This window comes from Telopea speciosissima, chromosome 11, assembly GCF_018873765.1.
Source record: "Telopea speciosissima isolate NSW1024214 ecotype Mountain lineage chromosome 11, Tspe_v1, whole genome shotgun sequence".
NCBI lineage: Eukaryota > Viridiplantae > Streptophyta > Magnoliopsida > Proteales > Proteaceae > Telopea > Telopea speciosissima.
The window spans coordinates 38,120,711-38,192,799 of record NC_057926.1 but is presented as its reverse complement, the minus strand read 5'-3'; the positions used below and the strand labels follow the sequence as shown (position 1 = coordinate 38,192,799).

Below are 72,089 nucleotides of genomic sequence, written 5' to 3'. Positions count from 1 at the left end.
AGTCAGGCCCCTTTAGAAAATTTCATAATCCATTTAGGGGCCAACCCCAAAGTCAGGTCTGTCTTTTGTTCAATTGAGGCCCAGTTAGGTCCATCAGAATTTGTTTTAAATTTTTTTCTCTTCTCTTTTTTTGTATTTCGTTTTCCATAAAACCCAAAAATATCTTTGCTTTCAAAAATTGTCTTTTCTTCATAGCCATCGGTGAATGGTTGAGATGGTTCTTGATCTTCGACTCAAACTACTTGGCTTACATCAATATTGGCCCTAGATTTTCCTTTTCACAAGTCATGTTTCGAGTCCGCTCATAGGCCTAGGGATCCAGAATCCCTGAATTATATACGTGGCTTAAATCAGGTCCACTATTTCATTGGAATCCATATCTGATTTTAGAATTTCATACAAGTCAAATAACATGTGATTGTGTTCAAGTGCGAATCCAGTCGATTTTCCCCCTCCAAAATATCATTCTTACTAAAACAAATTTTTTTTTTGGTAGAACTACTGAAACAATTCATTTCATTTAGAATTGGCTTGTGCGTGAGCGAATTAGTCTAGATTGGAGTCACGATTTGTATTTGTGTCGTCCTATATTGGCCACTCTAATATATGGACTCCCCTAGGGCCGCCGAACATTTCCTAATTTGCCAAATGCAATTAGGGTTCTTTATTATTTTCATTTTTTATCTTTAAAATGTCCATTTTTTGCTTTGAACTAAGCGAGTGTGGGACCACGTTGGGATGAGAATATATGAGTCTGGGCATTCAAGGCCCTTCGGCTAGCCACCCTAAGATGGCTAAATGAACCTTCGACCGGCCCTTATCATGATTCTTGTCTCTATTTTGTGGCATGCATGCTTGATGTATTTCCCTTTTAGTCTATTCATGTAATTTTGTTTATGGTTTGTCACCATCATTGCTTTATTGCTCTCAAATGATAGAATAAGAAAATATAGCAACTTGGCTTAAGACAACACTTTACCCTAGTTTATACTTAGCCTAGAAAAAGTGTCATATTTTAGAGAATTGTTGAGGGTCTAGCAACAACAGGGAGACCGACCTTCTGGTTGGGCACATTGGGTGCCTAATATCTTTCCAACTTGTAACTTGACACCCACTCAGAATTCTGGGTATAGTCCAAGTATTTTATCCATTTTTGAGTCACTAGTCTTGTCTCCTTTAAAAGAAAAGAGATACTTTTTGGGTCCTATGCCCTTCACCTAGGTGGCAGTTTCCCCTTCTTTGGCTCAATGAGCCCTATTGTGGTATCTGGTTGGCTCATTTCATAGGCAAACACCTTTTACACCGTGTATGACCACACGGTATGAAAGTCTATATTTCCTCAGACTCAAGGGATGCAACCTCATTGGATTTTGGGGATCGTTGTCTCTACAATATCGTGGTTGTGTACTCTGATACACTCATAACATGTTTTAAAGCCATGCGACGGACGTTAGCAAACAGACAATATCACGACATGTGGGGCCTACCATGGACTGTGGCACTTCAATCAAAGTTTTGATTTCATGCATCTCTGCATTTTATATTTTACAAATTGAATGGATCGTATATTGTAAGGTTCTTTCTCTTTCTTTTGGGTACTTGTAAGTTGTTAGCATCATTTTTTTATAAAATTTTTGGTAAACACAGAGACTAAGGAGTTAGGAATGAGTACGAAGAGATGTAGAGTTCCATACTGTTGATAGTCTCTTGGAGTCTAGGGATGTAAACGGATCAAATTCGGTCGGATAATGGCATTATCATATTCGTATCCGTTTATATTTGGACGGATTCGGATAATATCCTATTGGTATTCGGACGGATTCGGATAATTTCCGGATAATGATTTTTTGAATACAGGTTTCCTAAATGGATATGAATACAGATCGAATACGATTTTTCGACTATCCGTTGATATATTTACCGTTTTTATGATGAAGGTTAGGGTTGAAACTTGAGAGTTCAGTTATTACCCTTTATTCTACTCTTCTTAGTCTTTTATTCTCTTACATTTTTTACTTTTGATTTTTTAATAGATATGTAATTCCATGTAGCACATTATATAAAATAATATATATAAATCAATAACAAATCTAGAAAAAGAATCACATTATCTTAACTTATAAATTTATAAAAATAAGATAACAAAATCCAATAAGGTAACTTAAAAGGATAGACAAACACAGAGTTATATTTCAGATATTTTATTACCGTTGGACTGCTAAACGAATCGGATAATAATCGATCGGATAGGGGGATTATCATATTTGTATCTGATTAGTTTCGGATGGATTCGGATTCTCCTAAATGGATACTGTTGCGTCAAGAAATCGTCGAGCGGTCCTGCGAGTGCCGTCACCTGCAAGTGGACCAAACGGGTCAACAGAGAGAACCGGTGTGGTCCCGACCTAGGGCTCTCCGATGCCAAAGTTAGATCTCCTGGCGCAAACAGATGAATAGTGATTATTCAAGATGAGTTTAGATGTCCCCTATGGGGTTGTGTACCTTTGCCTTTTATAGTAGCATATGGCGGTGTGGAGAGTCCCCGCTTTGATTGACGATTGTGCCGTTGAGTGGATAGAGGCCCTGGGTAACGGGGCTCTATCCTAATGGCCATCTCCCGCGGGAGGGAGTGTCCTGGTGGCATCGGGATCCTTGGTGGATAGATATCCGCGTGTGGTGATAACGCCTTGGTGCTTGAATCCGTCGGATGACGTGACCTCTAAGGGTCTAGAGTCCTGGTAGTGACATGAGTCTTAGCGATACGATCGGGGTCGTAGATGGGTGGCCCCCACCTCGGTGCCCATGATCTGCGCTTGGGTGAGGCCATGCCCTCGGTGAGGAGGCCGCGCTGGTGAGGCCGCCTGGTGAGGCGTGAGGAGGCCGCCGGGTGAGGCCACGCTCGGTGAGGAGGCCGCGCTGGGTGAGGCCGCGCCTAGGTGAGGCCGTGAGGAGGCCGCTGGGGTGAGGCCGCGCTGGTGAGGCCGCGCCTCGTGAGGCCGTGAGGAGGCCGCGCCCGGTGAGGAGGTCGCGCTGGGTGAGGCGGCGCCGGATGTGTGGCCGCGCCGAGTAGTGGCCGCCCGAATGGTGCTTGGGACTCCGGTTCGTTCCTTTGGCTATGGGGCGGGTCGCCTATGACACGTGGCGTCGTTGATTGGCCCGTGAATATTGGATGTATCATTTGCCCCCACTCTCTTGGGATAGGATGTCCAAGAGAGTAGGTGTCTTTGCATAGTGAGGGGTCCGCGCGAATAAACTTTCCCGTGGGGTTTGCCCGTAAATCCACTAATGAGGTAGGAGAGGTTGGGGGTTCAAACCTTACCTCCTACACTTTTTGTTTTTGTTTTTGTGGGTATATGTTCCTTCCTCTCCCTTCTTCTTTCACTTCTCATTTCTCTTTCTTACTTTTTGTCTCCCCTTATGTTCTCCTTTAATTCCCCCTTTTTGTCTTTTGTCCTCTTTTTGGTGCCCACCATGTGCTTGTTTTTGGGTCACCTCCACTAGTATCCACTTTGCTTGATTTTGGGTCCTTGTGTTTGGGTTGTGTTCTCTTGGTGCCCTTGGTGCCTTGGTTTGCTTGGAAAGCTTGAGTGGTGCTTGGCTTGAGTGCCTTGGCTCTTGTGACCTCTATCCCTTGATTGTGCCTCGTGGTGTGGCTACGTCATCGCCGTGTGCTTGTCCTTCCGTGCGGTCACTTTTTTCTCGAGGTAAATCGATCCCCACCCCCTTTTTTTTTTTTTTTTTTTTTTTTTGTAGGGTGTCTCCTCGAGGCCGCGCCTGCGGGTGTGGCCGCAGTGAGGCCGCGCCTGCTGGTGTGGCCGAGGTGACCACGCCTGCGGGGGTAGCCGCGGTGAGGCTGCAGCCCTGCGGATGTTAATGCCAGCAGCAGTGAGGCCGCGCCTCTGGGTGTGGCCGTGGTGAGGCCGCACTGCGGGAGTGCCGCGCCTCAGTGAGGCCACGCTGCGGGTATGGGCTGCGCTGTGGTGTGGTGCGCCTTGCGGGAGGTGGCCGCTGGCTGGCCGCGCTGGTGGCCATGCACAGGTGTGGCCAGCGCCTTGCCGGTGATGCCGCGCCTATGGTGGCCGCGAGCGTGGGTGTGATGGACCCTCGCTCTTCTTCCTGTTCTTCCTCTTGTATGTGATGGATCTCTTGCTTATATTTTGCAGTGACATTCCTTTCATTTTTCTTGCCACTTGGGAGATTGCTTTCCGAGTAAGTAGTTCGTGCCCCTCTTGTCCTTCATGTCGTTCCCGCTGACCTTGGCCCCGGCTTCGCGGGTTGATTCTTCGTAGGAGCGTTCCCCCGGATCGCCTTCTTCTGGGTACTCCGCCCTCTATCCCTCCCCTAGTGATACTCGATGGATGAGTGGGACCTTCTAGTGTCTCCGGTCCCGTAGGGATCGTCACCCTCCAGGGCGGCATCCTCACCGCCGGTCTGGCTGATAGGTTAGGCCCTGTTGCTAGCATCTTGTCACCCTCTCGACTTGGTTTCCTCCGTGAGGAGTTTCATATTCCCGCCGAGGTCATGTTGCGTGCCCCTGGGCCTAGCGAGTATGCCTTCTCTCATCGTGCGGGGAGATCTCGCCTCTACCGTTCATTTTTCCTCCAGGGCCTTCGCCTTCCTATCCCTCGCTTTGTCGAGTTGGTGTTAGAGCATTGGCACCTCACCCCGGGCAGTGTTGCCCAACTCTTGGAGGGTGATCTTGGTTTCTATGTCTTCTTCGCGCCTGGCGTGCCACCATGTTCCCTGTTCTCCCACTTTTATCTCGTTGAAGAAGGGGAACCATGGATGCTATCACTTTGCTCGCTGCGTGCTCAAGGGGTCCTATGCCTCTGGAGCTTCTCACGGGGATCACTAGTCACATGAAGTATTGAAGGGATCGCTTCTTTTTGCCACGGTCCCCCGATGCCCATTACTGATCGTTAGGGAAGTTATTGACCTCAAGAGGGTCAATCAGGGGCTTGAGCCGAGTGATTTTGAGGGTGACTCCCTCAAGCGTGCCTCGGGTCGCGATCCGTTCCACGTCCGGAGTTGGACTCGGAGGCCTTCTGTCTCTCTAAAGCCGAGTCCTGGTAAGAGTATTGTCTTTTGTACTTGATTGGCATGTTGGTATTTGAATGTATGTGTCATCCGATTGGTTGGTCGATCTATGCGGTGGATACGCGTCGGACTTCGTTTGCTCGCGGCAATCTGCGGAGGAAGGCCGCTTCTCGGGGTGGTCCATCTCACGAGTGACCGATGTTAGGGGTGCTTGCGCTGTGGTTGTTGGAGCGGCGGAAGGGTGGACCAGGACACGCCCCGTGACAAGCTCGGCGTGCGGGTCCCCCTTCCCCGTACTTCTCCTGGGCGGTGGCGTTCCTGGCTGCGTGGCTCCGCCTCCCTCTGTTGTTCCTTCGATTCTTCGTATTGCCCCTTTCCAAGGGGAAGGGTGTGAGTTCCTCGGGCGGTCCGCCACCGATCTTCCCACGCCGGGTGAGTCCCCGGTGATCACCTTGGACGTGCCGGAGGGCTCGACCTTGGGCGAGGCCGCGTATCGCGGGAGTGGGTGGATAGGGCGGGCTCCCTACCGCGAGGATGGCCTTGCAGAGGCTTAGCAATGCTTGTGCAGCCCCTGACCCTCTACCATGACATGGCTTCGGTGAGTTATTCCTTTCTTCGTCTCCTCATGTCCATTGCTCCATTTATTTTTACATTATTTTATCGCTTGCCTGTTGATTGTAGGTCCATCACCGTATTGCTGGCGGTGCTATTGGAGGGTCACGCTTCTCGTGAGGTGCGAGATCAGCGCACCTGCGTGGCGTGGAGAGGGAGCTCCGGGTCGGTCGATGCCCGTGAGAGGCCGAGGCTGACGCGAGAGGGTGTCGGGGAGCTCGTTGTGGCGTCCGAAAAGCTCCTAGAGGTGTCTCGAGGAGCTGCGTGTGACTTTCGGGTGCGGCCGAGAGCTCGGCTAGGTTCTTGCTTTGGAGGAGGAGCTTCATTCATTGAGGGGAAGGCATGAGGTGGAGTGGCATCTGCAGTGAGCGAGCCGTGGCTGAGTTCCAGGCATCCTCTGCGTTCTCGACCTGTATCAGCGCACTTCAGCCCGCCTATGAGGGAGGGGTCCGGGACTTAGCCGCTTGTGTCTGGAGGTGACCCCGACTATGACTTCTCTGTCTCGGGGTTCTCGAGTTTCTTGCGGCGCTTAGGGTGCACGGGGTGGAGCGCTCCGGTGTCGAGGGTGGAGGCTACCCGCCCGAGGGAGGTGCTGCTGCACGTCCTCCCGAGGCGACATGATGTCTCCACGGTGGAGGTGACCCACCACTCGTGATCCATTGACTTTACGGTCGTCCCGATCCTGTAGACGTCTCCACCTTTTTCCTTTTTTGAACTTGAATTGTAACTACTATGACTTTTCTATGTGATCGCTTTTGCTTTTCTTTGATTGCCTTGTCTCTTGGTGATTATTTGCGCGTTGATGCTCTCTGACCCTTTATAGTTAACGCCTTAGGCGTAGAGCCTCAATGTTGGCATGTTGCCTTAGGCTTGAGGCCTCGGTGTTGGCATGTCGCCTTAGGCACGAAGCCTCGATGTTGGCATATCGCCTTAGGCACGAAGCCTCGATGTTGGCATACCGCCTTAGGCACGAAGCCTCGGTGTTGCCATGTTGCCTTAGGCACGAAGCCTCGTGTTGGCATATCGCCTTAGGCACGAAGCCTCGGTGTTGGCATATCGCCTTAGGCACGAAGCCTCGGTGTTGGCATATCGCCTTAGGCACGAAGCCTCGATGTTGGCATATCGCCTTAGGCACGAAGCCTCGGTGTTGGCATATCGCCTTAGGCACAAAGCCTCGGTGTTGGCATATCGCCTTAGGCACGAAGCCTCGATGTTGGCATATCGCCTTAGGCACGAAGCCTCAGTGTTGGCATATCGCCTTAGGCACGAAGCCTCGATGTTGGCATATCGCCTTAGGCTTGAAGCCTCAGTGTTGGCATATCGCCTTAGGCACGAAGCCTCGATGTTGGCATGTTGCCTTAATGTAGTGGCCGTGATTCGATTGAGTGGTAGGAGAAGACAAGTATTCTTGCAACATTTCTTTATTTTGACTGAAATTCACATTGTCTTTGATGTCGTCTCGCTACTCCTACTGCTTTCGTACATTACCACTACCACTACTCGCTTATGCTTCTACTGGTAGTACTTCTTCGGATGTTCGAGTTCCGTGACGGTCTACCTTCTTGCCCCTGGAGTCTTCAAGCGGTAAGTCCTTGGGCGTATATGCTTGGAGACTATGTAGGGTCCTTCCGATTGGGTGACACTCCCGCATTGCAGCGTGGCTGCGATAGACTTGCCCTCCGTAGTACTAAATCTCCCTGGTGGAATAGCCTTTCCTTGACCCTGGTGTTATAGTACCGGCGACGTTCTTTGGTAGGGCGTTCCTTAGTAGTGCTCTTTCGCGGACCTCATCTATAAAGTCTAGGTTCGCCCGATCCGTCGACATAAGTGCGTTCATTGAAGTGCGTAACCCTATGGGACATAGCGCAGACCTCTGGCGCCAATGCTTGATGCCATATGCTAGGCGGAATGGGCTCTCTCCCGTGGGCGTCCGTACTCGAGTTCGGTATGCCCACAGGACGCTTGGTAGCTCTTCTACTCACTTGCCTTTGGCTCCTTCTAGCCTTTTCTTGACTCCTTCCGATAGCGTTCTGGTGACCTCCACACTGACCATTGGCCTGTGGGTATGCTACCACACAGCCGATAGTCGATGTTGTAGTTGTGACAGAATGCTTGGAATTTAGGGTTGTTGAATTGTTTTCCATTGTCCGAGACGAGGATCCGTGGTACCCGAACTCAGATGACGCCGTCGCGCGACGAACTTCTCCATCTCTGTCTTTGTTATCTTGGCCAAGGGTTTAGCTTCAACCCACTTGGTGAAGTAGTCGATCGCGACGACCAGGTACTTTCGTTCCCGTGTGCATGGTGAAGTTGCCCAAGATGTCTAGTCCCCACATGGCAAAAGGTATGGGGTTGAGGATTGATGTCGGCTTGGTGGCGGGTAGATGGGTACTTGGGCGAACAACCGACATTGCTCGCACTTCTTGGCGTATTGGATGGCCTCCTCTTGCATTCGTGGCGATATAGTCCCCGGCAGAGGATTTTGTAGGCTAGGGCTCGTCCCCATGTGGCTTCCACATATCCCCTCATGGACTTCGGCTGGCGTACTCGCCCCTTGGGTCCTAGGCACCGGAGTAGTGGTGCTGTTGCCCCCGCTTGTGCAGAACCTCGTCTAGGGCGGTGTACTTTGCAACTCTCATTCCGATCTTCCTTGCTTCGGCCTTGTCTTACGGTAAGACATCGTTCGGAGGTAGTCGAGTAGAGGGTCCATCCAGCTAGGTCCCTCCGTGATCTCGTTAACTGCTTTCCTTATACGTTGGCTCATGCGGGATCTCCACATAGATGCGCTAGCCAAATTTGAGTTCCTCATTGGCAAGCCTGGATAGGGCATCGGCGCGGCGTTCTCCTCCCGGGAACTCGAACCATCTCAAACTTCTCGAAACCCTCGATCAATGCTTGAGCGCGTGCTAGGTATGATGCCATCCTCTCATCTTTTGCCTCATACTCTCCATTCACCCGATTCACCACGAGTGGGAGTCGCTCCGGGTGGATAGGTGTGTGACTTGGATGGCTTTGGCTACCCGGAGTCCAACTAGTAATGCCTCGTACTCGCTTCATTATTGGATGCTTGGAAGGTGAACCGAAGAGCATATTGGATCGAAATCCCTCGGGGCTGGTTAATATGAGCCAGCGCCGCTTCTGCTCGCATTGCTCGACCCGTCCCACGAACATGTCCCACGATCGTGATCCTTCTCTTGGGCTCCCCTGTTGTGACTCGATCTCAGATGGGTACACTCTGCAATGAAACGCAAGAGCCTGGGCTTCATGGCTGTCCTTGGTTGGAACTTGATGTCATGCTCACTTAACTCCACCGCCCATGCTATCAATCGTCCGGAGACGTCCCGCCTGTGCAATATCTTCTTCAAGGGTAGGTCTGTGAGGACTGTGATGGTATGGGCTTGGAAGTATGGTCGTAGCTTCCTGGCTGCCATTACCAATGCATAGGCTACCTTCTCGATCCTAGTTTACTCGGTCTGCATCGATCGTGACATGGCGACGTAGTAGATGGGCCTCTGGACTTTGTCTTCTTCCTTCAGAGATCTTCATGGCCGCGACAGGGGGTGGCGGCAGTAGAGCGCAACTCTTCGTTAGGTTCCGGTCGCCCAAGCGGTGGGCTCTCTAGGTACTCCTTCAATTCTCCGAACGCCTTTTGGCACTCTTCCGTCCATGTGAAGTCCTTAGGGCTTCGGAGGTTCTTCAATGTTTTCAAGAATGGTAAGCACTTATCACCGATCGTGACACGAACCTGGAAAGGGCGCGACCCTTCCATTCAACCTCTGCACTTCCACGACCGTTCGAGGAGGTGCCATCTCTTGGATGGCCTTGATCTTGGATGGGTTAGCTTCTATTCCACTGGGAGACCATGAACCCCAGGAATTTTCCCGACGTTACACCAAGGCGCACTTTGCGAGGGTTTAGCTTCATCCCGGTTCCTCCTCAGATCTTGTGAATGCTTCCTCTAGGTCGGTCGGTGTTGGTTGGTGTGGACTCTTTTCACGAGCATGTCATCCACATATACCTCCATGTTGCGCCCGATCGCTCCTCGAACATCTTGTTGACCATCCTCCGGTAGGTGGCCCTGCATTCTTTAACCCGAACGGCATGAGCGTTGTAGCGTAGTTCTCTTTGTCCGTCCAAAATGCGGTAAGACTCGTCATCCTCATACATGAGGATCTGGTTGTATCCGGAGTAGGCATCCATGAAACTCGCATCTCATGGCCGACGGTGGTGTCGATCAAGAGGTCGATCCGGGCGTGGGTACTCATCTTTTGGGCATGCCTTGTTCGGTCCGGTGTAGTCGACACACATCCTCCACTTCCCACTTGGCTTTGGTACCATGACCACGTTGGCGAGCCAGGTTGGGAACTTCTCCTTCGATGAACCCCGATCGGCTTAACTTCTCGACCTCCTCCTTGATTGTTGCTTGTCGGTCAAGGGCGAAGTTACGCCGCTTCGTTGAATGGGCTTCCGGTTGGGTCGACATGTAGTTGGTGTTCCACTATGGAACGTGGTATTCCTGGCATGTCGAGGTCGACCATGCGAAGACATCCATGTTCGCTTGGAGGAGGTGTCCAAGCCCTTCTTTCTGTTCCTTGCTTAGCGGGAGCTGACTGAACGACCTTGGAGGGGTCATCCTCGGGCCGAGGGGCCATGGGATGAGGTCTTCCACCTGGCCTTCCCCTTCTCTCTCGCCATCTCTCGTCACCGATCATGCTCTCTAGGCGAGTGCCATTCCACGGGTGTTGCTATTATTCTTTTTCATAAAGGTGGCGTAGCACTCCCTTGCTTTCTTCGATCTCCTCGGACTTCGCCTACCCCATTCTCGGTGGGAACTTCATCTTCGTGAAGTGGTGATATGACTCCTCTAAGGGCTGTACAGGTGATGGTCGCCCTAAGAGGCCGTTGAAGGACACCACGGACTTGACTACCATGAAATTCACCATGATGGTTACTTGTTGAGGGTGTACCCCAAGGTGACGAGTAGCTCTATGGTACCTCGATGGAGGCGGTGGCACCGAGAATCCATGGAGATAAGTGGGCTCTGGTTTGAGCGTCGTCCCCAAACCCGAATCGTCGATAGGCGTCAAGGAGAGTACGTCAACGGACGCCCGTGTCTATCAATACCTGCACGTGCAGGTCGATTGGCTACCTCCACCGTACTACCAGGGCATCTTCATGCGGGAAGTTTAGTCCTTCCAAGTCTTCATCCGAGAAGGAGATCACCGCCTCGCTTGGCTATCTTGGGCTTCTCTGCCACTCCCACGAACCTGGCATGAGCTTTAGCTTTTCGTGGACTCTTGCCCTGGTCCCCCAAGTATGGTGAGGATAGGAGGTCCCTTGGTGCCACTAGGTTCTGTGGCATCTCTCCGCTCTTCCGGGCGGTCTCTCTCGATCTGTTCTTCTTTCTTCTCGTCTCGGCTCCACTCTGTCTCCGTCGCGACCTCTATCTCCTTGGCCCGAGCGGTTGTCACGTCTCCCTTCACATACTTGTTTAAGCTTCCGCTTTTACCAGTTGTTCTATCTCTCTCTTCAATTGATAGCACTCCTCCGTGTCGTGCCCATTCTCTTTGTGGAAGAGACAATATTTGTTAGGGTTTCGCTTCTCCGGCGCCGCTAGCATGGGTCGTGGCCAATGGAGTAGGTCACGGTCCCGGATCCGCATGAGTATCCGGGACCTAGTGGTGTTCGAGTGGTGTGAACTCAGGGTGCTTGCCCTCTCGCTTCTCTCTGGGCGGCGGTCTGTCCTCCTAGATGGGCTGCGCTCTTCTCTTGTCGGCGCTGTCCTCGACCTCTTACTCTCGTTGCGGTCATCGTGCGACCTCTTGTTATCCTCGTGGCTTGGCCTCGATTATTTTTGTTCTAGCTTGTAGTACCTCGGCCATATTTGCAAACTCGTTGCACCGCTCCAGGAGTTCTTTCATAGTCCTGGTCTCGTGACGTGCGGTCCTTGATCAAGTCCAGGTCCCTAATACCTCCGCTAGGGCTGCATGTCGTGTCCGGTCATCCAAGTCTCGAACCTCCAGGGACTCCTTGGTGAACTCTGGTAACGTATTCCCCGAGAGATTCCCAGGGTTACGTACCACGTTTAGTAGATTGACGGTGGTCTTCTTCCGCTTGACGCTTTGGAAACGGGTGACGAATCGTTCGCATAGCTCGCGAACGAGCATATAGATCTCGGTGCGTAGCCTGGAGAACCATGATGTGGCTGCTCCCTTGAGGGACGCAGGAATGCCCGACAGGATACCACGTCCGACCCCCATACAGCGTCATCATGCCATTAAAGTAGTTGATGTGGTCATTAGGGCGTGGTACCACCTAGAGTTCAAAGGTGGGTAGTCGAAACCTGGAAGGTAGTGTGGTCGACATGATCTCTGCCGAGAAGGGGTGTTGTCCAGGTATGGAATGTGTCTCGCCTTTGGTTTGCTTCTTCAACCCTTCCAGCTTCTCATCCAGGTCGCGAGTCTTTGATCGAGCTCCTCGTCCCTTATCCGCCCCCATGCCTAGCCGAACGTTCGCTGCGACCCCGTTCACGCTCTCTCCTGGATGTCCCCTCCCGCCTTGAGTGTTGGCGGGATGGTGAATGGTCATGCCGTGATGAACCCTGTCGTGAAGGTGAGGGGCTTTCTTCTCTGTAGGTCCGGCTTCTTCGTGGTATGTGACTTTCTTCCGGTCGTCCGTCAAACACGGACCTCGGACCGATCTCTGCGGGCTAGACACCCTCGCCTTGGGTGTTGGCGTCCTCCCACGTCTCCGACCGTGGCGAGAGGTTTCTTGTTCTCCTGGGATGCTTGGGAAGGCTCCCCGGCCGCGGAGTGGGGTTGCTGTCACGCGCAAGTCTCTCTCGATCTCGCGCCCACGGGAGATGATCTCCTAGGGTTTGGCTCTTGTTGAGGTATGGACTCCACCCTTGCCGGTGAAGTCCTCCAACGGTGAGATGTCGCACGCCGTCGGTATTCTCGAAAGAGTCGTTGTTCATCGAGGATCTGCCGTTGCAGTCGTTGATCTCACCCACAGGGCCGGAGCATTGGGGTGGTGTCACCTCCACCACCACATCGTTGGCCTCGTCATTGTTGGGCTCGCGATCACGAATCGGTCATTAAGGGGGATCTCCTCCTCCGGAGGGACATGGTCCCGGTCGTTGGCTCTGCGGCGAGAGCCCTCCGGGGGTGGTGATCCATTCCTTGCTCCGTTGTTGGTGGTGGTAGTCTTCCTTCGTGCCATTGAATGAGTATGGAAGCGAGCTAGTAGTCAGTAATGGCTAGCGTCGTTCCCACAAACGGCGCCAATCATGCGCCAAGAAATCGTCGAGCGGTCCCGCGAGTGCCGTCACCGCAAGTGGACCAAAGGGGTCAACAGAGAGAACCGGTGTGGTCCCGGCCTAGGGGTCTCCGATGCCAAAGTTAGATCTCCTGGTGCAAACAGATGAATAGTGATTATTCAAGATGAGTTTAGATGTCCCCTATGGGGTTGTGTACCTTGCCTTTTATAGTAGCATATGGCGGTGTGGAGAGTCCCCGTTTGATTGATGATTGTGCCGTTGAGTGGATAGAGGCCCTGGTAATCTGGGCTCTATCCGATTGGCCATCTCCCCGGGGAGGGAGTGTCCTGGTGGCATCAGGATCCTTGGTGGATAGATATCCGCGTGTGGTGATAACGCCCTTGGTGCTTGAATCCGTCTGGATGACGTGACCTCTAAGGGTCTAGAGTCCTGGTAGTGACATGAGTCTTAGCGATACGATCGGGTCGAGATGGGTGGCCCCCACCTCAGTGCCCATGATGTGCGCTTGGGTGAGGCCGTGCCTCGGTGAGGAGGCCGCGCGCTGGGTGAGGCCGCGCTGGTGAGGCTGTGAGGAGGCCGCGCTCGGGTGAGGCCACGCCCGGTGAGGAGGCCGCGCTGGGTGAGGCCGCGCCTAGGTGAGGCCGTGAGGAGGCAGCGCTGTGTGAGGCCGCGCTCGGGTGAGGCCGCGCTCGGGTGAGGCGTGAGGAGGCGCGCCCGGTGAGGTTGTGAGGAGGCCGCGCTCGGTGAGGCCGCGCCTAGGTGAGGCCGTGAGGAGGCCGCGCCCGGTGAGGAGGTCGCGTGGGTGAGGCCGCGCCCGGATGTGTGGCCGCGCCCGAGTAGTGGCCGCCCCGAATGGTGCTGGGACTCGGTTCGTTCCCCTTGGCTATGGGGCGGGTCGCTATGACACGTGGCGCTCGTTGATTGGCCCCGTGAATATTGGATGTATCGATACAAACGCAGATCGAATACGAATTTACAAATATCCATTTACATCCCTAGTTGGAGTTGCATGCATCACTCTATTCTTTCATAAATCTTCTATAACTAGGCCTTAAGAGGTTGGTTCTCTAGAGTGGTTACGCTGCACATACCCTCAATGGGAGACACATATCCGCTTTTTTGCTTCTAAACAATGAATGGGACACGTGTCTCCTACTGAGTGCAACATAATCGGAGATTTCTCTTTCGTCTTCCAGTAAATAATTTTTTGTTTTTTTTCATCGTTTGTTGAAAAACCAATATCAATCTGTATTTCATAGCTACAATTTTTTTTTCCTATTGAAAAAACAGTAGAGTGATATCACTGTCATCTTTTCTCGAAGAAAAAGCTTTTTCTTAATTGAAAAACAATTGACCTTCCATACTGTTTTTTTTTCCCTCTTGCCCAACAATGATTAACCATCCTGACATTATTTTATGGGTAAGAGATTGTTGTTTGGTCGTGTAACACATACACTAGCATAGGACCAATAAGAGCGTGTGCATGAGTATTTGATTGGATGAGATTTTTAAGTTCATTGGGGGCTGAACAGTAACTTCATGCTGTCTTGTATTTGGGTGTAGGAATCACGCGATTGGTTAGCATCGTTTTCCCCTTATTCTATTGAAAAAAGCAAGTTGATTTTTATTAAAAAACATGATTGTAGACCATTAACCCGTTTTTATTAAAAAACTGATTATTTTCTATTAATCCAACGATGATTTATCAATCTCGATCGCACATGTGCAGGCCGGATCAATTTCCAATTAAGATCAACCGCACCCAATGACTAGCACTCCTCTAAATTAGGACTGCAACAGGGTTGGGTTGGGCCGAGATGAGCTCAGCCATGACCCAGGCCCAAAATTCCCAGTCCTGACCCGCCCTCAGGGTCGATGTATCTCAGCCTAGGTCCTCTTTAGACTCATGGCGGGGCGGGCTCGGGGCCTCGCCAACAGAGCCAAACTCGGACTTCTACCTTCTACTCCAAATGGCTAAAACGAGGCTGCGAATAGTGTGTTTGTTACACTTACACCAGCAAACATGTACGTTTTTTGGAATTTTCATCCGCTTCTATGTACTGCATCGCTGTTGTGCCATCGTGCGGCGCAACAGCGGCCATGTGTGTACAGCAGCGGTGCAGTGCACCCGCTGTGCACAGCAGCGGATAAAGGTCCACGTTTTTGCCACTCGTTGAGTGACGAGTTTGAGGACGTTTATGAAAGTATAGTAAATTGTCGAATTATTTGGCTAATTGAATCAAACGTCGAGAGGGGCAGAGTGGTTTTATTTGTTGTTCAAGCAGTGATTATTTCTTGGTGCACTGCTCTTCGTCTTCCCTAGTTTCAACCCACGGCACAAAATGAGGAACGTCCTCCTCAAGCGCTTTGTCCATGGTGCATTCCAATCATCATCAAGATTGAGATCGATATCCGCCATTGCAGCTGCAACTAATTCACCGATCGCCCTTTCGTCAAGACATGTGAGTTCTCCCTTCTGCCCTCTCTACTGTTCCTGCAAAGAATATATTCTTCAGATTTTCTTTTGGGCTTCTATGTTTTCTTGTTTTGGTTCAATTAGTCTTCTGTTAGCAAACGATCAGCTTATATTGTATAAGCAGATTTTGAAAATTTGGATTTGTTTTCTATTTCTTGGCCTCATCGATTTGAGTTCTGCAGTTATTTTTGTCTGTCGTAATGTCGTTAAAGATGTATTCTTTTTAATGGTCTCTCGCACTTAGGGCCTTGTAAGATTTCTGCGAAATTAACGTTATTCATGTTGAGGTTTTGAAATAATGTGTCCAATTTATTAATACACCGTTGGCATAATAAACACGGATGTGACAATAAGAATTGGTTAAGTTGGAAATGGTTCATTGTAGTTCCACTGTTGACTGACTGTATACTGAAAGCGGGTTTGTGCTTCAAGGGCTTACAGTTTGGTAAAAGTGAATTTCATCTTTTCACAACCAACGTTCTCTAAAGCTAAATCTATATGTTGTCATGAAGGCAAACTGTTGAAGGAAAGCATTTAGTGTGCTTTATCGTTATAAGATACCCCTTGGCAGAATTTCAGAGAAGTTTTGGCAAGTCATGGAAGAATTCCTTTTCAGTTCGCGGGGTTTGACTGGTGGAACATTGATGATCTTGCTTTGAGTAATTCCATGCACTGGCGTTTGTGGAATTATTGTGAATTGATGAGACCATTACTGTGCAATAATATTTGGGTTTATTTTAGAAGTCCAATAAAATGGGTGGAGTTGGTATCAAGACTGAGAAAGAAAGGGAAGAGGAGTTTGTTCTTGTTGTAGAGTGGAGATATTTGATGGGGTTTCCATTATTCTTCTCTTATGATGGGAAGTGGATTTTCTAAAGGTTGTCTTTTGGGGCTGGAGATCATGTTCATGCCCTGGGCACTTGCAAACACTGTATGGTAGTAGTGGAACTTGGAGGGAGATTTAGTTGTTTTGCAGTATATCCTTGTGAAGATTTATTAACCTAAGATTCATTACCCTTGTTTCCTAGCAGAATGTGTTCATGTGAATTCCAATCATCTGCTCTGGGACTTGGTGGGGATTTAGGTGGTTGGCAGCTGGGATTAGATTGCTTGAGCATTTCTATTATGACTTATGAGCCTGATTTCTTTTTTCTATAATTCAACTAAATACTTCCACTTTCACAAGTGCCTACCTCCTCCACCCCCCCCCCCCCAAAAAAAAAAAAAGTGTGTTGATATGCCAAATTGAAAGGGAAAAGGTCGTAGATCATTTGTTGTGGTATTGAAGTTTCAATCATAGTGGTTTTGAGCAAGGATTTAAGGATCATATGATACATACCAGTACATATCACATGCTTAAGGTGCCAATACAATATGTATCCAATATGGTATTATAATTAAAAAACATGTATCGTACATTATCAGCCGATACTTACCGATACGGCTTGATACTAATTAAAATAGTCGTTACTTACCTTAAAGTCTCGAAAATCATATTTTTGGAAATAAACAAATTATGGAATAAATAAAAAAAATGGATACATTGATTCAAATGGTCCAATGTTTGAAAAGTACATGTAATGTATGAAATACATTATGGATTTCCCCCCCTTGATTTTTCTGTATTTGTAATCTTTCTATATTCTAGAAAATAAAAAATTATAAAAAAATGGAAAACTATGGATACATTGAAGCAAATGGGTCCAATGTTGTCTTAAATTTGAAAATTGCATGCAATGTATGAAATACATTACGGATACATTTCTTTATGTTTCTGTATTTTTTACATTTTTTTATTTTCCCAAAAAAAAGAAGAAGCAAAAATGCAAAAATTTATGCATAATTTAAATCTTGGTTGCATTGTTGCCATCAGTATTTTGTGTGGGGACAGTATGTTCGGTTTGTGCTCAATGTCCTTTTTGTTGCACCTTTACCTAAAACCACTTACAACTTTGAGTTTAACCAATTCGTAGCTCTCTATTGTATTAGTGCATATAAGAAACCTCTTCTTTATGCATATTGCATAATCAATTGAATGCAATTATCTCCTCTTATTTTGTTCTCTTTTCTATTTATAGTGTTTGATGCTTCAAAACTGTATTTGCATGCATCCTTAGCATTTCCATGTGTATCTTTAGTGTATCTTGCGCCTCTTTGATATGATGCAATACGACTCTTAATCTCACCATTCCAATATGATACCCCTCATAGTTGTCATGGTGTCTAGGGGAGCCAAGGAGTTGGAGGGGGGCCTGGACGCAGGACGGCACCAACAAGGCGACCAAGGTGGTCAAAGCGCCTGCCTAGGCGACCAAGGTAACACTGGATGCCAAGGCGGTCACCTAGGCGACACCTTGACAACTATGATACCCCCGATTTCAATACTTAAAACCTTGGTTTTGAGCAAGTCTATCAGCTTGTGAGACTTCTTGATGATACAAAGTCACTTGTTGGCGTTTTTGAACCCTGCCTTTGAGATAAGATATGCATGCTTTTTATCACAAGTTATTTCATTCAATTAAGAGTTCCTGTGATCGAATACCTATAATCTCTATTATTCAATTTAAATGTTCTTACATCCCAGGCGTTTTATGTATTCTATAGGGTTCATTGGGTTTTGTAGAATTTTTAAACCTCGAGGTAGGAAATGGGGATAAAGCAAGACTTTGAGGAGGATGAATGATGTTGTGGTTTGCATAAACTATTTGGTCTTACTCTGCCTCTTGCAGTCTTGCCTGGTCAAAAGTCTTCGGATGAATCATGAAACTTATGAGAGAAAAGAGGTGAATTAAATATTGCCCATTGTTGGATCATTGGCAATCCAAGAGGGTTGAATTGAGTATGGCAGAATATGATGAGCAATTAAAAACTTAGACTATACCCAATTAATGAAACTCAAGTTGGTTGCAAGATAAATGTGTGAAGTACGGTGTGAGGAGGGAATGGGACAATAGGTGACACAATGCAATTTAGAATGGTTCACATAGTTGTCACAACGTCTGGAGACCCAAGGCATTGGAGGGGGCCTAGAAGGCAAGGCGTCCAAGACACCAGCCTATATGATGCCTTGACAACTATGGTGGTTCAGAATTGCCTACATCCACTACCAAGAGATCCCACTACTATCTGCTCAATTTCTCAATGACATTGATGAAGCTTTCCAGTTTCCACAATAGTTTTACAGGGTTCACAATCAACCCAAGTGTTCAGTAATGCAGGAGCATGATCACGACCATTGGATGTGATTTGATATTTTATTTAGGGCCTGTTTGGATAGTATTCATAGTATATGGCTCTGGGCTTTTGTGTTAAGTGTTTTTATTTGTAATGAGCTAAAATTATAAGGCCCAAATTTGAGGTATAAAGGGGGTACACAAAATTAGATTTTAATTGGGTAGTTAGTATTAGTAGTGGGACATATTAGCTATTAGTTAGGAAGTTATCTTGTTATATAAAGTTTATCCTATTTGTGGGACTTAGTTTGGAGGAGATAAGGTTAGTTTTGAGTTAGCTTAGGATTCTTTCTAAAGAGTCTACATATGGAAGGTGTTCTTTATATATTTAAGTTGTTATTTCTTATATTATTTAATTGTTTGAGTTGTGTAGAAAGCTTAGATTATTTACACTTCTATTTTATGTCTTTTTTTCTTCTCCTGTTTTTAAATACATGTAAGAGGCTAAACCTCACCCACGATTTGGTATTATGGATTAGAATTAATTTGTTTTTGAAAATAAGTTTTGTGCTCTCTCTCCTTTCTCCCCCATGATTTCTCTTTCCTCTCATCTCTTTTTTCTTTCCTACCACGAGCAGATCCTCCGTCATCCGATCTGCATCATTTAGGCTTACACTCAAACCTAGTGGTTTCCAAGGCTCACCACTAGCAACCCTTACAGCCAATCTTCCAATGGAGATTTACAACACAATGGCTCACACAAAATTTATTGTGGTTTTGTACTGCCTCACTACCGTCGTAAGGCCACCCCCAAAACCCTCGCCAGCTTGGAATTCTCAATCTCCTTGCAGGGTAGGAGAAACACCCAACAACGACCTGGGCCTCAAACTCTAGATCAACAATTCTGGGTCTCAATACTCTAGATCAATAATCTCCATTTAAAGGAGGGAGCGACACCTTTACAATCTCCTTTTAAAGGGTGGAGCGACACTTATCACTCTCCTTACAGAGTAGGAGAAACACTCACCATAGGTTCTGCCGTTTAGGGCCTCAATATCCTTTACCAAATCAATCACTAAAAAGTGATTCACAATGGCCAAAAGGACAAAAACCAAGTTACCTCTTAGATAGGTAGATTTGCAACTGATGACACTTATATCTGCTCCCCTTTGCTCTGTGGGTCATAGCTCAATGGCTGAATGATTTGCAAGTTTAAGCACAATCGTGGTTGGATTTTCACGGTTTTAGCTTGGCGGCGTTTCCATGTATTTGGCCCAAAGTCTCTTGTTGAAATACTAGCTAAATCTCAATTTATAGAGCACTTTCCAACATAAAAAAAACTAGCCGTTATGTTGTCTAATGGATTTATTTTTTGAACTCCAGTCGACTGCTAAACAGAGGCGGTCGGCCGACATGATGTAGACTAAGAAGAACATCTCTCGGGCATCCTCTGGACGATGACCCGGTCGACTGAACTTGCATCTGTCTGCATCGGTCGATCTAACCAGCTGACCATGTTCTAATCGTCCGCTCTGCTTAGAGCCGGTCAGCCGCCAGGTGCAGAAATGACCTTTTGATGCAGATTCATCACCAAAATAGGCTTGTTTCATTAGGAATAAGTCTAGGGTTGGATTTTGTACATGTTGGGCCTTTGGTCCCATGGGTTTTCTATGTAATAGGCCACTTTTACTGGCCTAAAGTAGGGATACATAGGTTGCATACGGGATTAGCTTTATACTCAGTTTATTTTCGTGTTTTAGTGTTTAAATTGAACCGGTAATTCAGTTTAAGTGACTAAAGTCACTTTTTTTATTGGGAAAATTACATGATTAGCTACTTTTGGGTTTTCATTTACAAAACTGTCCACCCTATGTTTGAGTTAACAAAAATAGACAAAAACAAGTTTAGTTTTACAAAACTAGACAAAACAGTGACTCTCCTTCTTTCCTCGGCAGTTCCCCTCTGAAAAAATCTCTTTTTTTTTCCTCTGTTACTTGGGGTAGCAGAGAATGGCGATGGCTAGGACAAGGGTAGGGTTGCAGGGAATGGAGGATGCTTGGGCGAGAAGGCAATGACAGGGGTAAAAATGTCCAAAAAAGTAAGTGTGGGAGGGAGAGACATTATTTTGTCCAGTTTTGTAAACCTTAACTTGTTTTTGTCTATTTTTGTTAACTCAAACAAAGAGTGGACAGTTTTGTAAATGAAAACCCAAAAGTAGCTAATCATGTAATTTTCCCTTTTTTATTTAATGTAATTTTGTTTTTCTTTGGGTCCACACCTCCCACGAATTAGTCAAGGGAGGTGATATTAGAGTTAATCGGCTAGGAGTATCTACACTCCTAGGCTGCATCGGAATTGGGCCTTTGGCCATTATAAATAAATGATTTGGTGGGGGAGTTATTCTCACCTCTGGATTTTTGAACATTGCTATTGCTGCTCAGAAACTTTGTTTCTTCTTTGTAGAATTGCTTTGTGTTTGATCAAAGCTGGTGGGTTTGGTGTTTGATCCAATTGACACCTTCAAGTTTCTTGAAGATTTCTTTGAAGTGCTAGTTAAAGATCCAATTTTTATTGAAGTTTCATCCTCAAACAAGCTGCTGCCAAGAATAATCAGCAACTACAGTAAGTTTGAGACATCCCCATCCCCATCCTTCTTCTTCTAGTCCTCTACTACCCCAACCCTAGCTATCCCCCTTTTTAATTTTCACTTTTACTAGACCAACCATCGAACTAGACCTGTCTACTCATCCATAAAACCCCAAATTCAGACCACATACTCCTCCATCATCAAGCTCCACTTGATCTTAAGCCCAGCCACCATCTTCCATTAAAACCCTAATTCCCCCCCCCCCCATCTCAAATCAAAACCCAAAACCCTAATTTCTGCCCAGCCCAAACCAACCATCAGAATAGTCTACAAATCTGACCGATTATCCCTCATACTCTCCTAAGAAAATCATTCCAAGTTTGGTTAACTTCTGTACTGCCAAACCCTAGAAATCCATCTTTTCCTCTTTCCCAAAACCTGAAACCCTAACCCTAACTTGCTGCCCATTCAAGTTTACACACTTCCATCCATCAAAACATCTCAGGACCTTCACTGATAGACTCCCCTACCTTGACTTGAAATAACCCTAACACCAAACCCTAACCCTAATTTCATCAAAAACCCTATTTTGACCTAGCCGATTCACCATTCATAACAAATCTTGGTTGTCTGGCTCAGTGGCTCCTAGTTGGTCTCCTACGAATCTAGGACTATGTAGAGAACCTAGGACCTGTAACCAGTAACCTCACAGAGAGAAGAGAAGAGAGAAAAGAGAGAATGAGAGAATAATTGCTTGTATTAATTGATAGGTAAGCCCCTCTATTTATAATAGAGGGGAAAGTTACAAGAGACTAAAATAGGTGATGTGGGACTAAAACCCACATAGCCGACTTACACTTAATAACATAAAAACTACCCCAAAAAGACCAGAATACCCCCACGGTATTCTGGAGTACATATTCCAACACTCCCCCTCAAGCTGGATTATACAAATAATTAAAGAAAGAAGATCCAGCTTGGACTAAAGAAAAAAGAACTCCATAACAATGCTAACACTCCCCCTCAAGTTGGTGCATACATGGTACTAATGCCCAACTTGAATAAAATGGGAAAAAAATAAGTTGTAGCAGAATCCAGCTTCAAGATGAATGCAGCTCCCAAATAAACCTTCAAGAACTTGAAAAAATAGATTTTCAAAACTTGGACAGACATGATCAGCAAACCGGGACTGGAATGGCTTCCAAAAAAGGCAGCTTTCAACGATCTTCAATAGCTATCCAATAATGAATCTTAGATTGTCATAGTGACATAGAATCTTGAAGTGAAATAACTAGAGCAGCAAGCAGCGAAAACAAACTGAATCAGGCAGCGGAAAAAAAACTGTATCAACCCAACTGAAAGTCCTCAAATAGGCAACAACCAAATATCTTCAATACTCTTCAATACTTCAATCTCCCCCTTATGGCAAACTCAACCCAATAACGAAGGATACCCAATGGCAATGGTGGAGAAAACTGATCTTCTATGTTTTGCACCAATGTTCCTACAAGTTCTGCGTTCTGCAATGTCTGCAGGTGTATTGTACATAATCCCCCCCGCACGTGTAGTACACGTGGACAAATAATGGAGATGATGTAGGTTTAATGGCACAAACATAACTTTCCAGAATTTTCCAAAGGTGCTATGGGTAAGTAAAAAGGAAGGAATGGCAAAATTGCAATTTACCAAGAGTTTCCAAAGGTGTTATGGGTAAATACCAAAGGTATGGGATATGAAGGGAATTAGAATTATTGAAAAGGAACGGTGTTGGAAAAAAAGGATGGCATGGCTGCAAGTTGGTAGAAACCCACTTTGAAATACAATCCAAGCCAAAGGGCAAACTGGTAATAAACCAGAATTTTCAAGGGTCAATTGGGTAGTCAAATAGGGTAATGGCAGTTCCGTAAATAATCAGAATTTTGCATGGGCTTTTTGGTAAACAAAAAGCAATGGGATGCAATGAGTAAAATAATGGCTATGGAGAGTGGCAATTTGGTAAATAACCAGAATTTTCAAGGGGTTATTGGAAAATAATGAACCAAGGGGACAGATTTGGAAAATAATTTAATTCCCTAGTAGAAAGGGTAAACTAGGAAAGGAATGTAAAAAATGGATAAAAGATAATAAGAGATAGATAGAAGGGTATTATGGGAAATCATAAAATAAGGTTTTAAGAAACCAACGTAAGAAGGTTGTCTTCAACCTTACGATAGAGAAACCAGGGAAAAAAAAGGAGGCGGAAGTGGGTGGTGACCAGAGAAAAATCAGAGAAAAAAAAAATTGGGTTAAAGGTGTTGTCTTCAACATTCGACCAACAACATCTCAAGCAACCCTGTTTTCAAGCACTGGACGAAACCAGCAAAGGCGGAAAAAAGGATCTGCCCAAATCAATAACCTCGAGACCCCATCGTCACCTTCACGAAACTAGGGGCGGTGGTCGTGGATGCAGCGGCAACCCAGCAAAAGCTCGCAAGGAAGAGAAGTCGTCCAAAGGGAAGAGGAAAACATAATAATAAAGACACCACGTCTGTGGTTGTCTTTAACCTTCAGAACCTGAAACGGTAAAGTGAATAGAGAAGCAGCACCTTGGGGGGAGAAAAGGGGCATATTCCTACGCTGAACCAAGCAGCCAGCGGGAAAACCATGACTCAACAGAAATCTCGTCTTCAACCTCTGGACTCCATGAAACACCAGACCACAACAAATCAGCAGAGTCGTGGACTATCTTCTACCTCTTGAGAGTCATGATTCTGAAATTCTTCTCCAAGTTTCAAGACCAAAAATTAAATTTGCTGAAGATGCCATCAGCAAGAACCCATCAGCAAATCAACACGGTAGCAGAACTCAAGAAAAACACCTTCGACTCCACCAATCGAAACAATCGAACCACACAGAAGCAGCAGAAATCAGGGTTACATATCTTAACACCAACAGCAAGAGAAATTGATGGAGCCATCGCTTAGGGCAGCAGCAGAAATCGAGAACAATACAGTACTGTCAGACAATCCAGCGGAGTAGAAAAGCAACATATCAATCTCCTTCAACCCTCGTCTTCGATCGAACAAAACCGAAGGATCCGCAACAATAACAAATTGAATCGTAGCAGTATAATTTCGACAGGGAGCAACGAGGTAGAGCAACAAAATCGAAGAGAGACACCAGCAGTAGCAAGTCTTTGGCAAACGATTAAAAAAAAACAGCAGTAGCAATCGATAAGATATGATTCACATCACTGCTAGCAAACTTTCGAACTAAACATGTATGATTTTCCACACTAAATCTTCATGGAAACCCTAGTTCATTTTCTTCTTGAACTAGGGTTTCATTCTTCAAACTAGAAACCCAAAACGACTCTCAAAACGGCTTTGACGGAGAGAACCAGGTGCTGGTTAGTGCTCTGATGCCATGTAGAAACCGCTTCCTCTAAAAGGCCGACCTTGTAGGAAAGGGAGGAAACAATATGTATATCATACAGGAGTTTTTGAAACCGCTTCCTCTAAAAGCCCGACCTTGTAGGAAAGTGAGGAAACAATATGTATATCATACAGGAGCTTTTAACACGGCGGACTATCCAAAGGGGGACACGGGTGGATAAATAATTTTTTAACACCTGCCCACTCCCAGGGGGACTTGATACCGTGACCCCTGCTTGCTCTGATACCATGTAGAGAACCGAGGACCTGTAACCAGTAACCTTAGAGAGAGAAGAGAAGAGAGAAAAGAGAGAATAATTGCTTGTATTAATTGATAGGTAAGCCCCTCTATTTATAATAGAGGGGAAAGTTACAAGAGACTAAAATAGGCGATGTGGGACTAAAACCCACATAGCCGACTTACACTTAATAACATAAAAACTACCCCAAAAAGACCAGAATACCCCCACGGTATTCTGGAGTACATATTCCAACAGACTACATTACCTTTTTTACAATTTCAAGCACATCACTTGGACATAGTTTCCAATAGGTTATTATGCCATGCCAAGTGAATCAAAATAAGGTCCATTAGGGTTACCAAAGGTTTAAGTCAATAATCATGATAGATTTAAACCATTTAGGTCCAGTTGACTTAGTCAGTCTACACTAAGAGCCACCTATCTTAGGTTTTTCCAATTTAGGTCCGTAGGTGATTGATCTAAGCTTGTTGATAAGGTTGGTGCTGCCTATTGAAGACTATAAGTGATTCTTGCTAAGAAAAGAGGGTTTTTGCAAGGAAGAGAGAGAGGTAATGGTGGATGCCTGGGAATATTGGAATGCATTGCTACATCAATTTGAAACCTCTAAGACCATGAAAAATGATTAAATGCTGAATGCGTGTGTGTGAGATGTGTTTGTGAAGGATTGATGAAGGAAGAGGAAGAAGAAAAGGAAAGAGGGGAATTACATTGTTTAGTGGAGACGACCATCATTGGCAATTTCGAAGGTTATTGTATTACTCCGGTGAGGTAATACACACTTTGCTTATCCCTATTCCATTGTATTCCACATGTAAGCTAGGTGTTCGTAAAAATTCCCATGAGAAGGATTTTAGTGTTTTGGGAGGATTTGCCTTTGCTATTCTGCTACGTTGTAGGGCATTGATATTAGCATACCCTTATTATATTGAGGGTGTTCAGTTGCAGCTGGACACATAGGCGTTGCATCACCTTCACTGTTGAAGCAGTGTAAACATTGGGATAGAAGCCCTTGCTCTTGTACACCAAGGTGTAGAAGCACTTGTGCTGTTGCAGTGGTCAAAACTATGTAGTGTATTGGGTATAATACGAAACCTTGGTTAGGGTACTACTCTGTGGATGTATGCACACTGCCGAGCCACATATACTTGGTTCCTGTGCATTTGATTATTTTATTGTTGTGGATATTGAAGTGTGTATGCTGCAGGATGGCTGTGCAAATCGGGTAGACCTTGCCACAGGGGTAGTTGATGTTTAGGCTTGTGGTTGAGAGGCAAGGTGTGCCACACAATTGTGTGTCGAGTGTGATTGTTTGTGCAGGTGACTGGTAAACTTGGGATTGCTCCAGCCAGTCAAGTATTGTGCTTGAGATATTGTAGTATTGCCTGAAATTGTACAGTTGGTGCCGAAATGAGATTATGCATGTGCAAGTGTCGGAGGAAAGAACAATGATCTTATGTGTGTGTGACAGTTGTCAGTGTAGGGAGTACAATGCAAGCTGTGTGGTGTGGAGTAGTGTCCCTTGATAGTGCTGGGAGTGTTTATGAGTACAGTGCCATCAGTTGTTATTGGAGTGAACAGTTGGCTTACAGCCTAGGAAGAAATTTTTTTAAGACACTGATTCACCCCCTGCTCACTTCTCAGTGTCAGCCTGGGAATAACAGAATGTAAATAATGCATATATGATGTCGGCTTGCTTCCTTAGAGGATATGCGTGAGTATGGCATTTGAATATCTTGAGGTGGTTCTCCCCTGCCCCCCTCCTAGAGTTGGGATCATCATTTTATAAATAGGGAAGAACTTTATGTTTATACCGATTTTTGTTTTAGGTATCTCTCATCTCTATTTCTACATCTATAACTTTTATATGTGCACTCTAACACACTTGTAGATTTGAAATGGGTATACATCACATTCTTGGGGGAAGCTGCATCAGTGAAGTGGCTAGTAGTGTGTACTGCATAACCACGGTGTCTTGTAGTTGTAGTTACAATGTAGAAACATAAATTGAACTATTTTCAGTAATAATCCAATACTTTAGCATTGTACCATAATGAACCCTTCCAGGTCAATTTCACACAAGTAGTTGTGCATAACTTGGCTCTTAATATATTTATCAAAGAAAAAAAAGTGCATGGCATTTCATGAAATTGTTTGAAAGTCCATGTGATCTAACAGTCTCTCCATGTTATGCACTTTTGCAGTATGCAGCTTCTGCATCATTGGCTGAAGAGGAGGCAGAAACAATTGTGTTTCCTAGGTAATACTTGCCTGATAACAAGAACTTGATGCTTAAATGTAAATTTGTATTTAAAAAAAAAAAAAATTTCTTTTCAGTTTGCATTTATGTTTCGTTTTTTTTTGGGTTGAATCTTGCATTTCTATTGCAGTTGTCTTCATTTTGTGTCATTTGTCTGGAACCAGACTGCTGTATTTCGTTAACATGTGATACATTTTTGGCTGATTTTTGTTCTGTAAATGAGCTTTTGTTGCATGTTTATTGTCAATTTCTTCATCTGATATCTAGAAGTTGGCTCATAACTTTCATGTTACCTAGCAATCTTCTGCGCACTTTCTTCTTCATCTTCTTCCAAAGTTTGCACTTGTCTTATGTTCTCATTGTTTGTGTTGACTGCCACCTGTAAACTCCCATTTTCACCTTTCTGCTTTCTGTCTACTAAAATAAACTACAGTATTTTTGCAATGTGTGGTACATTTGGCTTTACCTTACCAAAGCGTTTAGCTGCAAATTTACAAATATTAAATTTAATCAATCTGTAAATTGGATTTTATACTCCTGCGGTTATTTATGAGAGAGATATAAAGGTACATGTGCTAGAACTTGTTCTTGGTATATAATATCGGAGTTGTTAAACTTTTACCGGTGGCTTTCAAGGATTTTGTCAAGAGTAAAGAGAACTGCATGAAGATAATATACACCAAAGAGCTACTTCCTTTGGGACCCATCTTTACCGGGCATCTTTTTACTTTAATTGTTTTTGTTAGGTATCTTCTCCTTTCATGCTTGGGTGTCAAAAAGTGCTCAATGCATGTGACATAAATAGTATAGTATTGGACATCCATCATTAATTCATGGGATTTGGTTGGTTCATTCTCTGATTTTGTTGGCCATACTTTTAATTATGCAGGGAAGGTCCAGGTGTCTCTTATGGTCTTAACTGGGCTCTTGCTCTGAGAGGTGTAATTGTAAAGGATAAAGCTTTTCACAACTTGAAGTCTTCCGAGCTACTACAGAAAGGTGCAACCACTTCAGGTAGAAACTTTGATTTTTTTTTTTAATTCTTTCTTTGCTTCCTCTATTTATTATTTATCTTTGTCTTCAAAATTCATGTTCTTCTATAACCAATGATAATGTCTTGAACATTTTCTTTTTTCTTAATTGGGAAATTGTAGAGACTTTGTCTGGTCTCCCGGTTCTTGTAAGAGGTAATGCTGTTGGAGGGGCTTCAGAAGTTTCCAAGGCACAATTCAGTAAACTCATGAAACAGGCAAGTCCTAGTTCAAGGAATGGATATCATCTTTCTTGTTGGCTTTCCTTACCCTCTGACTCAGCCTTCTTTTTTTTGTTATTTATAATGTAAATTGAAATATCATTACTGAAGATAGATTTTGGTCCAGTTGATATGTTAAAAGACTTTTTGATCTGTTTGCCAAGGATGCATGTTGCCTTTGCAATTTTCATCTCTAGCGTACATGATTGTCTAGCCTGGGTTTGTGCTTTATATAGCCTCTCTCTTGAGTCTTTGTCTAGTGTATTGAGCCTTTCTTTTCAATAAAATATCTTTGTTTATCAAGAATAACGAGAAAGTTGCAACATACAAGACTTCCTTACATCATGGCTCGTCAGGAGAAATCACTTAAGAACCCAGACTATAGTTGATTGAACCAAGTTCAAATATTTGGAATTATGGAGAGTGTGAATTTTAGACTAGAATATGAAGCATGTTTATTTGGCACTTAAAATGATCTCTGCGTCTCAGTTTATCACCACAGTTTCTAATCCACCCCACCTATCTATCTCTCTTCATATTTCATATTCAGATATCAGATTGTGATCTTCTCAAGCCTTTTTGTCTGAATAGCACTTCATCTTCGATGCTTTTTTGTGTGTGTGTGTGTGGGGGGGGGGGGGGGAGGGGGGGGGGAAGTGGATCCAGCCGTACAACCTGAGATTCTTGGGGTTGCAAGGATTCAAATGTTAGTTTTGTTTTATTTTTTGTTCTGAAATGGAAATAATATGTGGACTTGTGCGAAAACCAGTAGGATTGTAGAAGGTATGGATAATTTAGATGAAACTTCTGTAAATGATCGACCATCAAACACCAAAAAATCATTACATTAATATCAAGGTACTAAAACTCGGGTCTCGGTGCCAACTCGACTCTTGGAAAAACCGAGACGAGTCGAGATCTCGCCGAGTTGGTGCATTTATTTTTTTTCAACTCGAAGCCTCAACTTGGGGTCAACCCGAGATCTGGACCCGAGATCCGAGATCTCGCCGAGATCTGTCGAGTTTTGTCCAATTAGGTAAGTTATTTAAGTGGTAGGTGGGTTAAAATAATGGGTCGAAACCGAGATCCAACCCGAGATCTCGCCGAGATATTGCACTTTTGAGACTCGCAGGCAATCTCGTCTCGAGATTTCGAAAATCCGAAAAACTCGGCGAGATCTCGAACCTTGATTAATATACATTAAAGAAAAAGTAACAATTTTTTGGATGCCCCAAATTCTGGCATCCAAAAGTAACCACTGTGGCTATCCAGCAATGGGTCGAAGGATATCAAATGTAGAGGTCCAAATTGGACATGATATGTGACATATCATATATGTGCTCCATTTTTTTGCTCTTGTAATTCATATTCGGTGCTGGGAATTCCTTGTTGTAATGACTAGTCCATTTCCATTTTCAATTGTTGATTTGTTTGGTCCAAACCTGGTTTATCCTTTAATCTGCAATGTTAAATATGCCCATTGCTTGGTTGTCTCATACTTTGCTGCATCCTGATGCATGTAAAACTTCTTTTTTAGGTCACATCTCACATTTCGTCCACACCAAATGTTTTTGTTCAAGATGGAGCTGTTGGGTCTTCTTCAAAATGTGATGCTAAAGTCCGTGTTATAAGTGACAGTCCATCTGCTATATCATCACTTTCCAATGTTCTATTCAGGACTCCTACTCGTGCTGTTTCTCATGATTCTTGCCCTCTGACTGTTTATGTTGCTTCATCTATAAGGTAAGCATTGGTTCTCCTAGGTGTGCTGAGTTTGGAAAATTGCTGCTGCCATTTGAATCGCATGCTGTTTTGTTCCCTTTCATGTTTTAGAGAACACTGTTTGTGGTTATAAATCTCAGTAATGCATGAAATTCTTTCAAAAAATATTTTCCTATAACATCTTTCAAGGAAGTGTGGTTTGTGCAGTTTAGTTATATTTGCTAGTTAGCTATTTTCTTCTTTCTTCCCTCTAAACATTCCTTTTATCAACTTATGTGGAATTTCGGTTACCAGCTTTTGTAATCTTTCTTGATAGCAACACTCTAATGGTGACATATCACAAGATAATATTTTTTAGTGCTACTGGCAATGCAGTCCCAGCACTGGCGAGATTGTTGGTCTTGGGTCACAAACAAATGGTGGATTTATAGCTGCTGATATTGAGCGCTCATCACTCATTCTTTGTGGTAAAGCTTTTTCTGATATCAAGGGTATCAAAGATGCACTAGCTGCCTTGGCTGGACCTGTTATATCTGCGAGAGGAGGTCTTCCTTTAGCTGCTAGGTAAAAATTTACATATTTGGTTTCATTCTTGATGTGAATTGTAATGGTGTAACTGGTGTTGCATCTTTTAGGCTATTGGTGTCTGGCGAGACTGTGATTCTTCTTTTTGCACCAGAGGATACTCTTCAGAGCTGCTCGGATTTTCTGGTTTCTGCGGATGCAGGTGTAATACTATCCTCTCAGGGTGTTGCACCACTCTTTCAGACTGGAGATTCTGGGGCTCCCAATCTATTCAAATTGCCAGCTGCTGTGATACTTGCATCTGCTGATAGGTAAACATGAAACCATGTAAACTTTACACTTATTTGTTCAATAAAACATAATATACAGGGACGTGGTGCTGCACTTGGCACGACCAACTTTTGGTGGTCTGTTAATTCATTCTCTTAAATCTGTCTATGCTTGTAAATACAACCAATCTTCATCCACCTCTTGGATGAGTCAGCTTATAGTTGCTTGCTGAGCACAATACTAAAAATGTCTGATCAAGAGGGGTTAATGGATTAAGATTGGTGTTGAACAGTTCAGTGTTCAATTTATTTTTGTTCACTTTTCGAAAGATGGTTGTTGATGGATATGATTGGGGATGGTGTATGTTGGCTTTGACTATGTCTCATTGGTTGGTTGCTCTTGTTTGATTTACCCTGTTGATTCTGTACGTAATCGGGAGGCAGTGATTTGTTAAGCATAAGTCTCATATCACGTGGAACAGATTTTAGGAAAGGATTCTAGACCTCTAGTTCAGGCTTTGTTAAATTCAAATGTAAAATTTTCTAACATGTAACACATTAGTTCTTTTCAGGTGTAGGGCCAGCCTTTGAATTGACCAAAAACATAAAATGAATATGATGGTTAAGATCCTGCTGAAATGAAGTGTCTCAGATGGTTGAAATTGTCTAGACGTTGTCAAGTTTGCTTCCTTGATAGGAGGAGGCCTAATGTACTGACTCCAGAGTATGGGTCTTGGTCAATCAATGTGAATTTTGCTGTTAAAATTATTACTAAGATTAATTATGGTGTATCCAGAGGATGATCAAGCATACCATGTGATATGACATCTTGTCTACATTGTTCCGGGAATGGCTTGGGTTCAGGTTAGGCTTCCTTCAGATGTAGTACTGACTACTGACTACTGACTACTGGCTACTAAGGAGCCAAAAATGTTCTGCTCAGCCGGCTGTGGCTGCGGTTGCAGTAAAACGGTCTGCAAACCTAAGCCCTAGCAAGAAGTTTAGCCTTTGCATAGAGTTGGCTATCCTGGTTGGGTGGCTGACCAGGGAAAATTATAGAGACCAAGAAAGGATAGAAAAGATGAATAGAAAACAATTGAGCTTCTTGGTCTCTGAACATAGCTCAATCTGAAGCATCCTGAGTTAGGCTGGTCTGCTCTCTGCCATCCTTATCTTTATGTAAGCAGGGAATGAAGTCTGAATTATCAATAGGATACTAGTTGCATATTATTCTATGGAGAAATGTTTCCTGTGGGGGAGTGTCCTGCCCACTCCCAGACACAGGGAGAAAAAATGACCTCCCCGGCCCCATGAAAGGCGGAAATGACAGTCCGCCTGATGCTTCAGCGTGCGCTCCCATTGGTCCGCATGCGCAGGGGCCACGCTCCCTGCTCTCGCACAGGAAACAATTCCCCTTATTCTATGTAGAAATGACATTCTTTATTACAGAAGTAGTATACTTAAATTATGGGTGTCGTGGAAAATAACACCCAGTTTTGTCATTTTAACCTCTGATTTCTTTAATGTGATTCTTTCAGCCCTTTTTGTGGGTGGATAACAAGGAAAACAAAAAATGGAATTTTTGGGACATGATTCCATTCTGACACTGAACTTTGTTGTCAAATAGTGGATTTTCATCATGTGGAACAGACATCAACTTGAGGAGCCAAATGCTGTGGCTGTCTGTTAATTAGCCACAAGACAAAACTGACATTGTCAAAGCATCTCTTTCTGTCTGATAAATGCAACTTTTATCATCAAGTAGATATAGTATTATTAAATAGAGTTGAAGGATGGAACAAAACTCCATGTAGCCAACCTCATTTAGTTGGGAGAAGGCTCGATTGAGTTGAGTCTTATATACAGTACTGTTATCTATATGAAAAGGTCATCATTCTGAGACATCCAAGTTGAAGTTGTCTGCTGTTCATCCAAAGGTTTGCTCAAAATTTGAGACACTAGATTGTTTTCTTGTGTATGAGATACTAGAGAATGCTAGATTGTTTTCTTGTGTATGAGATACTAGAGAATGCTGTATAATTATAGAATGAAGATCTGTATGTAAAGAAAAATTGCTTCTTTTGGCTACATTCATTCTTTCTGGAATTAAAACCTGTTTCTTTCTACCTTGGTCTCATTCACTTAGGATACAATCCTCGTTTTCTTCCTCCTAGCGTCTTAAATTCCATTTCTTACCGCATCCTAGAAAACCAAGTTATGTGAACTCGAAGTTTCCACACTGAACATTATAAATTCTTTGCTTGAAGCAGTTCTGGCACTATTCCTTCTTTATCGAAGCTCTCACCTGGTCAAGCAGCTTATCACTTCCTTGCGGGCTATCAGAATGGGAAATTTGTACCAGCATATAACAAGGATTTCTCAGCCACTGATCCTCTGGAACTTGCAAAGGCCCTCTTATCAAAGGTCTGTATAAAAGCAAACACCCCCCCCCCCCCCCCCCAAAAAAAATGGAGATTTTTGGCACGTATTAATACATTTCCAATACCTTTTTTAAAAAAAAAAAAAAAAAAAAAAGAATTTAATCTTGGCTAGGGTTAAAATGTCTTTTGTGTTTTCTGCTTGATTGTTGCAGCTGAATGAGAACCAGCTTCCATCTTTCTTAATTAACCTCAGTCAAAGAGAAAAGAATGTGACAGGTAAGTCGGAAGAAAAATACAACATATTGAGTTGCTTTGTGCACTTCCCCTTTCACCTTTTGATGGCAATGCTTGTAGATTGGGTTAACCATGAAACTGGGGCACTTTGTTGAGTCATTACAAAAAAAATTTATTTCTACTCAAGAGTCTTAATGATCCTTGTTATCAACATTGTTTTTGGACTATTATATATGTAGCAGTATCAGATCAGCAAACAACCAATAGGAGAAGAATAGGAGGAGAGAAGAAAGGAGAAGAAAGAAGAGGAAGAAGAAGTCGATGAAGAGGTGAGGAGAACAAGACTAATGGTGGGTTAGAGTAATCTCCAACCATCAGCAGTATGCATTATATAATAAGAGGAAATAAGTACAAGGACAATACTAACCCTCTTTAGTATAAAACATGACCACAGTACCCTTATTTAGAACATAGAAAATATAAGTCCCAAATTATCCTTATCGATAGGATAGGAGTAAACATACCAATCTGGACACTCCCTCCACAAGCTGGAGCATATACATCACTGATGAGGTTTGAAGACTTGTGTTCGAAAGAAGAAGAAGAAGAAGTCAAAGCTGTCCAAGTAGTGTTAGTGTTAATAGTTAGTTACTTAGTGTTTATTTTGATTTAATAAGTTGAACCGGACCAAACCTGGTTGAACCAGTGGTTCAATTTAATTAGTGTTTTATTTAAGTGTTTTAGTAGTCATGTGACCAACTTAAGTCTCATGACCTTTTAGTGGCTATGTAATAGAGCTCGGCTAGGGGGGGGGGGTGGAGAGATATTTCCTTCTCCAAGGCTGGTTAGGAAAAGGCCTTTGGCCATTATAAATAATAGACAGATTTGGTTGGGGGGGGGTGGTTTCTCATCTCTGAATTTTGAAAAATACTTCTCAAGCTGCTGCTCTGCTACTTATTCTTCACTGCTGAAGGTTGCCTTGTATGTGATCAAGGCTGGTGGGATTGGTGTTTGATCCAATCGACACCTTGTGGTGTGAAGCCCGGGTGGTTCTTTTGAAGCTCTACATTCAAGTTTTAGTTCAAGTTCTGGTTTTTCTTGAAGGATCTTCATTCAAGCAAGCTGCTGTCCAAGAAAATCTTCAACAACAGTGAGTTTGAATCATTCCCAACCCCATCCATTCTTCTTCTAATCCTCTAAACATCCCAAACCCTAAACCCCCCTTAGTTTTATTGTTTTTCCCAAACCCTAAAATCACCTCAGACCATTCCAGCCATCAAAACAGCCCCATCTTTGGACCGCATGCTCCACTGCCCCCTTGGAGAATTTGATCCCAGTTGCAGCCCTAACTACCCAATCTAACCCTTGAAACCCCACTCACATCTCTCTCCAAAAACCCAAAACCCTTGACATTCCCTTGCTGCCAATTCTAGTTAACAGGCCTAGACCTTTTAAACTTTAACAAGACCTTCAGTAGAAGACTCCCCATCATCAACTAACCCTAACCCTGCCATCAAACTCTAGACCCCATTAAACCCTAACCCTTATTGACCAAAATCACCTATTTTGACCTAGCCGAACTACTGTTAAGATAAGATCCTGGTTATTTGGCTCCTAGTTTGACTATTCAAACCTAGAGCTACATTAATTACCCATGCCCAGCTTGAAACAATCATCACGAAAGGTTGGACAAAACAAGGCTGAACATATCACCAAGCTGATTTCCAGAATTAACAAATGGAGTTGAGAATTTGAGATTACTTTCCTCATTATAGCATCCCGTACAAAATGACAGTCCAGCTCAATGTGTTTTGTGTGCTAAAAAAAAAACTGGGTTACCAGCAATGCATATGGGAGCTTGATTGTCACAAAACATATTTATAGGTTTAGCAATAGGAAAATCAAGCTCCTAAAGAAGAGATTTCAACCGCATCAACTCAACTGCAATATGATCCATAGCCCTATACTCAGCCTCAACACTAGACCTTGCCATAGTAGTTTGCTCTTTGCTCTCCGTTTGAAAAGATTACCACCATCAAACGTGCAATACCTAGTAGTTGACCTATCATCTTCTGCACCAACCCAATTTGCATTTGAATAGTCAACCAACTCAATATGATTATGAGGTCTATAAACGAGACCCTTTCATGGAGCACCCTTAAGATACCTCAGAATCTGACAAGCAGCCTCCCAATGAGCCTTCTAAGATGACTCCATAAATTGATTTATAACACCCACAACAAAAAATATGTCTGACCTGGTAGTAGTAAGATAAATGAGCTTACCTACTAATCTCCTGTATTGATGCTTATCCGCTAGCTCTTCACCATCATTAGCCCCAAACTTCTGATGTAGATCCATAGGCATAGCAATAGGTTTGGATGCCAATGTACTAGTCTTAGTCAAAAGATCAAGCACATATTTTCTTTGAGACAGACTAACCCCTTTCTTGCTATGAACAACCTCAATACCAAGAAAATACATGAGAAGATGCAAGTCTTTCATATGAAAATGCTACTGCATATAAGATGGCACCTCTGTAATATCAAATGTTTATTACTAGATATAATAATGCCATCACCCATCAACATATACAATTAACACAATCACTTTGGAGTCCCGTAGGTGAACGAAGACCGAGTGATCAGAATAATATGCATATATCCCTATTGAGTAATAATGGAGTTGAACTTGTCAAACCAGGATCTAGGTGTTGTTTCATCCCATAAATTACCGTATGAAGTCAACAATCTTTAGTAACATTCGCCTCCTGAGCAACATACCCAGGAGGTTACTCCGTATACACTTCCTCATTCAAATTGCTAGGGAGAGGAAATTAAACAGAAAGCAGAATGAACTAATATGCCATAGGTATGCGAAAGCGCTACTATCTACCTCAGTAGCAATGGCGAACCCATATCCTGAAACCCTGTATAGAGACCCTAGCTTTGGACTTTGGGTATAAAAGTGCATTTTGATATTTTAATTTAGACAATGGCCTATCGAAATTGACAGCTAAATAAATAATCCCACATATTGAATTGAGACGAGCAACGAATGAACATGTCTCAAAATAATCCACACCATAGATTTGTATGTATCCTTTGGCAACCAAAGGGGCTTTGAGTCGTTTCACAAAGCCATAAGGGTTATACTTAATAGCATAGTTATCAAGGCATTGCCAAGGCTCCTTGGTCGCCTTGGGCGTCTAGGCAGGAGCCTTGCCGCCATGGCAGTGTCGCCTTGATTTTTGACCCTCTAAAACGCCATGGTCGTCTTCCCGCCTTGATAACTATGCTTAATATTATACACCCAATGACACTTTATTAGGTCCTTAAAAAAAGAGCATCCCAGTGCACAAGGCTCCCGCTACTGCAGGGTCTGGGAGGGGCAAATGTACGCAGCCTTGCTCCCTGCTTCGCAAGAGAGGCTGTTTCCAAGTTTTGAACCACAACCAACAGGTTGCAATACCGCAACTTTATTAGTTCCTTACCTGATTAAATCCACCAAGACCCAAGTCTGGCGAGTACGCAAGGCATCCATTTCCACATCTATAGCAGACTTCCATCCAAGATGAGAGAAATATGTAAAGAAGATGGAAGATGAGAAATGGAAGCAAACTTGTCAATGGGATAAGCTACCACATATTTTTGTGTACAGGAATGAGTACCTTTACGAAGAGCCACTGGTAAGTCATAAGACGAAGGAGCAAGAACTGCAGACGAAAAATAAGACCGAGTGGAGGACACCAAAGGAAGAGTAGGAGCCGCGGACAGTGGCTTGGGACGACGCCGATACACTTGAAGTGGTGCTTTCCAAGGGTTGGACATAAAATCAGTTACAGGAATCAATGAAGGAATAGGCAGAAAAGTATCAATAGCAATATTTAAAGCATGACTCACAATAGAAAAGTCTGGAGTATTTTAAAAAAATGTAACATCAACACTAACAAAGTGCTAATGAGTAGTTGGGTCATAATAGCGGTGCCCTTTTTGGGTATAAGAATAACCAAGAAAAACGGACCTGACAGCCCGGGGAGACAATTTATCAATACATGAGTACAAATTGTGGACAAAGAAAATGCAATCAAATATACAAGGTGGCAAGGAAAACAATGAAGAATTAGGGAAAGCAACAAATGTAAGAGTTTGATTATTAAGAATGGAGGAAGGCATGCGATTAATTAAATAGCATAGCAGTTAAAACGACGTCTCCCAAAACCTTTTGGCACATTCATATGAATTAATAATGACTGAGCTATCTCCTATAAATGTCGGTTTTTGCTTTCAACTTCTACTAAGGAGTATGAAAATAACTCGTTTGATGAATCATACCATGCTCAGAACAAAAGGGGGAAATATCAGTCTGGGTATATTCAAGAGCATTATCAGATCTAAAAATTTTAAGAGAAACATCAAATTGAATTTTACTTCATTATAAAATGCTTTAAGATAGATAGAAACTCTGAACGGTCTTTCAATAGATACAACCATGTTAAACGAGAATGATCGGTTACAAAAGTAAAAAATAACACAAGGACCCCAAGTATTTGAATAACCTAAGGAAAATAAAGACCAACGCCTGGACTCACTACGAGAAGGAAAAGAACTGTGATGCTTTTCAAGCTCACAGGCTTCACATTCAAGACGAAACACTGACTTGCAACTCGGAATTATATTTTGAAGTTTGGGCAACGAAAATTAACCTAACTGCTGATGCCACTGAAGAGGAGACACACTACTAGAACATGTAACAGCTGCCGTAGAAGACGGATCACAATTGAGATAGTATAGGCCATCCTTCTCACACCCTCCATCATTCTTCTTCTTTGTCTGAAGTTCGTAGAAAACATAGTAGGAAGAATAGAAAATAACAGAGCAGTTTAGTCTTATGGTAAGTTGACTAATAGATAACATAATTAAAGGTAAATGAGGTACATGAAGGACAGAAGACAAAGACAACGAAGAAGAAGGTGAAACTGTACCATAACCAGTCACTTGGGTGGAAGACCCATTGGCAAGAATAACATGTGAGGGATGATGAGTTTTGAAAGGGGGGAAAACAAGTTAGACTTACTAGTCATATGATTAGAGGCACTAGAGTCAATAATCTAGGAGGAGGGAGATGAAGTAGTAAAAAGTACAGTGGTACCTTAATGGAAAAATGTAGCAGTAGAGGAGGAAGTGGATGACTCAAGCTACTGGACACGCTTAAGTAATTGAGTAGCCAGAGCATCATGAGATGAGGACCCTAATGTATTAACTCCAGATGAAGTACTAGATTTAGAGTGTACCATATCAAAATTCCCATCAGACACTGTTGCATTGGCTATCTGTTGTGCCCACTGAGGTTTTCCATATTTATCTGTTGTATGGTTAAGCTTGCCACAATGTGAGCGCTGTCGGATAGGCTAATCAGTCTGCTGGCCACCAAGACCACTTGTACCACGTCCTTGTCCTCTCCCTGAACCACAGCCTCTACTAGGAAAACTAGGACCATGGCTACAGCCACCATTACTAGTAACAAATGCAATACTTTCCTTGGAAGAAGAGGGTGAGTCAACTGTGGAATGAGAGGGAGAGAGACGATACGTTGAATACGGTAGAATGCCTCATTCATAGAAGGTATACTTTGACCAGCAAGTAGGTGGCCTTTAATTGGTTGTAAATCTGAATTCAACCCAGACAAGAATTTTGCAACTTGAAGCTCAGCTCTCTGTGTCTTAAACATTTCTAAATCAGAGAGATTGGTAAACATTGAGTTTCCTCCCACATCCCCTTAAAGGCATTGTAATATTCACCAACTGACGAATCTCCCTGTTTAAACGTTAAGATTTTCTCATACAAATCATAGACATGAGCAATATTCTTGTCTTAGGAGAAGCTTTCCTTTAAGTTATCCCACACTCCTTTAGCTGTAGTGTGGAACATAACATTTGCAGCAATAGTTGGTTCCATACTATTCCATAACCACACTAGAAGTGTGTCGTTGTCACGCATCCAATTTTTGTACTCTGTATCGGTGGTGGCAGATGGAGAGGAAGTCAGTTACTTCAATTTTCCTTTTTCATGTAGTCCTAGATAGGTAGGAGACCTACTAGGAGCCAGACAACCAGGACCTGTTAAGCTGCCGGTTCGATGGGGGCAGATTTGAGGTTTTAGGTCAATTTTAGGGTTAGGGTTAGGATAATGGGGATGTATCTTATATGGTAAAGCTAGGCAGGTGTAGTCTAATGAAATAGGTTTTATAAGTTTTGGATGGTTAGAATTAGGTTAGATGGATTTGGGCAGCAACTAGGTTTAGAGTTTTGAAAGGTGGAAGATGATGGAATCTAGAGTTTATAATAACAGGAAATCAGTGGTTGAATGGGCTTAATATTTAGGTTGAGTGTGGGTAGGGTGGAGGGGAATATATGCTGAAAGTTACAGCTAAATCAAATGGTTAAATCTGGAGTTATGGAGGTTTCCTAGTAGAGATAGGAGAGAGAGGTAAAAGTGTAATTTCAGACAATCAGCTGAGTGGATGGTTCTGAAATTTGGAACGAGTCTCTGTTAGGGTTAGAGGAAGATTCGATCAAAATTGTAGCAGGTTCTAACGGTTAGATTTGGCTGGGAAGAATTCTCGTGAAAATCACCTTGCATGTGACCTTCTAGAAAGGAAGAAGAATAGTTGCAGGTTTTAGGGTTCTAATGGATCTATGGTTTTAATGGAGCATGAGGAAGGTAATAAGGATTAAGTATTGGCAATGGGGATCGATGGGGCTGGGTTTAGAGGATTAGGAGAACAAGGGGAATGGTTGATAATATCAAACACTTACTTGGATTTGTAGGTCTTCAATGGCATCAGCTTGAAAAATAGAAGCAGGTCCTCCCGATCTACAAGATGCAAGGAGTCTACTGGAGATCCACCAGTCCTTTCATCTTGATATATAACTCATAAAGCAACACTCAATAGAGCAAAGCAGCAGCTATGGCAGCAAACAAAAGCTTTTTCATTAATCAAATTCGTATTCAATACTTTGCCCCCTTACAACCTTATATAAAAGACTCAAAATTAGACTCCTACACTAAAAAGCAAAGACCTAACCCAACCCTTAACCTATTAAGTAACTTAAACTGACTAGGAAATTGAAATAGACTCAAAATAGAGTCCTAATCCAGCCTAACTAAACAACTAAAAGAAAAACTAATAAAATCACTTAAATTGAACCATTGGTTCAAACCAGCTTTGGACCAGTTCAATTTAAAATATTAAAAACATGAACATAAAACTAAGTGTGGGACTAAACTTTCTAATTGCGTATGCAACCTAATTACCCATATTTTAGGCCCATAAAAGTGGCCTATTACATAGAAAACCTATGGGATCAAAGCCCCAACATGTATATAACCCAACCCTAGACTTATTCCTAATAAAATAAGCCCATTTTGGTAATGAATCTGCATCACTTTTGCCTTGATATACACCTTAACAGCTTGAGCCCAGAGTAAATAATTAGAAGCTTCGTTGAGCTTAATAGTTGAAAACTTAATTACCCATATTTTAGGCCCATAAAAATGGCCTATTACATAGAAAATCCATGGGATCAAAGGCCCAACATGTATATAACCCAACCCTAGACTTTTTCCTAATAAAATAAGCCCATGTCGGTGATGAATCTGCATCACTTTTGCCTTGATATACACCTTAACAGCTTGGGCCTGGAGTAAATAATTAGAAGCTCCATTGAGCTTAATAGTAGCAATCTGGATATTAGCACTGTCCATGGGAGGTTTAGAATCACCCATGTTAACCAAAAAAACAAAAAAGGACAGCAGCAAACAATATGAGAGAAACCAACCAAATACCAATTTAGGATCTCAGAGAAGTGCAAATGAATGACCAACCAGTCAAGGAGCCACAATTAAAAGAAAACAGCAGTAATATATCTGTAAACAGCATCGGAATGAATGCTTGAGTGATATAAATCGATCACCCAAGCCCCTTTATTTATAGTAACTTGAAGTAAACTGATCAAAGTACAAATAGGAATAATAACACCTCAGTCCTAGTCCTACTAGGAATTCCTAATACAACTAGGAATGCCAGAATAGGACTCAGCTGAGGATAAAACACTAAAAATAAAAGAAAAGAAAAGAATCCAATCTGACTAGTACTACTCCTAACATGACTAGGACTAATCCTAATAATCCTAATAAGCTAGGACATACTTCCTTTAGGAGAGAAAAATGCCTTTAGAAGATCGCTGCCCAGAAAGTATCGTAGTTTCCCAAGATCTTTCCGATCTCAAATTCAAATTGTGCAAGGAAGGTCTTCAACCGTCTGATCTCATCACCATCATTGCCAGAACCACTATATCATCAACGTAGACTATAAGAAGTGAGTTTTTCACCAACCCTCTTTATAAAGAGTGTGTGATCAGCATTACTCGCTTATATCCCACGTAAATCATGGCCTCAGGAACCGCCAAACCATGCTCGAGGTGATCGCTTCAGCCCATAAAGTGCGCGCTTTAGTCTGCATACTTTTCCTTGGTTTCTGTCACAAGAGAACCTGGTGGAATGTCCATATACACCTCCTCATCTAGTGTTCCATTTAGGAAGGCATTTTTTACATCTAGCTGCTGCAAATCCCATCCAAGGTTGACTGCACAAGATAATAACACACGAACAGTATTTAACTTTGCAACAGGTGTAAAAGTTTCCTGGTAATCAATGCCGTATGTCTGAGTGAACCCCTTGGCCACGAGTCGTGCTTTATACCTATCCACAGTGCCATCCACCTTCTGTTTCACCACAAAAACATCCATTTACATCCAACGGTTTTCTTCCCAGGTGAAAGAACCACAAGCTCCCATGTGTTATTTTTCTTCAAGGCGTCCATTTCTTCCATCATAGCTGCCTTCCACTTTCCATCTGATAAAGCTTCCTGCCAATTGTTAGGAATACGAACAGAAGAAAGAGAGGAAACAAAGGCACGAAAGGATGGGGAAAGGGAATCATAAGAAACAACATGAGATATGGGATGCCGAGTGCAAGTTCGACACCTTCAGAAGAGCAATAGGTAAGTCAGGATCATTACCAGGTGGAGAGGCAGGTTCTGGATCCGGGTTCGGCAATTGGATGGGTACTGGAGCAACAGTTGATTGAACCTACTTATGTTTCCTTGCATAGGTCTTCACATTACTGGCATCAATCCTCCTCTGAAATTCACTAATAGTCCTCTGGATAGGAGTCTGGAACGGGGTAGATTGCTCCCCCTGAATAGAAATGGTCTCCCCCCGTATAGGAACCTCTTCCCCTGCCTCAGGGGGAGTACTAGGGGCAGGCCGAACTGGTTCAGACTCATGGTAAACAGACTGAAGTGGAGGTGGAGAGTCAGTAGTCAGCACATCTTCACTAACACTCTCCCCCTGAAGAGGTGGGGACACATAATATGGAACATGTTCATGAAAGACAACATCCATGCTAAAAAAAGTCATGCGGGATGGAGGGTAGTAACATTTGTACCCCTTTTGGGTAGTAGAGTAACCCAAGAAAATGCAGCGGAGGCTACGTGGGTCAAATTTACTAGGGGACCTTGTATCCCTAGCATAACAAACGCATCCAAACACCTTAGGTGGGACTATAAAGGAAAAAGAGCCAAGTAATAGCTCAATAGGGGCTTTTGAAAGAAGAACCCAACTGGGTAGCCTATTAATTAAATAGGCTGCAGAAGGACAAGATCCCCCAATAAAGGGAAGGGACAAGACGAGCAAACATAGGGCCTAGCCACCTCCGGAGGAGGTGGCGGTTTTTTCTCTCACCACACCATTTTGGGTCGAGTGTCGACACACTGGTCCGATGGAGGATTCCATGTGCAAGAAGGTATTTTTGGAACCGACCTTCCATATACTCTTTCCCATTGTCACTCCTCAAAATTTGAAGAGTGGCATTAAACTGGGTCTTAATCATTTGATGAAAGTGTTGAAAACATAAAAAAACTTCACTCTTTGTGTGCATAAGGTAAACCCAAGTGAACCTAGAATATCAGTCAATGAAAGTGACATACCACCGATGGCCAGTCAGGGAAGCTTTCCTACTAGGCCCACACACATCAGTATGAACAATATGAAATAAGGAAGAGGATCGTTTATTAGAAATAGGATAAGTTGAACGCGTCTGTTTAGCCAAGACACAAGGCTCACAAAAAAAATCTTCCTTATTACAGTCTTTAACTAATGTTGGAAATAAATTTGTTAAAGTACCTAAGGGGGGATGGCCTAGTCTAGAGTGCCATTTATGTAAATCAGAAGAGAAAGATGCCGAAGGCAAAGCCGGAGTAGGATTGCCATCAAGCAGGTACAATCCGCCATGCACTTTACTCGATCCAATCGTCTTCCCCAAGTCCAGTTCCTGAAAAACACAGTGAGTGGGAAAAAAGGTCACTTTACAATTCAGGGATTTAGTGATACTGTTAATGGAAAGAAGGTTAGTTGTAAATTTGGGAATATGCAACACAGATGACAGTGTAAGGGAAGGAGAACAACCAATGGATCCTTTCCCTGAGATGGAGGAGAGGGACTCATCAACAATTTTGACTTTATCCTTACCAGAGGAAGGAGAATATGTATTAAAAAGGCTAGAAGAACCTGTCATGTGATCAGTAGCACCGGAGTCAATGATCCATGGAGTGGATACTACTGATGCACAATGACCAGCAAAAGAAATACCTGTACGGGCAAAGAAGGAACCTGAATTGGCAGCAGACATAGTAGAGGCAGTTGATGTGTTCAACATACGACGCAAAGCCTGGAGTTCTTCCTGGGAGAAACCAATGTCAGCAGTGGGAGTTGGAGCTACACTTTCAGTATGATTGGCTTTGTTTTTAGACTTAGCGCGACTATGTTTGGCCTCAAAATCAGCTGGCTTTCCATATAATTTCCAACACTGAGCCTTAGTGTGATATGGTTTGTGACAATGCTCACACTTAACAGGCTCTTTGGTAGTAAAAGCAGCAACACTGTTAGAAGAAGCAATAGGAGTGGGGCCAGCAGTCTGTAAGGCTGATCTCTCAACTTTGGGAGTAATCATCATGGCAGCCCGTCGTGTCTCTTCACTGTGAACATAAGAAAAGGTCTCCTCTAAAGTGGGGAAAGGAACCCGTCCAAGGACTTGCACCCTAATAGGGTCATAGTCATCATTGAGGCCAGCCAGGAAATCATAGACACGGAATTGGTCTACATAGGTGTGGTAGGCAGTAATATCAGCAGTAGTAGTAGGCTGAAACCGAGCATAGTGATCCAATTGCTGCCATAAACATTTGAGGGCAGCATAGTATTTGGTGACAGACATCTCCTTCTGAGTAGTGGTTTGGAGTGTCTTCCTGATTTCATAAACCTGAGCACCACTTCCTGAACGACCATAAGTGCCCTTGACAGCTGTCCATATCTGTGTAGCAGTGTCAAGGAGAAGATACTGACTAGAGAGGTCAGTGGTCATAGAGTTCAGAACAAAGGACATTACCATTGCATCATTGGCAGCCCATTTAGTACGAGCAACACCTTCTTCAGTAGGTTGTTTGGTGGTGCCAGTGAGGTTGCCAGTGAGTCCCCTACCAGCCACTATTAGGGATAATGATCTGGCCCAAATCAAGTAGTTTGTACCATCAAGCTTAATGGCAGCAGCATAGGGAAGAAAATCAAACCTATTTTGATCTCCTCCAGAAGTAGCAGTGGTCATCTCTGAGTCACCCATGATTCAGCCAGACAGAAAAATCAGATTTGTAAAAAACCTGATTCGAATGGGTTTTTTAATTTGCAGAGTTTTCAGCCGTCAGAATGGGCTGAAACCTTGGTCGAGTTCCCTACTAAAACCAGGGAAGATAACCTCCAAAAATTAGCTCTTTCTGATGAGCCAATAAAAAACCCTAAATTTTGACAAATTTAGGAAGAAGCTTGATTGCAGAAAAACTGATTGCAGGAAATTGCAGAAAAGTGCAGCACTGTATCTCAAACACTCTGCAGTCTTCAACTAAGGGCTGGTGTAGACCAATAGAAGCAGGGAACAATCTCCATAAAAAAAGAAATCAAACTTTAGGTGTAAGAAGAGCTCGATCTCCAAGGATGGAATAATCCTGCCGGCAGATTTAGGCCACACCAGCTGTTCTTCGATCTTCAATGAGATGACATTGAGGGCAGCAACTAAAATTGCATTAGATCACCTCACAGTTGCTGCCCTGATGTGGAGAAGGAGACCGAGAGTGGTGGAGAGAAGAAAAAAAAGGAAAAAAAAAAAAGAGAAAGAAAAGAGAGGAGAGAACCTGAAATCGAGAGAAGCTGTTTCCTAGATCAGATTAGGCTCTGATACCATGTAAACAGCATTGGAATGAATGCTTGAGTGATATAAATCGATCACCCAAGCCCCTTTATTTATAGTAACTTGAAGTAAACTGATCAAAGTACAAATAGGAATAACAACACCTCAGTCCTAGTCCTACTAGGAATTCCTAATACAACTAGGAATGCCAGAATAGGACTCAGCTGAGGATAAAACACAAAAAATTAAAGAAAAGAAAAGAATCCAATCTGACTAGTACTACGCCTAACATGACTAGGACTAATCCTAATCAGCTAGGACTAGTAGGACTAATCCCAATCAAACTAGGACTGCTTACCCCAATCGGGTAAGCAGCCTATTTCAACAACATCCAAATCATAAATGGATGACCTGCAGAAGGAGAAGATAAAACAGCCACCCAGGGTTAATAACGCAAGAAGTAGCCAACAACCAGCCCGGGAGAAAACTTGTTGTAGCAAATTAGGGAGGCCAAGTACCAGGTCGAGTTGGGGTAGAAGTAGGAGAAAATTAGCCCAAAATATGAGGGCAATCCAATGGCTGGATGTGGAGAATAGATAGATGCACCAAAATAGAAACTTCAAAATTGAAGAATTTGCAACTCTTCGAGATTCAACAATATAGTCATCTGATCAGCATCAAACTTGAAGCAATAGGAGACCTTTGGCCATATGAATGAACCCCAATAAATCTCAACCACTTGACGGTTACGGGGGGAGATCCTCAATCCAAAGGTGCGCAGCCAAATGGCCAAAAAACAGGGTACTGCCAGTGGTAAGGATCAGCAGCAAGAAGGAAGCTTCATGCGCATAGATGAAACATCCTTATTGTAGTCTTCAACACCATAGGAAACCCTAGTTGTCATGTGTTACAAACTAGGGTTTCAGACAAAGCAAGAAGAGCATAGGTTTCTGTAAACCATAAGGTAGAAGATCCTCAAAAAAAATAGGCGTCAAAGCTATTGATTGTCTAATGTTCTGACACCATGTAGCAATGTCAGACCAGCAAACAACCAATAGGAAAAGAATAGGAGAGAGGAAAGGAGAAGAAAGAAGAAGAGGAAGAAGTCGACAAAGTGAGAAGAACAAGACTCACGGTAGGTTAGAATAATCTCCAACTATGAGCAGTTTGCATTAAATAATAAGAGGAAATAAATACAAGGACAAAACTATCCCCCATTAGTATAAAATATTACCACAGTACCCTTGTTTAAAACAAAGAAAAATAAGTCCCAAATTACCCCAATTGATAGGATAGGAGTAAACAGATCAATTTCGACAATATATGTTCTATTGGTCATTCAGAATGTTGGGTGCTTAGGAGTTTTTCTCAGTGCTAGTAGTGGTCTATGTACCATATGATAGAACAGACATTTTTTCTTCTAGGTCAGTGATTTTGTAGTGACAAGGTATAACTGTTCTAGATGAGCTACTACATCTATGTTGTATATTTATTAAACTTTGAAGTGCTTTTAAATGATACTTATGTAAAGTCCTTCACACTTAAAAAAGTTTCTGCCATTTACTTGTGTAGACCCATTGTGAATCAACTATAGAAGCCTTTTATGTTTCTGTAGGCAAGGAGCTGATTAAGTTGGCAGAATCCACCCTATCTGGAAATATATCCCCTTTTGAACCTAAAGGTAGCTTTCTTCAATTATCATTTTTTCTTTTCCTTTTTCCTTTCTCCTGGTCAACAGGGACAACTGTATTTTTCTAAATTCCTTTCATAACTTTGCAGCTGGGGATCTCCAATCAAAGTACAAGAGCTTTATTACTGGTAAGTTCCAGGAGCTACCAGCGGAGTTCTCATTCTAAAACCCTCTGTTAATGATTGGTTTGTGCACATTTTATTTAATTTTAGATTGTCCTTGCATCTGTGAGAATTTTGTAGTCTCATCCCGCTTCTGGGGAAAAAGAAAAAGTACCTGAAAGTAAACTGTGGAATAAAAATAAGAACATTTATATTTTCCATTCCATTTGTGTACTCTCATTTTACATGTATTTGTTCAAATTTTTTTTGGTTATACAGGAGGAGAACTGAGAAAATATCTTTGTCTTGAAATAAACAATAGTTGAATTACTGTGGGTTATTGGGGTCAGCAACTGCAATATTTGTGGATTATTTTCAAGTAGGCACTTTAAGGCAGACACTGCATACCACTTCTCCTGTTTGGGTTAAGGATTCATCATAGGTACCACCTCAAAGATTGGCCTCAGCTGAGAAGCAAGCATGGTAAATTTTACGATGAGTTGTAACTTATATAAAAAAAGGGCGTGCCCAATGCACGAGGTTCCCGCCACTGTGGACTCTGGGAAGGGTCATATTGCACACAACCTTGCCGTACTTCACGGAGAGGCTGTTTCCCGACTTGAATCCATGACCACTAGGCCGCAATGGAGCAACCTTACCGTTGTGCCAAGGTCTGCCCTCTATGAGTTGTAACTATTTTATTTTTTATTGGAGCTTCACAAAAAATATTTCCGACCATCCAATAGATTAGGTTGAAAAGCTTGAACTTTTATTGCTTAGGATTAATTCCTTAATTTTCTATTGGGAAGGGTTTTGCTGGTTGGTGAACCATGCACTTTTAGGAGTCAAATAGGGAGTGAAAGAAATATTCGGTTTTCATGTGTCAATTACTTAGTCGGCAGATTAGAAAACTTTCTTTTTGCAAAAAAAAAAAAAAAGATTCATGAAAACTAATGAAACTTACACAGATCAACAAAAGAGACTAAGCAGTGAACTTTGTTAGAACGACCTCACCTAGCTAAGGTGTGAGATAAAGAACATCCTCACTGGGTTTTCGTAACAAAATATAAGATAAGAATAAATAGTCCATGGCCAGGGGTAGGTGACTCCTTTGTTGAAGAGCTGAGTAAGGGTTTCTGCATCAGTTTAGACCTCTATGGTGACTTCTACCAGTAGTGTCTTAAGTTTCATGTGTTGATCCTGCAAAGCCATGTTTTAGGTCAGCATTAAGCAAGTGTCCAGTTTTATTATTTTTTTAGGTTTCTCTTCCCAGTCACTATGCCTAGTGAAGTACAAGGATTCACTATGTGCCATATGTAAGTATATGGATTAGTCCATGTGATAGAGGACTAGACAAGCATCTCATTGGTTCAATTTAAGCTTAAAATGAGTAGAGGAAGTAGCTAAAATTATAAAAGGTGCCATTTTGTATTTTAAATTCATCTCCATTGATGGCATTTTGGTAATTATACTAAGACTTTGAATTAGGGTTTGAGCAACTTTCCTTGCTTACTTTGGACTAAAATGTGGTCATTGAGGTGTATAGTGGACCCTCTATCACATGGACTAACCCATGTATTGTCAAGTGGCAAATAGTGAAGCATTATACTTCACCAAGCATAGTGACACCTAGAAAGACCTTTTTTTTTTAATAGGTTGGTCATTACATCCACCCATATGGTTATCATGGTATGCCTTTTTTTTTAAAATTTAACCATAAATTATGGAAATAGTTTCATTCTTTAACATAGAGGGTCCAAGATACATAGATCTGATCACACTTAGGGCCCTTAACAAGGGCTGTGCAACCAGGTGTTAGTCCTGGCTCTCCCTGGATCCTGGGAGGGAATAGAGTTGGTTCCATCTTTCGGCAGTTGCTGCACAGAGTGACTGCCCCTCATATCAGCATCTCTTACTTGTTACCAAATTATAATTGGGTTATAATCTACTTTGCATATTAGACAATCAAGTAATAGGCATTTCTAATATTAATTGAAGCTTTGTTAGATATCAGATCTATGCTTTCATGCTGATTGTGGATATCCACTTTTCTGTAGAATAAAAGAATGATCAGGAAAAACAGTCTATAATTCATTCTGCTATCTTCTCTCTCTTTTGTTCATCGGGATTTGGGATCAGGGGGGTTGTTTGAGGCTTAAACAGTTTATTTTTGTTTTGGTAGAAGAGGCTTAAACAGTTTAGAGCATACCTAAACGTGAATGCTTCCTTATTAGAGGTCATTAATTCAATGAGATTATTAAAGCTATGTTTGATATGTATTCCCATTTTCAAAACACAGAATGCATTTTCAACTGAGAATGTGAACACTGTTTGGACTACTACTAAATGCCGATATTTTGCAAAGATTTGTGTAGTCATGCTGTCGAACACATGATTTGATCTATTAAACATGTAGTTGATCTAAATAATACCACATACTTTAAATTCATAGTGAAATCAACGAAAAATGACGAAAAAGTTGAATTTTACATGTGGAGAGATAAACTTCTAAAATCCGAAAATAGCTCTGTATATCTCACAAATTAGAGGTTTTTTAGGCGTATATATTAGTTAAAATGGAAACAGCCACAAAGTTTTAGAGGTTGAGGTGGTCAAAAGATGGAAGAAAAGTAGAAATGGTGTTTTTGGTAATGAGCATTAGGTGAAATAGTCTGATTTGGATTAGATCAATGAAAAAGATAACATAGAATCGGTTAACATTGAAATTGGTTATAGTCGATTCCCAATTCGATTTCTAATCCATAAATTTTCCTTAAAACTGACACTGATAGTCAACCGTCGACGAACAGAGTATGAGGATGGATGTGTCATGTGTGAGAGAAAAAAACAAATTCAATTGAGTGGTCGATCATACTTTCCTTGTTGTAAAAATAGAGCTACGGATTGTGGGCTGCGGTAGATCTGGCCTAATAGCATAAGCTGTATGTATGTAGGCTCTATATCAACGTCAATTACAGGTTACATACATGTCTGTGTATTTGTTCTTTCCTACCATATACTTCCTCTATTACTCATAGACTGGGTCAATACGCATAGGTTTTAAGTCACAGTTTCGACAGAGTTCCCCCTTTGCTCAGGGAGGACAAAGCAAGCGGAAAATAGATTGCCTGAGTTGGGATCCTCAAGCTGGATCTCACAACATTCTTTACATGAAACCACACGCAAACGCCACTCCCTAGACTTATATCCACTCCTCGTGCTCTGAGGGGAGATTTTGAACACACAGACTTCGTGAACAACCAAAAGTGTATGCTCAGACGTTTCTTTGTCCTCAAAACATTGTCTTCCTTCACAATGAAGAATTGCAGCAAACCATAGGGGCTTCAGATTGAGAATATGGCAGAGATCTAGGGTTTGCATAGGGAAGGAATTTGGAGACTAGTGAGCTTCAATTGTTTTGGTGGAAAGACAATTTTTTTGAGGGAGGTAGTTTTCTGTCTGGGAGTGTGGCCTACACCAGCAGCCTCATGTGTCTATCTCTCTCCTCCTTAAAATAAGGGGACAAAGGTGTCTTTTCACGTAAAAGAGGAGAGAGATAGACTAATGGGAGTGCTGGCATAGGCCACACTCCCGGATAGAGTTCTTTTTCCTTTTTTTTTTGAATTGCAGAGACATGATTACGAAGGCGACCAATTAGGAGAGTATTCAAAGTCGGGAGTTGGGAGTTGGGAGTTGGGAGTTGAAACGAAGGATAAATCAAAACAAGAACGTGGAATGAGTGTTTTTCTTTTTTTTTTTGTTTCCATTCCAGAACGAGGTCCATTCTTGTTTCCATTTCAAGAATATAGAATAAGAATGTGAACCAAACAGTTTCACTCTCCCATGTTTGCATTGAGAGAATCATGTGGAATAGAAATGATTTGCTTCTCGTTTTCCAAAATGAAGTCTTGCATCCATTGATTCATCATCGTCTTCTAAAATTAATGGATCGGATTGGTATTGTTTTTTTTTGGAATTGGAAACTTTTATATATGTCTTACTTTTTTAGGGGGGGTGGGGAGGAGGGGGAAAAGGAATAGGGAGGGAGGAAGGTACCAACCAGGAGACTCTAACTCGAGATCTCCTGGTGAGGATGGGCATGAAGCGCACCGCAGCTCATCAACTGCACTAGGCAGCTGTTGGTCAGGTTGTTGATTTTATTTCTTCAAGACAAAAGCTATCAAATGAGAAATGAGATTGTTTCTTGAAATCCCATTTTTTTAAAGGCTTGAACTCCCAAATGAATTATTTCATTTGGAATTTTGGGTGCCTAATCCAGAGACACGGGCAAGGGCCTCTTGTGGAGGCAATCCAGCTTCTCCATATTCTTCTGGAGTTAAAGATTCTCAATTACAGTTTTTTATTGGCTATGCCCTTTTTTAACCCGGTCGTATTTTCTTAGGATTCTGGAATCTGAGAATCAAGAAAGCAAGGTCCCCAAAATGAGATGGGTGGGAGATACCAAATGCTCAAGTGTTTGGTTTTGGGGATTGGGAGTGAGATCTCTCTTAAGCTTATGTACGAATATGATCATTGTCCAAATATCCAAAGCCCCCATGTATAACATGGAAAATTTAGAAGACCAGAACACACCCAAATCACCAATCCAAGGGGCCAGAAAAACCATGGTCCATTCTGGAGAAGACAACCTATATGAAAAGAAAAAGGAAAGTACATATTTTTGTTATCGGAGAGCGTGGCCTTTGCGCATGCGGAAGAATCCTGGGGGACAACATATCTAAATTTCATGAGGGGCAGAATGGTCATTTTTGTCCCCCACCATGTTTGGGTGCAAGCACACTGTCCCCATATATAGAGTTCTTTTCCCCAAAAAAAACACAGGAAGGGGATCATTGCCAAGCTGCGTGGCCCCAACAACACAAGAACCAATGAGAGTGTACACAGTGCTACGCTCTCCCACAGAATTCTTCTCCCCACTCCCCCCCGCCCCACCCCACCCCACCCCCCCTCCCCCCCCAAAAAAAAAAAAAAAAAAAAAAAACCAAAGGAAGGAGATCATTGCCAGATTGTGTTGCCCTTGTACCTGTGCGAGGGCCAATGATACTATACACGTGGGCATCCAATACAGGTGGGATTTTTTCATTTCATGGTTCGCAAGGTGGTCATTTCACCCTTCTTGTGCCTGGGTACTAGTGCTACACAACCTTCATTCAATCCCCAAAACAAACAAAAGAAAAGAATCATGAAGGGAGGGCATTTCTGAATTTCATGGGAGCAGCGTAGTCATTTTGCCTCCCTTTGTATCGGGTGCAATGTGTATATACGCTCGCACATAAGAGTACTTTTTTTTTCCAATAAAAGGTACATCATTGCCAGCCAAACTGCATGGTCCCTACACCCATGCAAGGGCCAATGAGAACGTACACTGGGGCATCCAACACGGGGTAGGATTTCTTATTTCACGAGTGTAAGATTCACAACCCTAGAAAATGGATAGAATACTCACTAGTCAGTCTCATGATCCGTTACAGAGTAAACTTTCGTCAAAAATCAATCTATAGCTTAAAAGTTGACTTTCTTTGCTTCTCTATCTTTAAAAAGAAAGTGAAGAAAAATTATTATTATTAATGGCACCTTCCATTGAAATTGTTTACAAACCTTCACAATTACACAGTTAGACTTTTAAAAAAACAAAAACAAATTACAAACTCTACCATCTCCATGCCATTCTACTCTCTTTTTCTCTCTCCCTGATTCAATAATAGTTCTGTTTAACTTCTGTTTATATTTGTGTTATTAAATATGGATTAATGGTTACCCCTTCTTTGTTAGATTGTAAGAGAGAGAGAGATCTAAGGAGGTCTGTCAGAAGGCCTCCACCAAAACAGCAGCTGTGCTTACTTCTTCACCTTTATCGTCTTTCTCTGCATCCCATAGGAAGTGTGCATACGATCCCATCACAAAGCTGCAATCAACATTTGAAAACCCCAAAAAACTTTAAAATCCAAACCAAAAAACGGCAAATTATCTTCTTCATTCGTATTGAGTGAATTTTCGTACCAGTCGTTAGGGGAGGCTTGAACAGCTTGTTCGAAATAACTGTTGGCTCTGGTTTCATTTTTTTGGGTTTCCCAAATCAATTTCCCGTACAGAGATAACACTTCACCGTCTCCTGGACTCGCTAAAATGGCTCTTCCATAGTATTCTTCAGCTCTCACTGCATCTTTCTCCACCTATTAAACAGAGAAATCAAACATCAATACAAAGAAAAAAAAAACGAAATCTGAAGTCGAAAGCAGAGACTTCGTGAACTTGGATTAAGATTGATGGATTTATGATCGAATTATTGGAATTCCTAGTACCTGATGTAAGAACTGTCCGTAATTCCTTAAAAGAAGTGGATCTCCAGGGTTAGTTTTTAACATCTTTTGATAATAAGCACCGATTTTCCTCTGATCGGCACCACCACTACTACCGCCGTCGCCGCCGATCTTTTTTCCTTTGCCTGTACCACCACCAACGGAATCCAAATCTTCCGTCACAAATACGTTCCACGACCTACCACAGTCATCCACGTCACCATAGCAGATCTCTTCCTCCTCTTCTTCAAGAATATTCGCCGGAAAAGACCGAGATCCGGCGCCAGATAACTTAGAAAACCTGCCGGAGTCTTTCTTCATTGGACATGCCACGTCAGATTCCGACATCGCTCGCCGGATAGTCCTTTTGTCCTTGATCTCCAAATGCAACGGCGGCGACGACGACTTCTTGTTAGCGCCGGAGAACAGTGCAGACGTAACGGAATCAATGCCTGAAGCGGAGAAAGAAACCTTCGGTGAACCGGGGATCAGGGAGGCTTGAACCGGTGACGAACCGGTCCTGATAAGAGTAGCTTTCATTGCTGATAAGAAAAAAAGAGAGAACAGAAAAGTCAGTGGAAGTGGAACTCACCAGAAGTGCTGGAACTTCCTAGTGTTCGTGTTTGAAAGGTCATGCTTTATATAGCCCATTACAGGGCTGTGATGGCGCCGTTAGATAGGGTGACGGCGTTGGAGTGGTTGACGCGTGTGAAGTAGTACACGTGAGAGTGCATGAGGCGATACCGGTGGGGACGGCTTTTTGTGTCCAGGTGGAGTGTTACTGTGTTTTCTTTGGACTCCCCCCTCTAGTCTCCTCTTCTTTAAAGACTTTGCACTTTCCACGCGTCACGAAGAGACCGTGAAAGAGAGAGAAAGATGTGATTATTGCAACGTGGAGTTTAGGTATAGGAAGGACCCATAAAGGACCTTTTTTTTTTTTGTACCTGAGTGCATGTGATTCAGATCCTCTACTACCGAGCTGCGAGGCAGGACCGTGCTGCCCAGACATGGTGAGGTGCGTAATGATCGCCTTACCCTTACTCGGGTTAGGTGTTCGGGGAAGGATAAGGCAGTCATTGCATGCCTCACCATGTCTAGGCAGCATGGTCCTGTCGGGCAGCTCGGCAATAGAGGATCCAAATTGAATGAAGATGGCTTGAGTAGTGCAATTACCAAAACACCCTTCGATTAGTCTAGAATTTTTTTTGGTTAGGTACAAATTTATTCAGAAGGGTTTTGATACAAGCCCGAGGCATCCTCTAGTCTAGACACATGTTTTAGAGCCAAGGAATAGAGTGTGGCCAAAGCATCATGTGCGACAACCATGGGGCCTTCTAGGATAGGGAATCATCAATCAAATTGCATTCCTTGATAACATGGTGAAAAGAAACTACAACAAAAGGGGGAATAATATCTCAAATATCCCGAACAATGTGGAAAACTTCCATCTTTACTTGTTTGCACTCAGAAATAACATGTAGTATAGAAGTGTGAATCGCATGATCCTTCATAGTCACGAGCTAAAAATCTGATACCTCTCTGAATTGTGGTGGAAGGGAAGGCTGCATCACAGTTTACTGTAATGGTCCCGACAGGAAGGGGGTGCCATCTGTGAACCTAAGAAGATGGACATATCATTAGAGGAGATGAGGTTGTGAAAATAGCCTAGACATACTCTGAGTGAGCTCTTTGTGCAGCTAAAGCAACTTTAATGGGGGACCAATTCTCCCTCTTGAAAACCATATTGTTTTTTTTTTCTTTCCGCAAGCCAGATGTGCTAATATATATAGGAATGAGCATAAACCACAGATCTCCTTGTACCTAGCTTTCAAATCAACCTGATATGAGTCCCAACTCTTTAACTAGATATGAAGCTTTGGTTACGAAACATCGGGAGCTACATATGAGACATTGCAAGTAAACCAGACTGCCTGACCAAAGGAGCAACCTAAAATGATGTGGTCGGTTGTTTCAGAAATGGCTCCACATCTTTGACAAGCTGGATCAATAGGGATATGCCTGTGATTAAGAGCTTCGCCCGAAGCTAGTTCTTTCGCACATGCCCTCCAAAAGAAAATTCCTTATTTTTGAAGAGTTTTGTAGCTCCATATACGCTTTCACATCGATTCGTGAACTAGCTTGGCTCTAATGAAGAGGAATTTGATGAGGATGGTGAAGTATGGTTGGAAACCATGGCCTTGTTGGATAGCATATGATAAGTTGTTTTGACAAAGAACATGTCATTTTTAGCAGCACCCTAATATTGATAGTCGTCCACAGGGAAGATACTAAGTTGGATAGATAAGATTCCTTGAACTTCTGATGGGTGAAGGAGTGAATGTAGAAGGTCTTCATTCCAGATTCTATGGACTTGGTTGATGAGATCAGAAACCTTTGCAAGGTTATAGTTGGCCAGTTTAAGGGAGTGAAGCTTGAATTCTTTTAATGTGGGGATCCATTTGTCGCCCCAAATGTTCACAGATTTACCTGATTCAATTTTCCGTATGAGGCCTTCAGCTAGAATCTTTCTTCCTCCCAACAAGCTGCCCCAAGTCCAAGAGGGTTGGTGCCCTATAGGTGCTTCCATGAAGTCCGAATTGGGAAAATATATAGTTTTGATAAATTTGGCCTGCAAGGTGTTCGGTTGGCTCCATAGGCACCATGCCACTTTGGAGAGGAGAGCGGAGTTATGGAGAGCTACGTCTTTAAATCCAAGACCTCTTTTTTCCTTTGATTGGCAAATCCTAACTCAGGAAATCTAGTGAATCTTTGCATCTTGTTTGACTTGTTCCCAAAAGATTTTGGATGATGATTATCGAATCTAGGTGTGTAGGGACTTTGGAAGTTTAAAGTGTGAACTTTCAAAGTTGGCCATTGAAAATGCCACAGATTTAAGCAATATCTCTTTGCCAGCATGAGAGAGTAAGCGGAACTTCCACTTTTGGAACTGATCAGAGATTTTATCATTGAAATATGAAGACTTGGGCTTTTGATGAGGTGCCAAACTCCGTAGGGAGGCCAAGCTACTTGGATGGACCATCATTGTATGGGATTTTTAAATCTTGGAGAATCATCTCTTGAACTTGGATGGAGTATTGTGGCTGAATGTCAATGAGGATTTCTTCAAGCTTATGGCTTGCCCACTTGCTGTACAATATGTCTCCAAGAATGATTTGAGGTGATTCACTTCTTTTAAATTTAAGCTCTGAAAAGAAGATGCAATCATCGACAAACATCAAATAAGAAATAGAGGGAGATTGGCTACGAACCTTGATGCCCTTAATGAGATTACTCTCCTCGGATTTGGAGATAAAGGAGCTCAACGCTTGGGAGCATAAAATAAATATAGCCCGAGAGATAGGGTCTCCTTGCCTTATCCCTCGTGAGGGAAATATTGAGCCACAAGCTGTCCCATTGGTAAGAAGCTTGTATTGGACAAATTTAATGCATGACAGGACCATATTCATCCATCTAGATCGAAATCCCTGCTTTGGAAGTATTTCCTCTATAAAAATGTCATTCTAAGCGGTCATATGTTTTTGTTCACACATAGTAATATGTTTTTTCTTGATAAGGGACTGTCTAACTAACACATCGATTGCTATGTTAAAACTTGACATTGACCTTGTCATATTCCCATGAGTTCTTTAACTCAAGGGTAAAATTAGATTTTCAAAATAAATTGAAAGTGACTTATCCGTATGTTATTATCAAAAGTTGTCATTGTTTTGCATATTTTTCGCATACTCATGTGAAAAAATGATAAGATATACAGTCCTCATCAGAACAGAACAGGAAAAAAAAAGTGTTACACTGAAAGGGTAAAAAGTAATGTTACAATTATTTGATACCTTTAACCATTAATTAATAAGAAAATCCCTTTAAAAAGTAAAAGTAATATATTTGTTACAAACCATCTTCTTCTTCTTCATTAATTTACAAACTATTTGTCACTGCAAATTCTCGTATGGGGATCGAGTGATTTAATCGATAATGATGAGTGTTAGAATCTAACTGAATTCATGCACCCTGCTCACTAAAATCATCCATAGCAATTCCATGCATTGCATCTCTAGTAGTGTCCATTCCAGAATCAATTCATTGTCTTATCTCTTCATGTCTTGATCATCGATCCTTATTTTTCAAAGATTCTAAGAACAACAGAGGTGAGAAGAAGAAGAAGAAGAAGAAGAAGAAGATGCCTTTGGTGTAACAAGTGACACATTCTAGTTTAGAAGTTGTGGTTGGGAAATAATTTATGGAGAGTACAAATAGATATAACTTCTTTATTAATGGAAGATAATTAAGTTAGGTGATTGAAGAACATACAAGACATTTAATGTTAAAACAATGGGGCGCACCCTAGCAGGTTTTCGGGTGAACTATGGATCCAGATCCTCAACGACTAGCGTCGTGCTGCACAGACACAAGGCTGCATGCAATGACCGCCTTACACCCACTCAGGCAGGGGTAAGGCGATTATTGCGCGGTTTAGAGGATCCAAACTAATGAACTATACCCATATGAAGAATCTTCTTTTTTTAGTATTTCAGATGGTTCGTAACTAAGACCTCCTTGATATTTGTTCTAAGGCTTCCGTGATATTTGTTCTAAGACTTTCACCGGTTCACGAATACCTCGTCCCTTGCCCTTGCCAAGTCCAACATTGCATGTAGAAGTGATATAGGATCATATGACCCACTATACATTTTTTTCTTTTGGTAGGAAGTAACAGATTTATTGATACTATCGTGTATTACACATGGATGGACCATATTCCATGGATCGGAAACAGGCCAAACTATCGTACGCACAACTGACAGTGCCTTCCTTGCCAGGGAGTCAACCATGCTATTTTGCTCCCTTGAAATAAAAGAGAAAAATATAACCAGTAATATACGATGATAAATGATGAATATCATCCAAAACAGACTTAAGAGTTAAAGGAGGAGAGACATCACTGTGATGTAGATAATTCACAACAGCCTGTTGGTCTGATTCCACCACCAAACAACGCTAATCTTCAAAAATCCCATCCAATAATGCTGACTGTATTGCCAAACCTTCACCCTCAACAGCAGTATGAAAATGAGAAGGCATAGAAACAGCACGCATAACCTCACCGGGATGATTTCTAAAGATCAAACCCCAACCACCTGAATCAGAATTGTGCTTTAAAGAAGCATCACAACTCACTTTAATCCAATTCGGTTGTGGAGGCTCCCATTGCACAATACGCTCCATAGATTGTGTGGTTGCTGTCACTACTCTTCCTCCACCAATATCAAGCACCGATCTTCTGAATTCTTCTTAAGTTTTGGTATGACCCACTATACATTATAGTATGTATAAATGAGGGGAAAAAGAACTATGTCCGGGAGTGTGGCCTACACCAGCACTCTCATGAGTCTATCTCTCTCCTCCCCATATGTAAAAACATCTTTTGCCCCTTTATTTTAAAGAGGAGAGAAATAGACACATGGGAGTGCTAGTGTAGGCCACACTCCCAGATAGAAAACTGTTTTCCATATATATATGAGAGAGAGAGAGAGGCTGTGGTCTTGTTTTTCTGCTGGATTGGCATCATTGTGACCTGAGATAAGGGATCAATTAAAAACCATTATAGGAAAGAAGTATAATATATAAATTTAGTAGAATTTACTCAGGTGCAATGTCTCACTCTCAGTTCCAACATAAGCGCCTCAAATTCTGATTCATCCCCTCCAAACCCTTCCTTTATCTATTTCAATTCTTTATTTTTAATTTGTAGATTCAAATGGTCTCATGACTTGTATTATAATTTACTTGTTTAATTTCAAGTTGCAATTAAACTTTTCTGTCACCCATGCATGAATATGAATGCATGATAAATATATTACATATAATATTCGTAGGACTCATGAATGCTACATATATGCTCTAAAATTACAATTTATTTATATTTTTGGGAAAGAGAATGCCACATGGTCGCACAACGTACGCTGCTCTTACACCCTGACACAGGGTGGTGCAAAATGACTGCCACACCCCTTGGAACCCTAAAAATGACCAAAAATGCAGTGATCATTTCACACGTCCCTGTGTCAGTCAATGCATAGGGATGGCATGTCTAATGCGACCGAATGACGTTCTTTCTCCCTCATATTTAATTTTTTTTTGGTAAACGTTTTATCCTATTATTTACTTCTTAAGTAAGCATCACTACACTCATCCAAAAAAAAAAAAAAAAAAAGTAAGAATCAGTACATGTGCCAATCCCATTTTCATAAATAAGGGTCCATAGCTCAGTGGTAGAGCATTTGACTGCAGATCAAGAGGTCACCGGTTCGAACCCGGTTGGGCCCTAAATTTGTTTTTTTAATCCCCCCCAAAAAAAAACTGTATGTAAGAGAAAGAGGACATCTTACCTTGGATCCTTATGAGAAAGGGAGGCTTTCTATTCCAATCTTCCTTGGTTTTGGATCCTAGAAAAAAAAAACAAAAAAAAACAAAAAATCCTTCTAAAGAGTTTGCTTACCACTTTCCAATATTTTTGTACCAAAATTACCCTTCACTCTCTTCAATCTTTCTGTTGCAAGATGGAGGACAAAATCGGTATTATACCAAGTATAAGAACGTGCGAAAGCACCCGTGAGTGAGAGCCATAGGAAGTACTCACACTCGACCCTCCTTTAAAAGTGGGAGTTGTTTCTGTCCCGCATGACATGCACACCGAAACCTCACCGACGTAGAGATGTGAGAGAGCGTAAGATAAGGTTTAGTCACATGACAATATGAGTCTACGTGGGGCCCACTAGAAGTGGGGTGCGGTGGGGGTCGCATTCCACAAATCACGTGCGCCATTAAACGTGGAAGATGGGAATATTGGACACGTGTTGGTTTGCATGCAGCTTTTTCATGAAGAAGGAAATGGAAACCCATGCTCTCTTTTATCTATGAAAGTTGAGAAGTTAAACTGACTACCAGAGCAGAGATCAACAGCTCATGCAGAGACACTGGTTTTTGTTTTTTAGGTAAAGAGACTTTATTAGCGTTGGAACAATGTTCCAGAGTAGTCAGAGTACAGAAGAAGATTTAAATAGTGGGGTGAGGAGTGATGCCAAACAAAATGATCCTGTGTAGAGGCCCCAAAAGAAGCTAAACAGTCTACCACAGTGTTGCCTTCTCTGAGGGTGTGCTTGAAATGAATATCTTCAAACATAAGAGCGAGGCGGGAGCAATCTGCTAGGATAGACGCAATCCGCCATGGTAATGCAACAGTGACCTTGTTGAGGATGTTGATCACAAGAAGGTTGTCACTCTCAATGATCAAATGCTGAATGTTTAAGGAGAGAGCCAAGGTGATGGCGTTTTGAACTGCTAGTGCCTCAGCTACAAGCGCAAAATTCCACCCAATGCCAATAGCGAAACAGCAGATGAAAGATGCTTCTGAGCTTCGATAAACTCCACCAATACCTGCCCTACCAGGGTTCCCCTTGCTTGCGCCGTCGACATTGAACTTGACAAAGAGAGCTGGAGGAGGAATCCACCTAATAAGTCTAGAAGTTCGCTGTTCACTACTACGAAAAAAAGGAATGTGATTGTAGACACCACATTTTGACACCTTGGAAGTGTGTCTTGGCAATGATGGTCAAGGACGTAACTCGTGTGGTGACTGAATGACAAGAATTACTAAATTACCCCTACCCCACTTTTTGTAAACAAACTGTCCCAAATAGAGCCTAAACCCTTAACAAAGCCGTATTTAACCATTTTAAGTTCACATTTGAAGTTTCACCCAAATCCAACACCTTTCATGAAAATGACCTTTTTACCCTTGGCACGGTTATCGATATCTGGACCACCCGATTTAGTCCAAAATACTTTGGATGACCTCATTTGATCATATTAAGCTTTCACGTAAAGTTTAGGCCAAATCGGGTAACTTTTGTGAAAATGACCGTTTTACCCCTGGTATGGTTCTTGGTACCCGAGCCACCCGATGTGACTTGAAATCATTTGGATAACTTTATTTGGTCATATTGTGCTTACACGTAAAATTTCATGTAATTTTGGTATCATTTGGACCTTGATCAGTGTGAAACACCATTTATGTGTTTTCCTCTATATCCGTGCCATTTTTAGGCAAAATCCAGCCATATCTGCCACACGGATGGAAATTACGGGTTGAGACCTTCGCGGCAATATGTGGCGCGTCAAAATCGGCCACATGGATTAGGAGATATCAATATTTGAATGTGGACCTTTAAAATGGAATCTTTAAGAAAGAGAGAAAAATAAAATAAAAAGTTGACAAACCCGAGTCAGACCGGATTGACCCGACCGTATGAACCCGGCCTGACCCGACCCAGCTGGACTGTCGGCAGGGGACAAGCCCCCACCATTTAGGCTGAGTCAGACATGGCCCCATTCCCACTTGCCTGAGCCAGGGTAAGGCTGCACCGGCCTAGGCTGCCCAGCAGGCCTAAGCACACGCAAACCCAGCGAGCCCATCACTCACCTTATCCCCAGCCATTAAGGCCCCAATTGTCTTTGAGACCTTTCCTCGAACAGATTTTCTCTTATAAATAGGAGGCCATTTGGAATGTCTAGGAATGGAGAAAAATTAGTGAAAAATTACCTTCACACAGTCCTTGATCCCCTCTTTCCAACCATGGTTTTCTCATCCATAGGTTATGCTTCATTACTGATATAAAATTCCGTAAATACCCCTTCTTCACCACTCTTGCCATTTGGAGCAACCACATTCGGAGCGGCTTTTGGAGGTTTCCGGCAACTATTTAAGGTCACAAAAGGTTACTCAACCTGAGCCTAGGCACTTCCATGCTTCAAGGTATTTTCCCATATTTTTTACTTATTTTTAAGCATTTGTTTTGATTTTCTTTACAACAAAGGTTGTTTGTCAGTTATAAAAATGTTAAAAAAAATACAAGAGTGATAAAATTATGAAATTTTCAGGGATGATGCTTATCACTATGTTTGATATTCGTTAATTTTCTCAAGCTCCAAATCATTGTTTTTGTGACATTTTTTGCCCCTGTGAAGGATTTTGGATTTCGTAAAACCTGATCATGTGGGTGGGTATTTGGACAAAGTTAGTGTGACCATGTTAAAGATGATGCTTTGATTAGTAGGAATGGGCTCTGGTTTGATCCAATTCGGATCTGTGATGGGGATTTTGTATTTTTCTTTGTTTTTCCTTCTTTTTCAGCATTGCAGAAAATATTAAAAATAGTATAAATGCATAAAAATTTACAAAAAAATAATAGGATGCATATTTCATCATTCTTGATTTTATGGAATTATTATGCACTGTCATGCATGTTTGATCCTTTTTATATGTGTTCCCCACCTCATTTAGGGATATAAATGTCATTTTTCTAATTATAATGAAAAATCCTGGAAAATCAGAAAAAATGTTTTTATGCATGACATGTTGTTTTAGAATGTTTTAGGATGTTTTCATATGCATACATGACCATCATGCTTGATAAATATGCATAAAAAGTCATTTTCGCCCTCCAGGGGCATTTTGATAATTTACTAAATACGGGCCCAAACTATCATTCTTGAAATATCATTTGGTGTGTTCAGTCATTTTAGGATGTTTAACATCACTTTCGATGCCTACAATGATTCTAAATGTCTTTTTGACACTTTACCATTTTGCCTAAGGGGCATTTTGGTCATTTTGCAACCAAACCTTAATTAGGACCCCAGAAAGGCTCCTGCTACTTTTGCAGCATGTTTTAACTTTAATAAACATGTTTTAAGCATAAGCCAGCATTTTCATGAATTATCATGCATTTTCTGCATGTTTGCATAATAGGGGTATTTTGGTAATTTTTACCACCCCACATTTCCTTAGCACGCTTTTGATGATCCAAATGCATGATGTTAATATTATTTAATCATGTTTTGCTTATTTACAGCATTTAAATATGATTTCATGCCTTTGTACATATTTTGGCCCTTCAGTGGCATTTTCGTACTTTTGGCTATTTTGACCTATGAACTGTTTTGCTTATCAATGATTGTCCTTCTCCATGATATAATTAAACTTGGTTTTCCTTTTTATAGTCAACCATGTTTTTGACCATAGAGTTAGGCTGTCTAATTTAGGTAAAATCCATTAATTAGCTTAACTAAGATGCATAATGTACATAATCATCTAGCCTAGTGATAATAATTAGGATTAAAACATTAATCTTAATTAGCCTAATTAAGTTCATAAATTTCAATCAAGATAATAAAAAATCTTCAAAAAAAATTAGTTTAGTTAGGTGTATAATATGTATAACACAATAGTACACAACAAAGTTTGGTATAGGAAGATCGACCGTCAGCCGGGCGGTTGCTGGGTGCCTAACACCTTCCCAGCCCGTAACTTGACACTTACCCAGAGATCTGGGGCAGACCATCCATTGAGTCATTGGAGTTAATTTAGCATCCCTTTTGCAAAGGAGGGGCACCATTCATGGGTCCTAGACCCTAAATCTAGGTGGCGACTCTAATTTTCCATTTTCCTTCTTTCCCCCGGGTGCACGCCAATGACCCTCCGTCCGCTGCACCTACAGTGATCCTTTGCCCCATTTATAGCTCTCTTGAGAATAATATCATGCTTGAAGGATTGGTTCCTAAAAATGAAATCCCAATAACCAACCCAAATATGCCAGATGATGTTGCAGAAGTAGGCCATTCTGATAATACTGTCACGGTTTCTCATGTGCAGATTCTTGATGAAGAAAAGGATGATATTTGTGAACTGCTGGTCACTAAGCTGATGCTACAAACCAGAATGATGCCACAAATGCTGAATAATCGGACACTCTAAAAAGAGATGATTGGTGGACTGATCTTGAGATTGACACAAGGGGCAGATCGGGTTAACATTGACACCCCTTCTTATAAGCAGGTCTGGTAGGGGAAGTCTTTGATGTAGGATCTTCCATATCAAATGCTGAACTTTGGGAACAGTAGGAAGGTGCCAAACTTTCAGCCAAGTAGTCTCCAGATTGTAAACAAGACCCTTGATGGCAATACTATAAGCCGAAGCAATTGTGAAACAACCATTAGCAGTTGCAGCCCAAATGATTTTATCAGGAGAGGGGAAGATGGGAATTGGTATAGCTAAAATTCTAAAAGCCATGTCTGGGGGCCACCAAAAGAACACCTTCTCTCTATTCCAAGAACGAGAACTGGGATCGATGAACTCCGCAGCCGTAATTGGGGCATCTCTTAGTAAAGGATAAGGGGCAGCGGGTGGAGGACTCTCAGGGATCCAGAAGTCATGCCAAGGGTTAATGGTTGAACCATTACCGACCCTGTGGAAAAGCCCTTTTCTAAGGAGATCTCTAGATGAACACACCGATTTCTAACCCCAAGAAGCCGAAGATGGGCAAGTGGCCTCAAGGATATTGGTAGAGGGAAAGTACTTTTGTTTCATCAACTTACCCCAGAAAGAAGAAGGATTAAGTAGTTCCCATCCTTTTTTTGCTAAAGGGGCAAGATTCATTTGAGCTGAGAGTTTGACATTCAATCCACCGAATCTTTTAGGGAGGCATATAGAATTCCAAGAGATAGTTGAAGTCATTTTAGAAGTTCCATTGGACCAGAAGAAATCTCTACTAATAGAGTCTAGAGATTTATGAACAGCCGAAGGAATTTTGAAGCATGACATAGTATAGAGATGCATTGCGGAAAGAGTGGATTGAATGAGAACAATTTTACCTGCCGGACTTGGGAATTGAGACTTCCAATGTTGAAGTTTGCTGGAGACTCTGGCGGTTAAGGTAGAACAATGAGTTTTAGAGATCTTCCCACTTATAAAAGGAATGCCCAGGTATGTATCCAGTGATGAAGTTGGGGTGATTTGAAAAAAGTCCTTCAACTGTCTTTTGATTGAGGAAGAGACATTTGGGCTGAATTGAGCTCTAATTTTATTGATATTGATAAGTTGCAGAGATAGTGTGACAACCGCTCTCCCATACCTTCTTATCCTGTGAACATGAAAATTGGGTAACGATAGCAGACACCGTGACACAGACAAGTGTGGGAGGTTATTTTATTGTCACTTAATTTTTCTTCGTCGATCACGTGGATTGATGATTTGATTATTTAATAATTATAAATAATGAGTTATTTTGTGTCAATTTAAATTAAGTGTTTAAAAAAAATTTATAATTAAAATATGAAAATATCGAATTAAATTAAAATTAAAATTTATAAAATGATGATGTCATAGACAACATGTATAAGAAATATGAATCACTGCATAATAAAAATTCGATATCATTGTGGGTCTGGATCCGATTATCTGATCAAGTCATGACAACAATCGTCAAAATTTGGAAGTAGGGGTGTAAATTGGTCCGATTCGGGTAATCAGTCTGGTTTTTTTGAAGATTCAATTCTAAGAGTCAGGACCAGAACCAGATTAATAAGTTATTTGATTCTAAATCTGAGATCTAGAACTGTTAACTATTGGGTGGGTCGGTTCTAGTTCTTAATCGGTTCTTGGCAAATTTTGAATAAAACACTTGCTTTAATTTTTTCATTTAAAAAATAAATAAATTAAGATAGTACATTGTATCGTGTGGTCCTCAGATAATATACAAGCCACTTTCTCTGCCAAAAGTAACCTGAGAGATGAAATGCTATGCTTCTAATATGAGATGGGCCTAATTTCATGAAACCGATCTAGAATCCTTACTTAAGAGAGTTCCCTGAGCTTTCTACCAAAAGAAAAAAAAAAAAAAAAAAAGAGTTCCCTGAGCTAAACTTTGTGACCGGAACTTCACACCTTTTAATTTTCCATGAAGAATTGTTCAATAATTCGCTGACAGTACAATGATGGAGCACAACTCAAAGCCACATTATTTTTCTCTCAAGCATATCTCAACATATAATATCGGTCCTAATCAGTGACTTATACCCCTACTTTTCATTAAAATTTGAGTTTTATTTTTATTTTAAATCTTACCTTTGATCCATTACCCGATCCAAGATTGATCAGGTATCAATATCGGCCTTGACTGATATACCAATATGATCCGGCCAGTCCGATACCGATACATCGGTCCATGAATCTCAGACAACAAAACTTTAGAACTAGTAGACAGAACCTTTAGATCTCAAGACTTTTGGCTCTCGACATAACTTTCAAACCTAAAGAATTTCAGATCTCGGATAGAATCTTCAATCAACCAGGTGATCTTGGTTAAAGCCCAACAAAAATTCTGCACCTAAGACTCCTAAGAGTTCTCAGTAGCAGAATCTTGATCTCTTTTTTTTCTCACCGAATGCCTAGAGAAAGCCCCCAAAACAGTGGTCGCAAGTACATGACTTCTCTTCCCAAGTCCCCCCTTTGGCTCTTCCTCTACAAACCTTGAATATATATGATTAGGGTTAAAAATGTGCCTCTTTTAACTTTAAAACGGTTCCGATTCCGATGGTTCCCTAATTTGTCTTTCGATTCTGGATCTGTTGGGAGAATTGGACCAGATCTAGCCTACATTCCCAGACTAATAAATTAATCTGTTTAAAAATTATATCCAGAACCAGACCGATAAGTTAATGGGTTGCTGATTTCGATTCCTAATGGGTTAGTTCTAGTCCTACATGACCACCCTACTAGGGAGTTTGGAGGGACTTGCATACGTAGTCTTATTTTTTGGCTACTTCAAGAATACTCAGATAAACTCAAATCAACTTAGCTATTTCCCAACTATATAGTCTGTTAGAAGTTATGTAATAGGGGTAGTTTAGGAACTAGTCTATCACCAGTTGCCTTATTATGTAATTCTTCTATTTCTTCTTTATTTCCCTTATACCACCCTAGGGAGGTGGATGTAATTCCTATTAGTGATGATTAAATGAATATATGGTGAATGGAGAAGTCTCTCCGTTCACAATCGTTACAGCCCAATACACTCTTCTCTCTTGCTATCTTCTTCTTCCTCCAACCTCTTCCTTCTCTCTTCTTATTTCCTAAACCTATATTCTAACTTGGTATCAGAGCCCTAGGGTTTGAGAGTCGAATCCAGCTTCCTGTTCTCATTTTTTGCTTCTCTTTGAAATCATTTATTTCAAGGAGAAGCCTCCTATGTAAACAAATCTGTGAGAAAACTATGAAATAAGGTTGACATAACCTATTCTAGTGATTCCTACTGCTATTCGAGCTTGGATGCAGCTCATTTGGTGATTTAAAGTTTAGATAGCTACTGTTTGGAGTTACCACCAGCCCTTCACTGCAGTTCCTATATCTCCTTCGATTGGCCTGGTTTTGTGGATTGGAATGGGTCATTAGAATCGTGGAAGGATGGTGTTCAAGGGCCATGTACTGCTTCTTGCTGATTGAAGACTACATCTGAGCACAACTCTTTTTCATGGGAACCAGTTTCTGCCTAGATTTCTGATGTTGTAGACTTCATTCCCTTGTGTCTTTCTCATTTCGGCATGGATTTGATGGTGGAGCAGCTTATTAAGATCGTAGAAGGATCCTTTTTCCTGTCTTTTGTGCTCCTTATGGCTGGATGAGTGCTTCTCTTTGATAAAACTCAATCTCATGGTTCCTCTGTTCTGCCCCAGTAACACCGAGAGTAACTTGCTTCCTTTTTTTCTTGCTTCGAGTTGAAGGTTGATGCTCTCTTAGTTGAGGATTGGATATGCATAGACTTTGAGCAGTTTTATCACTTGTTTGAAGCTTTTATTACTACTTGCAAGCCTTTGTGAGGCCTTTTTAGGGACTGACTTCCTAGGCTGCTATTATACTGCCCGTGAAGTGTTTGATTTAAGTCCTCTTAGACATTTGCTACTAGGGCTTCTTCGGCAGTGTGCTATCCTAGGCTGCTTATTTGGGTTGAGTGTGTACTCCCCACTTGCCTTTGGTAATATTTTTTATTGTTGGTATCCATCATGGTTGGTTCGGATACATCTGTGCTTGGTACTGCTGATTCTCAGCCTCCCACTATTGTCCCTCGGTTGGCTTATGAGAGTACTCATCAACAGATTTCTTTTATGAAGCTTGATGGTACTAATTACCTGGATTGGTCACACTCTGTGAGAATATCCCTCAGGAGTAAGGGAAAGCTTGGATATATAACAGGTACTATCAAGGCTCCCACGGCTGGGTCACCGACCTTTGATAAATGGGAGACCAAAAATTCTACTGTTATAACCTGATTGATCTTCTCTATGAAGCCTGAGATTGGGAGAAGATTTATAAGGAAGGAAACTGCCAAAGCTATTTGGGGCAGTGTCTTTGTGGCTTTTGACAGAGTAGGTGACACTGCCAAGGTCTATCAGCTCCATCAATGAATCCACTCATTGAAACAGGGTGACAACACTATTTCTGAGTACTACAGTGCGTTCCTTAGTTTTGTGGAAGAGTATGATCATTACAGAGACCTTCATTTGACCAACCCAGAGGATGAAGCCAAGGTGTATCTGACTCTTGAAAAAGAGTGTGTCTTCTCTTTGCTTGGTGGTTTGAACTCTGACTATGAGCCAGTTAGACTTCAGCTATTGGGCCGGTCTCCCCTTCCCTCTCTTAGTGAAGTCTGTAGTTACTTACAGAGTGAAGAGACCAGGAGACTCACTATGACACCACCACTAGCACCATCTGTGAGGTCAGCCCTCAATTCTAGTTTTGTTCGAGACACTCGTGGAGGTGGTAGAGGCCCAGGGCCTAACCGTGAGGAAGCTAGTATTGTGGAGACAGTTGGTGCCAGTGGAGTTAGGCGAGACAGATTTAAATGTGATCATTGTGGTCGCATTGGACACACCAAGGATAGGTGTTGATCTCTCCATGGTCGTCCTCCTGGTATGCGTGGTCGTGGTGGCCGTACAGGGGGAGCTCGGGCTCATTCCGCAGCGGCGACTGATGCTGATGCCCCACAGGATGACTCCACCTTTATGGATGCAGTGGTTCGCAGGGTTGTGTCACAGTTGACCACATCTAGTATGGTTGGATCCTCATCATCCTCAGCTTTGCAGGTCTCCACCTCAGCTTCCACTGCCGCCCAGTCTTGGGTCATTGACTCGGGTGACACGGACCACATGACTGGTACGTCTCATTATTATGATTCCTATACCATTTGCTCTGGTAAGGACAAGGTTAGGGTAGCTGATGGCTCCCTTTCCTTCATATCTGGTAAGGGTAATATCCCTATGACATCATCTATTTCACTTTCTTCTGTTCTTAATGTCCCTAACCTTACTCTGAATCTTCTATCTGTGAGTCATCTGACTAAATCTCTCAACTGCTGTGTCACATTTTTTCCTTGTCACTGTCTGTTTCAGGATTTGGTGATGAAGAAGATTATTGGTAGTGGACGTGAGGAGAAGGCCTCTACTTTTTTGATCCGTTTTTGCCCACAGCTCATTCCTATGTGTGTGGCCGAAACAATAGTAGTTCTGTGGATTCTGTTATGTTATGGCATTGCCGTCTTGGCCATCCATCTTTTGTTGTAATGAGGAAACAGTTGCCTCACTTATTTTCATCTATTGCCTCTTCTCATGTTTTTCAATGTGAAACCTGTATGTTTGCCAAACATTGTAGGTCTTCATATTCTTATCATGGAAATAGAACTGTTGCTCCTTTTCATATTGTGCATACTGATGTGTGGGGTCCTTCCCCTACTACTTCTTTATTTGGCTATCATTATTTTGTGTCATTCGTTGATGATTTTTCACGTGCCACATGAACTGTTCTTCTGAAGCATAAGAGTGATGTTTGTGATGCCTTTCAGAATTTTACCAAATGATTCTTACCCAATTTGAGACCCGCATCAAAATTGTGCGTTCTGATAAAGGGGGAGAGTATATGTTTGGTGGCCTTCAAGCCTTCTTTACTACTCATGGCATTATCCATCAACTAGCATGTGTTGACACACCCCAACAAAATGGGGTTGCTGAGAGGAAAAATCGCCATCTCCTAGAGGTCACCCGTAGTCTTTTGCTTGGCTTGCATGTCCCCTAGACCTTCTGGTCTACGGCTCTTCTAACAACCTCCTTTCTCATCAATCGTATGCCTACCAAGCTTCTTAACTACAAATCTCCCTTGGGCATCTTATCTCCCAAGGCCTCTATTTTTTCTCTTCCTCCTAGAGTCTTTGGTTGTGTTTGTTATGTGCATGTTAACAAATCTGCTCGCATTAAACTTGATCCCAAAGCTCTTAAGTGTCTCTTTCTTGGGTACTCTTCTATTACCAAGGGGTACAGGTGTTATCATCCTTCTTCCCGCCGAAGTTTCATTTCCAAGGATGTTACCTTTCTTTGTTCTTTCTCAGCATCCTCTTCAGGGGGAGAATTATGGGAGTGAACAGGCTACTGATGATTTCTTCTTTTCTCCTATACCTACATCTCCTTTTCTGCTTGACATAGGAAAACACAAGACTGTAGATGTGGTTGAGATTAATGATCAACCGGGGGGAATACAGATTTGGTTGTTGAAAGTGGTTCTGGTATGGAGAAGGATTACCACATTACATACAAAAAAGGTGAAAGCTTACATAATACAAGAAAGAAGACCTACCAAGAGTCCTCTTCAGATCCAGATCCACATCCTGAGATTCATCCTTCTCAATCAGGTGACATTCTTTCTCCTCCATCTGATTTGGACCTTTCTATTGCTATTAGGAAAGGGAAAAGAACTTGTACTAATCCTATATCCCAGTTTGTTTCCTATGATGCAATTTCTCCTGCAGGACTTGCCTTTATTTCTGCTCTTTCTACTGCTTCCATTCCCAAGAATGTTATTGATGCTATGTCTGACCCAAAGTGGAGACAAGCCATGTCTGAGGAAATGATGGCACTTGAGAATAATGGTACTTGGCAACTTGTTGACCTTCCCAAGGGACGTGTCCCAGTTGGATGCAGATGGGTCTACACAATCAAGTATAAATCTGATGGCAGTATTGAGAAATACAAAGCAAGGTTGGTGGCCAAGGGGTACAGTCAAGTCTATGGAATTGACTACCAGGAGACATTTGCCCCTGTGGCCAAGCATAATTCAATAAGAGTTCTTTTATCCTTAGCTGCCAACAAAGATTGGCCCTTATATCAGTTGGATGTGAAGAATGCCTTCCGTCATGGTGATTTGGAAGAGGAAGTGTACATGAAAACTCCATCAGGCTTCAAGATGCCCTCAGCTGAAGGGAAAGTGTGTCTCCTTAAGAAGGCTCTATATGGTCTCAAACAG

At 42.3% G+C, this 72,089-nt stretch overlaps 2 protein-coding genes and 1 non-coding gene across 3 annotated transcripts; 2 read left to right on the top strand and 1 right to left on the bottom strand.

The window, feature by feature from the left end:
* Positions 1-15,217: 15,217 nt before the first annotated feature.
* LOC122646390 lies at positions 15,218-47,844 on the top strand. Its single transcript, XM_043839940.1, has 11 exons — positions 15,218-15,390; positions 27,042-27,097; positions 27,987-28,111; positions 28,252-28,346; positions 29,887-30,092; positions 30,447-30,635; positions 30,707-30,907; positions 33,136-33,289; positions 33,459-33,522; positions 47,392-47,457; positions 47,556-47,844. The coding sequence occupies exons 1-11, from the start codon at positions 15,271-15,273 to the stop codon at positions 47,630-47,632; spliced, it is 1,353 nt and encodes a 450-aa protein (XP_043695875.1). The 5' UTR covers positions 15,218-15,270; the 3' UTR covers positions 47,633-47,844.
* A 5,526-nt stretch (positions 47,845-53,370) lies between these two features.
* LOC122646391 lies at positions 53,371-54,448 on the bottom strand. Its single transcript, XM_043839941.1, has 3 exons — positions 53,891-54,448; positions 53,589-53,761; positions 53,371-53,493 (listed from the first exon to the last, which is right to left on the bottom strand). Exons 1-3 carry the CDS (start codon positions 54,425-54,427, stop codon positions 53,394-53,396), a joined length of 810 nt encoding a protein of 269 aa, XP_043695876.1. The 5' UTR covers positions 54,428-54,448; the 3' UTR covers positions 53,371-53,393.
* A 5,712-nt stretch (positions 54,449-60,160) lies between these two features.
* TRNAC-GCA lies at positions 60,161-60,232 on the top strand. The gene has a single exon. It is a non-coding gene; the product is annotated as a tRNA-Cys (tRNA).
* Positions 60,233-72,089: the final 11,857 nt, after the last annotated feature.

Coding starts and splice junctions, on each gene's coding strand:
- LOC122646390 (XM_043839940.1), top strand. CDS start 15,271: ATGAGGAACGTCCTCCTCAAGCGCTTTGTCCATGGTGCATTCCAATCA. Junction 27,098..27,986: donor GAAACAATTGTGTTTCCTAG/GTAATACTTGCC, acceptor TTAATTATGCAG/GGAAGGTCCAGGTGTCTCTT. Junction 28,347..29,886: donor TCAGTAAACTCATGAAACAG/GCAAGTCCTAGT, acceptor CTTCTTTTTTAG/GTCACATCTCACATTTCGTC.
- LOC122646391 (XM_043839941.1), bottom strand. CDS start 54,427: ATGAAAGCTACTCTTATCAGGACCGGTTCGTCACCGGTTCAAGCCTCC. Junction 53,762..53,890: donor ACGGACAGTTCTTACATCAG/GTACTAGGAATT, acceptor TCTGTTTAATAG/GTGGAGAAAGATGCAGTGAG. Junction 53,494..53,588: donor CAAGCCTCCCCTAACGACTG/GTACGAAAATTC, acceptor TGTTGATTGCAG/CTTTGTGATGGGATCGTATG.